Source organism: Lissotriton helveticus, chromosome 6, assembly GCF_964261635.1.
Source record: "Lissotriton helveticus chromosome 6, aLisHel1.1, whole genome shotgun sequence".
In the NCBI taxonomy this organism is placed as follows: Eukaryota; Metazoa; Chordata; class Amphibia; order Caudata; family Salamandridae; genus Lissotriton; species Lissotriton helveticus.
The window spans coordinates 442,055,768-442,127,856 of NC_136067.1; the positions used below are offsets into that span (position 1 = coordinate 442,055,768).

A 72,089-nucleotide genomic window follows, 5' to 3' on the forward strand; every position below is an offset into this window, starting at 1 on the left:
TCTAGGCCTCAAAAGGGCCTGGACACCAGATTCAGCTCCTGTCTCCTGAAGCCTCGCTGAGGAGCGATACAGCCCCCACCTGTATCCTCGACCCTTCACTTACTTCCTGCCTCGCAGTGCCCGGCTCAGCCTGGCTCAGTCTCTGAGTCTGCCAAAAGTATGTTATAGTTCCAGTTATCAGTTCAGTCCTCCTTCTCTGCATTCCTAAGCTACTGAACTGCATCAATAGTTTCCGTCATTGTCTAGCCTTCACGTCTCCACGTTAGAGAAATACTGCATTTAATGGTCATTTAATATTCTTCATCACGCACTACATGTAGAATAATGCATGGTCCAGTCTTAGAATCAAGTTAGCCTTTCCTCTCCTGACTTCTAGTTTATATCAACATGTTCTCTAACCATCAGATACTAGATACTGTTTAGGTACATGTCGCCCTGACTCTCCAGACTTCAGTCTCTGCTCCTAGCACAGAGTTCATAGCCCCCAGCTTCTCCTAGTGATACGTCATTGCTAGTTTGCGCGCACCATCAGGTTAGAGGTCCCGGCTCCTTAGGTAGCCCCCTCCATGGTTTCCGCCCCATTCATGACATATTCTGTTACGTTTGCATCACATGTCTATGTATACGCCCAGTTACACCTACTTTCGCCCTTATCTTTCGCGACTGCTACGCGTCACGCCTTCTGCTCCACCCACTGCTACGCCTACTGCAATGTAATGCTATGTGTTTGCGTTATGTATATATGCTCATGTATTGTTATTAAAAGTCAGCGCGCTCATCCCAGACCCAGCCCCAGCAGCTGCTGGGCCCTGTCATCCTATTCCTATGCAGGTTGTCCTGTTCCTGTCCTTATGCTGTAATAAACCTGCGAAACTCCTACTACCTCGAATCTTGAGCTATCTGTTATGATATATGTCTAGTCAAAAATAGGGTATTATTTATTTATTTACCACAGGATTCTGACATCGAATACCTTAAAATGGGATAAACCGATATTTTCCTATAAGAGAGCAAGGAGTCTAAAGGACTCGTTAGTACACACTCGTCCGCAGAGATTACCACAAAAATCTGGCAGTGTTCTCAATGCTTGGGGACTTCCACCGTTACTGGGCCATTACCCATGTAGTAGTTGTAGTGTGTGCCCCTTAACGACCAGCTCTAAAAGTCTAATTCTGGAGCCAGGTAAAATCTGGGAACAGCGAGACCACACCAACTGCAATACGAACAATGTGGTGTATATGATAACTTGCCCGTGTGGTCTCAGATACGTGGGCATGACCAAGAGGATGGTCAAGCTCCGTATAGGTGAACATAGGAGCAATATCAGATGTGGTAAGACTAACACAAAAATGACCACACACTTTTCGGAGAACAGACACTCCCCAGAGCAGTTCACTTGGACTGTGATTGAACATGTAGTAGGCGGGCCAGAGAAGAGACTGTTTGAAAAAGAACAGCGGTGGATACATCGCCTGTCGACACATACCCGGGGGCTTAATGATGACATTCCTTGGGGGAGCATCCTGAGATAGAGCGCCTCCCACATTTTTTCATCTGCTAACATGAACATCATCTGTTTTTCTGCAGGAAAAACCTCCACATCTGTGGCTGTCCCAATAAAGTTGGAATTGCCTTAGACTAGTGTGCACAGAGATCCTAAGTTTCTTAATGGTATGGCAGTTCCTGCACTTACAATGAAACATGGGATTGACAGTTCCTTGGTCCCTATTGAATTATGAAGATTATTAGTTTTTCTTTCTAATAGGGAGAAACACGCCCGTTGTGCATGATTCAACTGTGAGCACCTCAGATGGTTTCCATAGGCATAGCTTGGATTACTGTTGGATTGCATAGTTACAATGCACCCAAAAGAACCCTGACAGGGTCTTTTTAGTGCCGGTGCGCACGGAGCCAAATTAAGTTCTGCCGAAGAAAGAGAAAAAAACTCTTCTAGTATTTGGGAGGTAGGCGTTCTAGTGCTTGCTCCTGTTAACCGGAAGTGAGTATGGACGCCTCCAGCTACGAGTACCATACGAGGTGGGTGGCTTCTGAATAAAGACGTGCTTTATTTTTTATAAGTCATTTTTTTTCCAGCCTACCAGTATTAATTATTTAACACTAGACTACCCAAGTTTTATAATCCAAAGAAAATGTTCTGCCGACACGGAACTACCAGTCACATGATTTGGCACGTGACCCGGAATTTCTGTAGAAATTACCGGATGCGCGCGAACTCTGGTAAGATCCGGACGGCAGTGACCTGATTGTTAGGTCCATGGCGGCGAGTCGCTGAGCCTAAAGTAAGTTGGCAGCATGAGGTTTTGTGAGGAGGGGGTGGGTTTTATACGACACTGCCCCGCTCTTAAAACATACGTTTTTTGCCTTTGCTTTTGTCAAATCTTTCCCCACTTTGCAGTGAGAGCGCAACGTGAAGAAGTTGCCGCACTGTCGATCCATGGGGCGAGTCAGTTCCTTGAATCATGTAAGTTATCCTCCCGGCATTGTAATTTGAGTGATTAAGGTCCCCACGGGTCCCGTTTCTCCTACTTTGGAGCATGGGCACTCGGTTTTATTACGGGTTCATTTATCTAATTTGTTTTTAGTAAAGCATGACCTTGAGGTAGTATGTTTTTTGAATTGCAATCATATACTCAGAGTACGAGGCTTTGAATATGTAATATTTACTACTATACATATTGACATACTGACAAGAAATGTTTGCATATGGTACTCGATTTGGAAATGCATTCGAGATATTAATATTCACGATAAGGCTTTGATCCAAGAGAGAGAGAAATAGCATTTTATCAATATACAAGAGATGTTGATCTTAATGTATTGCTCCACAGGTAATGACTCCAGACGATAAGCAGGAGTACTGACTACGGCGAAACCGTGAGTTACAGAAGGCACTGAATCCAGGTGGCTTTTTGATCCTTTTTTACACTTGTCTCCACGGAGTGGACACACCTTAGTGAGTGTGGACCCCCGGGGACTTTTCTCACATCGGTCCTGAAGAAAGCTGAGCTAATAGCTATATACAGCAGAAACATGTCGACCTTTTAGATTCTGGACCCTGTGGTTCTATTATTAACCCACGGCGTGTCCCCACTGTTTTTAATACGATCGGCTTGTCCATTAATAAAGTCTATTCTGGGCATAGTCGTGACTTTTTAATTATGCACATTTACCACGAACCCTTTTGGGTTTGAAAATAAAAAAAAAATTCCAGCTCCGCTGCAACAGCAGGCGTCGTAGCACGCAGGAGGGGATAGTCTGTCCCTCCTGCGAGAACCCTATGATGAAGCATGTCACCTCTAGGGTGAGTGAGAGTTCGTTTTAGAAATTAACTATTTTTTCTGGTGTAATCTCTTGGTTATTCCTTTCTGCACTGTATTTAGTTTACTACACTTTATTTGAGTCTAGGTAAACAGGGATATGGTCACCTGTACACCGTATGTATTCCAGTTAGCACTCTCGTGTTGTTGAAATATAATTAAAATAGGGGGTCGGGGAGTGCTCTCAGAGACCCTTTCTCTCTAGTTGTTTACTTTTAAGAGATGAAATAAGCCTAATGACTCCTTAATCATGGTCCTAAAAGACTGTAAATGTATCTACAATGTATCAAGACATAAATATTAAATAAAGCTATTAACCCCTTCCATGCGTCGGACAGCCGGCGGCCGTCCGACGTCACGGTGGGCGTGTGCGGAGGACGGCCGGGGGCCCGCCTGAACCACGCCCATGCCATAAATCACCCGCACCGCGGCGGAATTTTCGCCGCGGTCAAGGGGTTAAACACAGTTAAATTAGCTGAGATTGTTTTCATTTTCAGCCCAGAGGCCATACCAAGCTATAATATATGTTTTTCAAGTATCTATAAGAACCTAACAAATTTAATATTCGGGATCTTTTTGGACAAACCAGAATTCCATTACACTTTAGGGTCATAAAGTGGCCCCCACATTCATGTTTTGTTATTCATCGCAATGAAGTGTACTAAAATAACCAGATCTTAAAACAAAAGCGCATACTATGCAATTATTATTGCATATAGAGTAACCAATATTTCACAATAATCACACAATACCTATTTATAATTTCAATTAGAAACTGTAAATAATGTTTTAACATAAGAAGGCAGAACACCATCAAAACCATTTTAAAAAAATTATTTTATAGTGCTCTTAATACCAATGAAAGATGTTCAAGCAATTGAAATTACACACACACACAGATTAAACATTGATAATAAATCATACAAGTGTGTAAATCATTGTGCAGGATATTACATTAGACAATGAGGGTTTCAAGGTGTATGAATCCAACATTGTATTTATTGGTAGCTTATGTATGCTTAGGGGCCGATTACGATGTCATTCCAACCTAATCTGGTTCTGCGAGTCCGACCGACCGATTACGATGGTTCCGTACATCGTTTGGGCGGAATCGCATTGACTTCAATAGCAGCCTGTGTTCCGAACGAGAACACAGGCTCCCATTGAAACAAGCATTTGCAATGCAATTGGTCCTTGGGACCTTATATGTATTTAGCTATGCAGCACTATGGCCTGGGTGCTGAAGCATCTACTGTGGTGGGAAAGTAAGCACAAAACTGTGTGACACGCCAGGTATGGTAACACATGGAGAGAAATATTGCCTTTCAGCAGGAAATGGTTTAGTCCAAAGCTCTGTTTTTATTATAAAATCAGGTCCTGCGGTGGTCATAACACTGAAAATACAGGATTTTCAAAAAATATTATTGTCTACGGGTTCTCGTGGAAGACAATTTCTATGGACTGGAATCTAGGGAATGCTAAAGTGATTCTGGTATTTTACTGACTTCTGCTGGTCGTTTTCTATCAAGAAAATTAAATAGAGGCAGTTGCCAGAAAAATTTAAAAAAGAAAGTGCCTCAGCAGAAAGCAATTCTAGTATTTTACTGACCTCTACTGGTCATTATCTATCAAGACAGTTAAATAGAGGCAGTTGAACAAGCAGAAAGCAATTCTGGCATTTTACTGACCTCTACATGTCGTTTTCTATCAAGATAGTTAAATAGAGGCAGTTGAACAGAAAAAAGTCTCTAAACGGAAGCAGACAAGTCCTAGGGATGATCTTCACAAAGTACATACACATATAAGTAGATACTGTGGTATATACAAGAGATCTTGAATGCTCAACCTGAAAAGGGGTGGTTTGAGAAAACCAAGCACCCTGTCATTGGCACCCCATGGTACCCGCCACACTCTGCAAAATGCAAGTGGGCACCACCAGAACCTGTTTCTGCAAGCGACAATCTCAATCGTAATTTTGCTAATTTATATACTTTATTTTAAAAAAGTATTTTCTGACTTCGTCCCAGCCATCACATTGTATATGTCACTGTCATTACGTGCTCTCAGCTTTCATTATGATGTGTTGTTCCCTCTTCTTTGACTGCGTGCACCCTGTCTAGACGGAGTATCACCAAATACAACATGGCCCACCTGTGAGGAATGACTGCAAACAGCCATTAGGAAACAATGAGCAGGAAAACCAACAAACCACTGCCCTGCTTATTTCCAAATGTGCAATGCACTGCTCACTTATAGCCCCAGATTGGAATAGTATTTATCACTCATTCTGTCCTTTCCCAACTCCCCCGAGTTCGCGGGCCAAAGTCATTTCAATCACCAACGTGCTGCCCATTAGTGAGGTTGCAGGCCCCATGCTAAACTGAGTGATCCGGGGCAATTGGTGATGCCCGGGCATCCTTTCTTGATATTACATAGCACTGTGGAAGCATATACAAATACAGCCCCATCAGGCCTGCCAAGTATCACGCATCAGGTGTGACTTTAATGCGGAACAGTGTGGTGTTCTGCATTGCCGCCCTGAAATGCATTGTCAATGCATTTTTAATGCCACACTGAAACTGGCTACTAGGCTATGTTTGCTCACGCGCCAGCAGCCTGCGCCTGGTACACCTGTGCACCGGCTCTGCTGCTCCTTGCAGACTTGCCAGCAGATAGTGGCTCAGTTAATAAACAGTTAAAGATCTTGTCTGCAGTCAGTAGCCTTTGGCTGAGAGTGCTATAATGTTACAAATCTGCCCTGCTGCTGTTGCAGGGTTTCTGTACTCACACAGAACTGTGCACAGAGGAGTGGAACCTCGGCAAATTAGGATGTCCCAAAACTTACCTTAGCAACCAACTCACCCCTTACCGAGCTAGCTACAGTGTCTCATTGGACATATCAAACACCCAATGTTTAGACAAACCAGAACATGAACTTACAGTACCTCAGGGTACGTGGGACTCATGAACACTCTTTCGTTATATTATCATTACAAACCAGAACATGGAGTAAAGAAGACACATGTGCATTTGAAATGTTTATTTACTAATGCCGTCTTCTCAGGCGCAGTATCTTTGATAATACAAGTATACTTATTATCAGTAGCAAAATTATCAGCATAGTTACTAAGACATAAAAAGCGAATGGTGACAGCATGTTAACATGCTGTAATGAATAAGAGTTAACAACACTTATATCTCACCCTCCCTAACACATATATTATATTATTATCTAAGAAGGTCTCTTTGGGTTGTTTTAGGGCGGGCCCATACCTTAGTGTCCTAGCATGAAGGAATCACATCAGCATACACCAGCTCTCTCTGCATGTGCACCGCATCAAGTGTGTTAACAATTCTCGTGCAAAGCAATATCAATCCCGCCTTAAGCCCAAGTTGGCAAAGGCTGCACTTGTGTTATGACTATGAAGGCGTGGAGATCAGACCTCATAACAATTCCATATCGTGTTGCTCCTGAAACTTCAGCACTCTCCGTGCAGACATGTTTTATTAAACAAAGCAGATATCAGAGCAATAACATATTATTCTCACATTCACCACGGCAAACCACTAGGTTGAAAGCTAAGTCAACAATTAAGGGTCGTGTGCAGAAGTTGCAAGAAAGGAAAAATGGCGTTTAAATCTGAAATGTACCTATGCTAACTTAACACGAAATATGGATATATAGGAACTATACAACACCCCCCCATGATCCGAGAACGGACTAAATAAGGTAACAGAAGTGCCATCACATGAGAGCAGAATCCATTTAAAAACGAGCATGAATAAAAATTCAATTAAAAAAAACTAATGCTAAAAAATAGCCCACAAATATAATGTGGCTCAAGCCAATAGGCAAGCAAAAATAAAAATGTCTTGACCAAAAGTCAATAAAATCAAGGAAATGCTATCAATCAGCATGCCAATCTGAGGCAGTGTCTATGATAAGACCGTATATGAAAAGTAAGCTGCAACAGCCTCAAGGAGGAAGTCACTGTCCTCATCCGAAAACAGTTCAGCCATCCAGTTTAAAAGATGAAAGGAACATACGTGATCTTCCAGCACCGGATCCTCTATAACCATCAGAGGACAGCTCGGTGGGTTTTCAAGAAAACTTTGTTCCAAGAAATTTCGCGCTGCCGACAACACATCCCATGGACCCATTAGTCCATGTGCCACCGCCAAGGCCATAATCCTTTCGTCAGAACAAACCAACTCGTGAGCAATGATAGGACTCATCAGTTGATCAAAATCGACGTCAGAAGATGCTGGTCCGCAGAGACACAAATCAATGGCCCAAAGGAAATCACAGGTCAGGCAGCGAAATACAGGCTGGACACAGGTGAAATAGGAGAACCGAAAAGATAATCCAAACGCCGTGCTTAGAGTCGCCAACGGCAGTGTGCCATAATAATCAAGCATGCGGTTGCGAAACCGCGTCAGTAGTAGCTGTGCGTGGTCTTGCACAGGAAGGGCATCCATATTTAAAAAGGCAGAAAACCACCAATGCGCCTGCCGCTAAAGCAAGTAAAAACGGGAACCCTCCAAATAAGGAAGAAAAAATAGAATGGAAGAAAGCAGGGATGACTCCAAAAATCTTCTCAAAGGAAGTCACGAGACCACCGCTAACAACTTTAAAAAAATGTGCTAGGCCCGTTGTGGAGGATGCGTTAAAGATAGAACGGACCATGGCTCCGAAATGCAAGGGCAAATCAGTGTTTAAAAGAGCCTGAACCTCCGTGCGGGTGTTAGCAATGTGAAGCACGAAAGTTTCACGGGCCGAGCTCAAGGCCACCCCTTTCTGGGACAATAGAGCTCTTATTCTAGCCATGCCGCTGAATTCTGCTCCCAAGGTCGGTATCTGTGGCCAAATGGAAGACTCCCTATGTTCACGTGTGGGAGGATAAAGAACATTTCTGCAGCAAATAACTCGCTCACTAACTGTTACTATGAAAGCTATACCTTTAATTAAACCACAACAGTTTTTATTATTGAGCATTAAATAACTACCATTCTCTAACAACTTAAACGTGGGGATGATAGCAGGAACTGGCGTGCCCTGTAAAACGCAAGCCATATTCGGGCGGTCCTTATTACATGAACCGTGTAACTGTATGTGTCTGCACATTAAAGAATGATCTGGCGTCTCAGTGCACTCATCCCCTGTTAGATAAACCTCTTGGTCATCCTTGAAACATCTGTATGTGTATGGGAGTGACCAGACCTCATGAAGAAAACCACTACCCAAGGGTTCAAAACGACCTATTGGCACATATTTCATACAATTTGAAAACTTATATAAAGCAAAAGGCAGTGTTATTAAACCGTGGATAAGCCACGTAGCAGCGGTGGATTCTGCCACAGAAAAAGGTAAAGATTCCAACCTTTCAATATGTAGCATGGAAAAGGAAGCATCACGCATTGAAAGCAAGCGTTGTTTGTCTGTCAAATTAAACGGTGCAAATAAAGAAGAAACGTTCATGTATCCCCAGGGAACTTTACCTATTTTCAGAGTCCGAAGTGTCCACGCAAACTGCATGATTGAACGTAATTGATTTTGACCATGGTATAATACAGATACTTCATCATGTACAATATCAACAACAGACGACACAATATTATCCAATGTGTAAATTCTTGAGGAAAGCACGTTAATGCTATTGTCAACAACTGCAAGAACTTTCTCAAGATTTGCCTGATCAATAGCCCTAAGGCGTGAAGCAGCCTCAATTTGTGAGAGTTTCCAAATTTCATTGTAAACACCATATAACCAGCGTTTCGACCTGCCACTAGCCGGGCCCTTAATGAAATCATTCAAATCCACGTCTGCATTCAGTTTGGAAAGGTGATACTTAACCGCAGGTAAAGTTGAATGTTTCAGCCAAGCTTGACACAACTTGCCAACAGAGTAAGAGGTGACAGTATGACTCAAATCAAAACGGGGATCAGATCTAACAGTCTTAAAACCGTCAGTTATATTTAAAAATCTTTTTTGGCAAGCATCAGCACTACGGTGCCAAAGCAGCCAACCCTTGGGATTCATACTGGAAATGTTAAAGGAGGAATTCAGAAGCAGAGCCTGTATTTCTCTAATGGACAATTTAGTAAAATTACTCCAATTCTCATATTCCTCCAACTCCGGGAAAGACGGGGTGTTTAACCTTTTAGATGTAGCCAATCCAAAGCACGTGGTCTGGGAAATGGTTTCATTCAAAAACCACATATGATTTGGGATGAGACATGCACGGTGCAAAGCCTCAGTGCCTTGTACCTGCCAGGCCCTTGAGCCCCAAACTGATTTAAGGTCTATGGTATCCTTCCATAACTCATACCCTCCAGCAACTAATTTATCCAGGAAGGCCTTTGAATACAACAATTTTGTATTTGTAAGTCGAACCTTGGACAGTGGCTGTTTGTTAAATTTAAAATAAAATGACTCGGGATTGGACTGATTAAAGTCAGTGAAATAAGTATACTTTTTAAGAAACGTTTCTGAACTTCCTTGTTTTGGTGCTGGGCAATGTTCCCACTGAGTAAAATTAACCGCATCCCTACGGGAAGATGTCTTGTGTAAGAAGTGATTGCCATAATGTTGGTAACAGAACAATTCACCATAATTAGCAGATTCTAAATATAAATCCTCAGCATCAAAAGCAGCATAATATTTCAAATCAGAAAACAAACTTTCCACAGCATTAACATCCCAATCATCAGAACGAATGTTTTGTTTCACCACATCCCCCATATTAACTCTTAGTACATTAGGAACATTAACGACTTCCGTTGGGCCATGAATCTGAAAACGAACTGCATCCCACGCGATTCCATCCAGAACAGGCCATGCTGTGATGTTAACCAAAGGCAAGTCTCTTTTTAATCTGTGTGTAGAATGTGAAGAGGAAAGTGGGGCCAAAGTTCCATTTAAATGAGTAATGCAAGTTCTCTCCTCGACATAGTGTCCATTCATAATCCGAAAAAAATAAAACACAAAACCAATTGACATAAAAAGGTAAACTGAAAAAAGGACCAGCCAAATGTATATCCAAGGAGGTATCAAAAAATGTTTTTTAAACAGGCTGGCATATACTGCAATTTTAGAGGGTTCTTTCGAGGCAAGGGAAGCAGAGTCAAATGAAAATCTGGATTCCGTGGCTAAACGAGCTTGCAGGTCAGGCATGGACAAATCAGTGGGGTATGTATAGTCTGTCTCATCAAGGTTAGTTCCTGGTAAGTTATTCAATAATGGACTGGAAATAGCAGGTAATTCGATGGCCACCTCAGGTTCATTATTAGAAGCAGTGGGCATAATTGAATTTCTCACAATGGAAGGACAGGAAACAGCCGGTGTCATGCTAAGAAGAATCGGCCACTCTGTGTATCTTGACATTGTCAATAGAAATAAACCTGTTTTCCTTACGACCTGGAAGTGGTGGTAGAATGACTGTTCTTGTGCCCTTCACTCCAAGCACTGGGACTGGAGCTCGATAGGAGGGACCAAACTCTTTCTTGTTGTCGATCTTCTCTCGAACCAGTTCTCCAACTTGGGGTAGCCAGCCAACTACCGGGATCTGCAACGCATCATCCGATGTGGAGGGCAAATGTTCCTTAGCAAGAGTGTCTCTCGTCTTTTGTAGATTCTCTAAAATATTGCAATGTTCATCTGCGTCAAAGGAAGTGGCGCGAACCACCGAGTCTAGACCGTCAAGGTCAGGGACGAACATCTTGATGCCAAAGAGCATTTCGTATGGGGTCCGCCCACCCAGAGACCTTCTAGGGAGATTATTAAGAGCACGCTGCACGCCATAGAGGTGGGCCAGCCAGTTTCTGCCAGTGCCTATAACTCGGGCTGTCAAAGATTGCTTTAAATCACGGTTCATTCGTTCAACTACACTATTACCCTCGGGTCTGTAGGGTGACGAAAACTTGACTTGGACCCCCATCGAAGTCATGGCATCCTTATACGCCTTAGAGGCGAAAGCCGGACCCTGATCCGAATGGAAGGTACCACAGGCAAAAATCCCTATAAAGATACGCAAATCTCTGATGACAGTCCGGGAATCAGCGCTGCGATGTGGCCATAACCACACAAAGCGTGTGCATGAGTCAACTGCTACTAAGATGTATTTATACGCAGTATCAGATGAAAAAGGACCGCAGTGATCTAAATAAACACAGCCTAGTGGTTTATTAGAAATGTACAACTGAGTCTGAGGCGGACGCGTAGCAGTTGAAGGTTTAATCTGCTGGCATATGTCACAAAGAAGGACATAATCACGCGTCTGTTTGTACAGTCCCCGCCACCAGAAACGTTGTTGTAGTTGCGTTACAGTGGCTGAGACGCCCGCATGCGCAGACGCCACACCTTCATGAGCCGCTGTAATCAAGTCTGTTCTGCGATCCGAGTTGGGAATCAGCCGTTCCCCAACATCAGGAAATGTCACAAAAGGAACCTTTTCGGGACTTAAGTGGTATTTATACTTCGAAGGGAATCCCGAAGGATGTTTACTTCCCTTCTCAGAGGCAGCAACCGCTGCCAAGATGTCGCTATCAATCTTGGTTTTAGACCTAGTAACCGCTGCAACTAAGTATGTAGATACTGCTGATTTCGCCGCTTCATCAGCAAGCGAGTTGCCAAGAGCGTGTACTCCCACGCGCTGATGACCGAGAGTATGAATCACATAAACGAGTGGCAACATAGCCTTAAGCTCTGCCACTCGAACCCAGATCATTTTATGTTTTATTGTGCTACCCTTGGAATCACGAAAGTCATTTTGAATCCAAAAGAACAAGTTTTCATTGTAAGACTGGACACAGTAGTAAGAATCACTTACAATTAGAGTAGTAACACTTGGATCTGCGTACTCCAAAGCTAGTAATAGAGCACGAAGCTCTGCTAATTGTGCAGTGCAATCGCCCAGGGGCAACGTGTGTACCTCCCTGGAAATGAACTCGTCATTCAACATAGCACCGACCACAATGGCGCATGCGGAAACGTAGGCATGTTTAGAGCCATGCGCAACCTGCGCCGACCCATCAGTGTAAATGATGCAATGGAAGTCCTCCAAAGGTCGCATCGACAGAGGAGCAGGATGAACGAATTCATACTGCAAGTACTCCTGTGACCGTAAGGAGGCGTCAAAAATAAACATGACATCTGCGGATGACAATGACGCAGCCCACTGAATCCACCGAGGGTGCAAAGCCTTTGAATTTGGTACACTGGCTTTCGTGACTGCCTCCAAATGAGGACAGGGTGTTACCACTAGCATGCGTTTCCCCTGTGACAGAGCACGTTCTTTTAGAATTGCCATCTGTACAGCAGTTAAAACCTTTTCTATGGTGGGAAACCGCATCTCAGCCGAGGTGTACAAGTGTGACTTGTAAGCAATAGGTACTGTGTCACCTTCATTAAAAGTGAGGTAGGTGAAACCCACCGTCCCAGGAATTATTCTTATTACCAGGTTGGTGTGGTTATCACGAGTCAGTAAATATTTAGAAGCGAGCAGATCAGCCTGCAACGATTGCAAAATGGCTGAATGCTCAGGCAGCCAGCATGATTTTGAGAAAGTTGGTTGTATCAAAGCATACAGAGGCTTGACACGTTGGGCATATTCCGGAATGTAAGTTCTGCCGAAATTCAAAAAGCCCAGTAAGGATTGTAATTTCTTCAGTGTTGTTGGTGCGCGCAATTGTGCGCACTTCTCCAAGAAGTGAGGAGCCAAACCTCTACCTTCATTGTTGAGCTCATAGCCCAAAAACAACACTGTATGTTCAGCAATGTGCGATTTTGCAAAGTTGAATTTGTAACCCATGTCTGCGAAGTTGCAAACAAGAGAATTCACACGACACAGATGCTCCCAAATATCGTCGTCTGTGAGATATATATCATCCACATACGAAAAAGCATCAGGGTCGAGTGCCTCCAGAATAGAGACAATTCGAGCGGTAAATACACCAGGACTATTCTTGTAGCCCATTGGAAGACGCCGGAATTGCTTTTGGACTCCAGCGCTTGTAAAACTGGTCCATTGAGAGCTAAAGCTGTCCAATCTGTGGGCATAAAAACCATTGGATATGTCAAGCGTTGTCTTGAAACGCTTACGCACGAGACTATCCACTAGGGCAGAGCCGTGGGTATTCTGTACTGCACAGTTACGGCAATGCGAGTTCAAATGCCGGTAATCCAAAACCAAACGATATGATCCGTCAGGTTTATTCACAGTAAAAAGGGGATTATTCATCGGTGACACACACGTTTCAATAACTCCCTGATATTCCAATTGTTCAAGGATTACTGCGACGGAAGATTTTGCTTCACGTCGAATGGGATATTGAGGTTGAGGCTGCGGCTGAGACCGCAACGGAATTTCGTGGCAAGGCGACAATTTATCCCAACCACATTGGTTACGGTACAGAGCCGGCGCGAGAGCCCGAGCCCACTCTTCTGCAAAATGCTGCGCATGCTCCTTCGAGACAGTGTTCGCGAAACTGGGTAGGATTACCTCCTCCCCTCGCGGCGCCGCGAGCACAAAAGGTGGGGGCCAGTCAGCCTCCGAAAGTAAAATATCATATGTGGAAGACAGATTCTCCCAAAATACACCTTTAACGGTACGCTGTATGTCACCTTCAATTAACAGGACGATTTCATATAGTCTTTCAGGGGGAGCAAGTCTTGTATCCGCTGTTTCTATCACAACGTAGACATCAGTCGCTGTCACCCTCAGTAGTGGACGCAGCGCCTCTCTGACTATTGTTATCTCCGCCGCGCTGTCCAGCAAGGTCAGAGCCCACGTCAGATTCCGAAGCCGCGTTCTCACTATCTGTGGCATATCGATGCGCTGTTAAGGCTGCGACTTTCTTTTTCGCAAACTGCGGACGCCTAGGCGTAGAATCCTCCTGCTTCACTGCGCCGTCCGTCTGGCGGGACTGACCACGTCCTTGTTGGCCACCACGTCCACGTCCACCCCCTCCTCCTCCACCGGTTTTCTGGGCCGATGCGTCCTGAAAGGAACGAGGAGAGCGTTGATCAGAAACCTGAAAACGATCAGGTGATTTAATCATCGCGCGGTCGCGCAAATCATAAACTTTGTCGGATGGTGCAGGAGCTTCTATTGCAGGAAAAGAACCCTGAGTCTGCATTGTCTGCTTCCCCTGTGTCTGTTTTTTAGGCCAATTTTGTTTCTTGGACTTTGGCTGGGCATCTGTCACTGCAGACTGCCCCTGTGTTTGTTTTTTCTCCTTCACTGGAAAATATTTCAGACCTCTACTGGTGCGGCCAATCGTTTTATAAGCGGCCACCACAATCTTTGCTAACTGGCGGGGTTTGTCGGCATCGGGCAGAGCAGCCAAAGCATTCGACACCTGAAAGTTAACTGCATCTCCTTTAACATTGGAGAGAATGAGATCACTTACAATCTCAAAAGAACCACACAGGCGCATACCCAATTCAACCGCTGCCTCTGGACCGTGATCATTCTGAACACGTCGAACGATTTCAGGCAGGGCAGTCATAGACGGGGTGCCGAAGCACCTTGTATAAACTGCCGCAAATGTTTTTCCCCAGCTGTCACAGTCAGCAAGTTCAGGAGTAATATCCTTCGGGAGAGTAATCGTCAACATTCTATGTTTATCAGCAGGAGTGGAATTCGGAAAAACCGCTTCCAGTTGATCAAACTTCTCTGCTAGCCAGAATGGGAAGTCATCGTTGTCAACAGGACGCGCACCAAAAACCGAATTTACCATCACTGGATTGAGACGCATTCCGCCTCGTTCCAAGGGAGCGGCCGCACCCCCCTGGGGACCACCAGGAAGATGTCGACCGATGTATTGCACTAATGCACGAATCACGGAAATGGAAACTACATGTAGCCGGCGAATTTCTGCCAGGGTACAAGCCCCGTGATTCGGGTGCGGGGTAAAGCCACCCAACGCAGGCCAATTAGTACCTGGAATAGAGAGTGGACCTAACCTCGCACGGGACAAAGAGTGGGGGAGGGCGCCATCAAACCAAACTCGATGCTGCCAATGATCAATAGGTATTTCCAATGCCCTGTATGGCGTATATTCAGCCGGGACATCCGAGGCGGTGTAGGAGTGGTACAAACCAGAATTAGCGTCCACAGCCGGAAACGTAACCCAAGAGTAAAACAACTCGTAAGGAAACGCCGGATCCGCACTCACCACGAAAATCACAGCCATCCCATCTACTGGGACCTGGTACGTCTGAAGATGGTTGCGTATCGCTACGCGACTATGCTGCGCAATAGCCACCGCTGCCGCCATCACAGAATTGGAAACAAGAAAACACAAAGAATACTTTGTAGCACAACTGGGTAGTAATTCAAAGAAACCGTTTAAGTAAGGATCAAGCTTGAATAAAGACCTATTTCAAAAAATAGGTAGGTTTCACCAACACCCCGTTTTCCGGAAACGGATGTGAAGGGGTTAAGGCATGAATGATAAACTACTCGAGTGTCATGATATAAGACCACCGAAACCGTTGGGCGCCATGTTGCAGGGTTTCTGTACTCACACAGAACTGTGCACAGAGGAGTGGAACCTCGGCAAATTAGGATGTCCCAAAACTTACCTTAGCAACCAACTCACCCCTTACCGAGCTAGCTACAGTGTCTCATTGGACATATCAAACACCCAATGTTTAGACAAACCAGAACATGAACTTACAGTACCTCAGGGTACGTGGGACTCATGAACACTCTTTCGTTATATTATCATTACAAACCAGAACATGGAGTAAAGAAGACACATGTGCATTTGAAATGTTTATTTACTAATGCCGTCTTCTCAGGCGCAGTATCTTTGATAATACAAGTATACTTATTATCAGTAGCAAAATTATCAGCATAGTTACTAAGACATAAAAAGCGAATGGTGACAGCATGTTAACATGCTGTAATGAATAAGAGTTAACAACACTTATATCTCACCCTCCCTAACACATATATTATATTATTATCTAAGAAGGTCTCTTTGGGTTGTTTTAGGGCGGGCCCATACCTTAGTGTCCTAGCATGAAGGAATCACATCAGCATACACCAGCTCTCTCTGCATGTGCACCGCATCAAGTGTGTTAACAATTCTCGTGCAAAGCAATATCAATCCCGCCTTAAGCCCAAGTTGGCAAAGGCTGCACTTGTGTTATGACTATGAAGGCGTGGAGATCAGACCTCATAACAATTCCATATCGTGTTGCTCCTGAAACTTCAGCACTCTCCGTGCAGACATGTTTTATTAAACAAAGCAGATATCAGAGCAATAACATATTATTCTCACATTCACCACGGCAAACCACTAGGTTGAAAGCTAAGTCAACAATTAAGGGTCGTGTGCAGAAGTTGCAAGAAAGGAAAAATGGCGTTTAAATCTGAAATGTACCTATGCTAACTTAACACGAAATATGGATATATAGGAACTATACAACACTGCCTGGCTACACATTTTCCGCCCGCGGCACGGCTGTCAGTCACTGATTTCACTGACACACTGCTGAATTTCCGAGACCCGGGGCGGGGCCTGCCCTTAGCAGTGGTTGCTACCGACTGTGGCACCGTGGGGGGGATTATGCGGATGTGAGCACTGCCTCTGTCATGTCCTGGAAGTACACAGGAAGTGAGTTTGGTCAGAAGCGTTGGGGGACTCGAATGAGAGAGTCATCAAGTCCTCTCCTGGTGTGATGCTGTCTGCGCATAATTAAATGTATACCCCGGTGGGAGGCCAGCTGCAGCATTGACCACCAAATCAGTGACTCCTCATCATAGCCGCCGCGCAAATTAATGAGAGTCATCATGATCGCGGGCACAGGCAGTGCTGTGGTCGGGCTGGGAGACTGCAATGGCATGCATGCAGTGTCCGTACGGCTCACCGCCGCCCGCGGCGGGCGCCAGACCGGGACGCAGACAAAGACTACAATCTGAACTAGTTCAAGTAAGTACTTTAAATTAATTACCTTTGGCCAAGCGCTGACGCCAGGCAGCCTGCTGCCACTGACTAAGTATTGTAACTTGTCACACAGCGCCGCTGAGTGAACGCACAGTCATGCAGACCTGATGTTTTAATTCAGACACAATAAAAATCTGCAGGCATGCCCGCTCTGTCTCTCGTCATCCTTCTGAGCAACTGGTTTATCATCTGATTTCAAATTCACAGTAATCTTCAGGCCGCTCTGTCTCATCATCCTTCTGAGGTTATCATGGGCACCACTACTAACTGAGAGGGATTTAATATCTTCAGACTATGGGTGGTGCATGTTTTGCCAGGGCTCTCTGCTCTCTCATCATCATGGGGTGGGTCAGGGGGGGTCCGGTTGTTACGACTTGCGTCATTCCTCAGAGTTCCCTCTCACTCCTCTCATCAGTTGTAACTTGTCACTGCACAGTGCGGAGCGCACGCACTGCAGATGAGATCTGATCATTTGAGACACAGTATCTGCAGGTGCAGGGCTGTTCTGTCTCGTCATCCTTCTTGGGCACCAGTACTTAAATAAGGGTTTATGTTCAGACTATGGGTAGTGCATGTTTTTCCAGGACTCTCTGCTCTCTCTCATCATTTTCCTGTGGGGGCGGAGGTCGTTAGTCACGTCATTCCTCAGAGGCCCCTCAGTCCTCTCATCATGCACTCGAATCCAGATTTTAAAAGGCAGAAGCTGGGGGCCTGCTACTGGCTGGCAATATGTTGTGTATGTCACAGTGTTGTTTTTCTGCCGGCCTGCCCGGCAGCACACTGACGTCACTGGCACCTGGGTTGACTTCAGTTGAGGCAGGCTCCTCTGTTCACATATCCTGTTGGGGCTTGGACGGTCTCTGAGAGACCAAGTAAGGGAGGCCCTGGGGTCCAGTTGCTAAGCAATAGCCTGGCCGCATGATCATTTTACAAGGGGAGGAGAGGCCCCAGTGACCTCTGCCCCACCAGCACAACACAGATGGCCAGCTCAGGTTTGCTTTCAGTTCAGCCTGCCCGGCCTCTCTCACATGATGCTGTTTGGGCTGGTGGGTCGACTCCCGCCACGTGATAGAGAGGCCCTGAAGTGATGATGCATGATGCTCCCTCCAACTGCAGGATCATTATTTAGAAGGGAGGAGGAGAGGCCCAACCTGCCCCCACCACCAGCACAACACAGATCAGATGGCCAGCCCAGGTTCACTTTCGTTTCAGCCGGCCCGGTGCCTCTCACATCCTGTTTGGGCTGGTTGGTTGACTCCTACCACGTGACAGCGAGAGAGGCCCTGAAGTGTTGATGCATGATGCTCCAACTGCAGCATCATTAGAGGAGGAGCCAGAGGCTGGGGCTTGATTGCTGCCTCCAGCAACAGAACTATCCAGCCTGCCAGGTCCAATGTTTTCCTGCCTCATGGTGCCCCAGCCTACCCCGCCCCTCAGCAGAATTGCTGCTGTCGTCAGGGTAACAGAACTTCCTCTCAACACGTGTCTAAGAGCATGTGCTCTGAACCCAGGAAAGCTGAACAGGAGAATCTTTAGCCTTAGCTCCATCACTGTGCCACCAGAGTCTTCTGCAATGCAGTACCAGCGTCAGCTCCTCTCTACTCAACAGCCTGTGAGGAGGAGTCATCTTCAACATTGCCACTACAGCAGCTGCTGAGAATGCAGCCGTCTGGGCCAGTGAGTGACAGGGCATGTGTGACTAGCATACTAGTTAGTAGATACTCTCATCAGGCAAGGACATCAGCAGCTGCCTTGTTTTATATGTTTCCCAATCCCCTAGGTGCAGCAGTTATCATTGTGACTAAGAGACAATGGTAAGTCTCTTTATTAAATTAACTGTGAATTAAACGTGTCAGCTACTGGAAGTGAGCGCTCTGCATGTTTTAAGTGCAGAAACTGGGAGTTATATTAAGATCACAAGTACTGTTGCATATTCCCAAAACTGTTTGAGGAGGATGGATAGCTTTAATTCTCACAACCCTTCTTGTGCGGTTGTAAGTTATATGTGCAACTAACTTCTGTCACAGGGCGGGTTGCCTGGTTCACTCAGCCACTTTTGTTGAGGTAATGTCAAGGTAATTCAGTGTGAACATGAATGTTCCTGGCAAGATCAATGTTTTGTTTAGTAGCAGTTTTCCGCAGGCGACGCAGAGGGTAATATCCCTGCTGCAAACATGAACCACATGTTTCAGCACTTCTGTGTATTTTGATGTGAGCAGTGAGTTACTATTTTTGCAATCAGTTAATGAGATCTATTTACTTGTGGAACTTCTGTCCTGGCTGCTCCTGGTGCTCAACTTGAGGGTGCTTTCTTTAGATGTTGTAGGATCTGAATCTTTGCGTACCCAGAAGTTTCTGTGCAACAACAAAAATGGCAAGATAACTGGTGAATAATGCTGCAACAATAGGAGATTTGTTTGTCTTGTGACAGTTTTCACAAAAGATTATAAGCCACATGTTTTCTCAGAACTGTGTATTTTGATGTTAGCTGTGTTATTGCTTTTCACAACCAGATCATGAGACTTCTTGCTTTTACTTGTGTATGAAACTTCTGTCCTGGCGCTCACCTTGAGGGTGCTGTGTTTAAATGATGTTGGGGCTGAATTTGTGAACACAGGAATTTTCATGGAATAACAAATGTCACGATAACTGGTGAAAAATGCTGCCGCAAGATGAGTGTTTTGTCTAGTGACAGTTTTCACAAAAGATCATGAACCACCAGGCAGATGCATCAAAGAAATATCGGGAGCAAACAGGCAGATTCTCAGAATCTGGCCGTTTGCTCCCGGTATTTTTGCATTTGGGATGCATCATCCCAAATGCAGAAATCGCAATTTAACCCCTTCAGCGCTCATGACAAGGTTAACTCGTCATGGGCGTTACCTGCGCTGCGCGCATGACGAGCTGACCTTGTCACGTAACGCGGGATTTTTAAAATCGCCGCGCACACCGGGAAAACCGCTAGCGCGCATGCGGTTGAGGAATCTCTAAATAGCGATTCCTTAAATTGCTCTTGCATTTAAGGAATCCCAAAATGAGATTCCTGAAATGCAATGCATGAAACCCAAAAAAATAGCGAATTTGCTAATAGGGGGAGCAAATTACCATGAAGTTGAACTTCGTGGTAATTTGCTAAAACTTTGAAAAATGCACTTTTGTGCATTTTTCAAAGTTACATGTTGCGCACACACATGCCCTTAGGGCATGTGTGTGTGTAACATTTGTGCACAGGTCCATTTCAGGGGTGCAACAGGGTGTCCTTTGGACACCCTGGCACCCTTGAAATAGCGGAACATTAGCGATTCGGTAATAGCTCATCGCTAATAAGGAATGGCCCATAGGAATGAATGGGAAAGCCATTCCTTATTAGGGATTAGCTATTACCGAATCGCTAATAAGGAATCTTTAGGAATCGCTAATAACATTGCGATTCCTACATGCATCCCATTTTGCGAGTCTTTAATAGCGATTCCTTAAAATTCGCTATTAAGGACTCGCAAAACATAACTTTGATGCATCTGCCAGCACATGTTTTACCAGAACTGTGTATCTTTAGGTTAGATGTCTTTCTGCTTTTCACAACCAGATCATGAGGCCTGTTTTTACTTGTGTTTGGAACTTCTGTCCTGGCTGCTCACCTTGAGGGTGCTTTGTTTAAATTATGTTATTGTTGAGGCTGAATTTGTGTACCCAGGAGTTTTCCTGCAATAACAAATGTCAAGATAACTGGTAAATAATGGAGTCCTGCATTTCACACTGAAAAATCCTTTCCTTACTTATTGAATTTCTATGCATGGCACCTGAGCTAAAGAGGTGGAGGTCACATGATTTCTATAAGTGTCCTATGGCCTCCTATCCTGCAAACATGTCAAAAGAAGAAACTATCATGGTCCATCAACTGTGTCCTAAGGCAGTGGTTGAATTGTACTGTATGGGAAAACTTTTAAAGCGCAGCTGCCACCCAACGGGAAAAGACATTGTGTGTGACTGAATTGAAAGGTATATAGTAATTAATTTCTAGGAAAGAGTCTAGTTTTCAACTCCTTCTTGAATCGTGCTAGAGTATTCATTTGTCTCAGCTCAATGGGTAAGAAATTCCAAAGACGAGATGTGGCAAAACTAAAAGACCTACCGCCCAGTCGGGCTCTATTGATGCGGGGGTTACATACCAGATTGGCTGAGGAGGAACGTAGACTTCTAACTGGGCAATACCATTGAAATTTTCTCTGTAGGGGTTTAGGCCCCGTTTTGTGTATTGCTCTGTAGGCAATGCACAGCGCCTTAAATTGGACTCTCTGCGCTATAGGTAGCCAATGAAGATCCTTTAAGGCAAGTGAGGCTGGTGGTGGTTAATCATGTTACAGGCTACCATGCCATTGCAACCTATACAGGGTTCCATGTCATTGCAACCTATACTTGCCCTTGTTAAACGTCTGCAGAGAAAAAGTTTTTGTGCTGAAACTTGTGTATAACGTCTTGTTTGATAAGGATTATTCTAAAAATGTGTAATTGTGAGAAGAGAGGGCCTACAGAAGTAATACATCTTACTCTTATGTTGACGCAGATGTTTCAATAGTTTGAGTGTACCTGCTTGGCTACCCCTAAGCTTGGCTGGTTTTGGTAAAGTTTAATATTGACTCTTTCTATATGGGGAAAAACCACAAGTCCCAATAATGCAGTGTGTTAGCTAAATAAAACAAGCCAAGTACTAGGAGGCATCCATGATTGTAAGCCTGCCATCACAATGCTCATCATTTTAATAACACAGCAATCCTGTGGGGAATCTTTTTAAAGCACATTGTGTCTGTGCAAATTAACATTGATACTCTCAGGCTAGCTGATTTAGAATATTGTGGTGTTATTTGGCATGTGGTCATATTAACGGGTCTTTTTCTCTCTTTGCCTTTCAGCTATGGCACAGTGGGAGCTGAGAATTGGAGCAGATGCTGGGAACAATGCTCAGACATCAACCACGTGTTTCTTCCATCATGTCTCCCTTGATCTAAGTTGTGCTTGGTTGAATTCAATTTGCTGACTGACAACATATTGATATTTTGATTTGTGTTGCTATAGTGTATTCTGGGTTATAATACTGCATTGAGTACAATCAGGAATCACATACGTATGCTTAAAAATGTCATTATAAATCTGGACCAGTAAATTCAAATAGTTTTTTTTTGGTGTGTATTTTTATAAATATTCGAAGTCCACCATCTTAGCAGTGTCAGTGCTTGAGTGACCCAAGAACTCTTTGTAGGGCTACACTGAACAGGATCAGCCCCTGCACAGCAGAACAGAGTTAGTGACACACCTGGACTCTGAGTACTAAACTCTTAAATTTAGTCTTTGGCTGTGTACTTCAGGTACAGACACATTAGTATTAGCGAAAGGGCATCATTTAATATTGCAGAAGGTCTGAACATATTAGTGGCTGGCTGACTTGTATGAAAAGAGAGATTTTCAATTATGCCAGATAGTTGTGAACAGTAAAAACGATGTCCTTATGTGGAATAAAAACAGGGAGCTCAGGGGCATCAGAGATTTTTTTGGGAGGCAGCACCTGCTGCACTGCAGCTTCACTGTGACCGCATTCTGGTTAGGCAAAACCATGCTTTATCCCTATTGGTCATGCATGTAGAATCATGTTGGGCATATTTGAGTTTTTTTCCCTTCACTGTCTTGGCACAATAATGTCTGATACAGATGACAGTGAGCTATGCACTTCAGCTATGACTTCCAAAAAGGGAAAGGCTGCTGCTTGCCAAAGGAAATCTAGCAGGAAGAAATCTGGGGCACAGTCCTATCGAACTAAACTCGACCTGTCCTGGATGCAAGCAGGACAATACAAAGGTAGTTATATAAGGTTATATATTTCAAAGTGTGTGGACAATGGCACATCTATTTCCTTAAATGTTATTTTTGCTACACCATGCTGCAACCTAGGTTTTGTATTATCAGTTTTGAGATGACTCGTATGTTTTAAGACTCAAACCACCACAATGCCAACTGTTTTCATATGTTTTTTTCCCTATCATTATATGAAGAGAGTGTATATTTTCTACTATGTGCATCAGGTATTGGGAAGCTAACATTTTAATAAAGGCTCACATATTATGTGTTCCTGGGCATTTCAGTTTCTATTTCTGCACAGTTTACCTATCAGTCGGTCATGGGTGCTACACTATGATGAACTGGACTTCTCTATTTTATGTCATTGGAATGGAGGATCCGGTATGCTCAATTCATTGCTTGGTGTCCTTCCCTGAACAGTGTCTAGTCAGCCCTCAACAATTGTCATAATGCATAGCATAAACTTTTTGTGTTGTACTGCAGCAGCCAGCATAAGGCGTGGGTAGTAGGTGCTTCTGAGCAGCCTAGCCACTGTATGCACTAGTGCTTTAATCTAAAATTCTCATAGGTTAAAACTCGCGGGGGACATTCATAATTTTGGAAATTCTTTTTAACTGCAGGGATCATTGTTCCTGTTAAGACAGATCCGTATTCCTTCCGCTGCTTGATTTGAGAGAAGAATGTCTCCTGTGGGCAGTGTTTGATCTGAAACACCATATTAGCGGTAAAGTTCATACATCTCTTCTGGGCACAAAGATTAAAATGAAGCCCATCTCAGGCTACATGTCAATGAAGAGTTACAGCGAAGACTCCCTCGCCAGAGAGTCGTGAATACATTTCACAGCATTTTTGGCCGAGCATAATGTACCCTTTGCTGCTGCTGATCATTTGGGCAATATCATAAGGACATGCTTCTCAGACTCTAAAATCGTGTAGGGTTATGCTTGTGCAAGAACAAAAGCAACATATGTATTAAATTATGCCATTGCACCAGAGTTGTTAACTCACTTAGTGGCTGATATGACATCCTCAGCTTTTAGTCTGTGAGTTGACGGTAGCAATGAGCACAGCATTAAAAAACGAACCCCATAACTCTATGTATTTTGATACTAAGAAGGGTTGCAAATTTCTTGACGTGTTTAAGCAAGGAAAGTACAGCTGAAGGTATATTTACTGCAGTATCTAATGTTATAACAAAGCATTCCATTCCTTGAGAAAATTGTATTGGTTTTGGTGTAGATAGTACCTCAGTGAATGTGAGAAGGCATAACTCTGTTAAAACTCGAGTACTCTCTGTGAATTCTAATGTGTATATCATGACCTGCCCGTGGCACATGTCCCACAATGCTGCATCCAAAGCTGCTTCTGCCTTCTGTTCTAGCTTGAAACATTTTGATATAGAGGAATTGCTTGTAGATGTCTACTTATGCTTTGGCTATTCTTCAAAACGTAAGAATGTGTATGCTGAATTCTGCCTATCTGATTACCGCCGGATGCTGAAATGTATTTCTGTGAGGTGGTTAGGAATGTCTACATGTTTGGATAGACTGATTCTTCAGTTTGCAGCGCTATGTTCGTACTTCCTATCAACACCAGACAGTGACAGAACTAACAAGGTCAGGTTAATGAGACTTGTTCAAAGTTTTGAGAATCTTGTGACTGAGGTCTACTGTCTATTTCTTCAGGCTGTGTTACCTGCTTTTGTTAATTTCAACCTTTTGCTTCAAAGGGAAGACCTAGTCATTTACCGCCTGTATGATGCCATGATCGAATGAATTGTTGTGCTCTTGAGTAGAGTGTTTCATGTAGATGTCATTCAGTCATTCGAGGGGAGCCCAGGTGCCAGTTTGCCTAATTGAACATCAGAAGAATGCCCGATCCCAGATACAAGTCTGTATGTTGGCATCATTGTGCTGGGAAGGTTGAGAAACATGCTAGAAAGTGGGGACATTGAGCCAGGAATCCAGAAAGCTTCGTATGAAGAAGTACGCAGCTTTCACCAGAATGGTGTAAAGTATGCTTTAAAAGTCCTTCCAGTTAATGAATGAATACAATTAAATTTCTATAGCGTGTAGCTACCCTGAGTCCTCCCAGCACTTATGGACTGGGCAAGCAGATAGATAGGCCATGTTAATGCATAGTATTGAAAAGACAGGTTTTAAGAAGCTTACGGAAGGCCAGTAAGTTTAGTTCCAAAGGATTGAAGCATTCAGGGAGAAGGAGCGACCACCCCATCCAGCTCTTCATACTTTGCTTGGGGCGGCCAGAAAAGCGGAGCTAGATCAAATATTCCTAGAGGGTTGGTATGGGGTGACCAGGGACTGGTGGTTGGCTGGACCAGATTTCCAAATGGCTCTGTGAGCCAGGCACATGGCCTTGAACTGAAATGACAATGTGCTTAAGCATGCACAGGTGTTTAACTTTTTCGTGAAACACAAACACAGTTTTGATAGTGTGCTGTTCTTAGTAGAATGGTTTACAACCTACCTCCAGTTTGCAGAGCAGGACCTAGTTTGCTTAGAGCAAGAATTTACAAAATACCAAGTCACTGACTTTCAGGACATATAAAAAAATGCAAGAGAAAGGGCTGCTATAAAAGGAAACTGTGGTACTGGTGAGGTTGTCCCTTACAGGATGGATATCAGTTGGCATTCCCTTGTAACAGAATTTACTATTATTGGCACTCAGAGAAGCAAGTTTTTCCTTCTATCTAAAATAGCCCAACTTATCTTTACATTGCCCCTCAGCAATTTCTGATGAAGAAAGGGTGTTCTCAAGGATAACCAAGAAAATAAACAAATTCCGCCCCAGTTTATCACTTGATAGAACATTGTCTTCTATATTAATGTTTCAAATGAACTGGCCTCAAGGTAAAACATGTTACAAATATTCTCCATCTGAAAACATGAAAAAGAAGGCAAAAACTGGGACATGGACGTACAGCAAGTTGCATGAAAGCACATGATAAAATATCAATGCGTGTGTTATATTGGTTTCGGATATAAATGCCCATAACCCTGATACAGGTCAGTGTGAGGAACGGGTTACTGTCAGCCTCTGATACTTCACTGTGAATGATCTGACTGGACTGTTTGTGCTGGTCTTAGTGTTTTCTCTTATTTCAAGGTTTGTCAAGTTGGGAGGTGTTGTCCTTGGTCTAGATATTATGTACATATGGACTTTCAACGAATATTATTTATTTTATGCAAATAACAATCTGTTGCATCCAGTGAGTATGTTTGTATTTAACTGTGCATGTGTCAGCATATGTACACACAACTTTAATAAAGTACTGCTACAGAAAGACTTGTTTAATGTCATGGTTCGCATTCGTTTACAGTACAGGCAGATTACAGGAGGGAGCACTAGGGTTGGTGCCCTTCCATTTCTGGTGCTCTGCAGCAGTTGCAAGAACTTCTTGGAGTTTCTGGTTGCTCAAATGGCTGTAATTTCTGATATTTAGAAGTTTCCCTCATCTTCATTGCATGATTTTTGCTCGCGAAAAGGTGTCACTCATTGTTCTTGAAATGTCACTCATAATTTCTCTGAAATTATAAAAATGTCACACATGGCAATCTGAAACCTTGGCAGCTATGCCTCATGCACTAGTTAGCAGCAAGATCCTGGTTGCTCTTCAACTTCGATATCAAAGAAGGCGGTATTTAGTGATTAAAATGACACTGTGACAGCACCAGCTTGTTAATGAGGTGCCTTAAAGTTGGAACACCTTTTAAAGCAACAAAGCAGTAAATTACCTTTCACACAATTCTGTCTGTGTATTTGCTGTGCTTGATCCCATTAAAATGGAAAAGGTTGAAAAAGAGAGTTTGCTCAATTTTGAGTCACCATTCTGTATGCCATAAGTGTTATGTAGGCATACTTTTTTATTTCAGAACCGTTTTATATGTTAATGGCAAATACATCATGAAATGGAATACAAGTTTTGTAAAATGCAGCATACAAACCGACCACACTGTAAAATCAGAAGTGAAAACGCAAGTTCTACATTATAAGGGGCAACGCTAATATGGATGAAAGAGGATGTTAATTAATTCAGTGTTGTATTGGTTATGAACCATAGTGTTGTTGGAAAGAAATAGACTGAGACGTGTCACACATAAGAATTGAAATGTCACACATGAACACACCGAAAAATATGGAAACATCACACATAAGAAAAAATGTAACTTGGCAGTTATGGGGCTCCTTTTAGTTCCCCAGTCTGGTCACTTACAGAGTTGCTACAGTACCCGAGACTGAGCTTTCCTATCAGTGCAGAAGGAGCAGTGGCACTTGGGCCCAGAATTAAGTGGTGCCAATTGTGTCCCTATTATGCTTATATACTAACCTTTCTAATTCATAAAAAAGGTACAGCGGACCTATTCCTTTGCTTACATTACGGGTCAGGGGCCTCATTTATGAAAAGTGACGCATCGCTGCGTCAAAACAGAGATGCGTCACTTTTCATTGCGCCATCCTTGCGACACCAATGATGCGTCATATTTATAATATGACGCATCATTGCGCGAGGAGTTACAGATACGTCAGTATTTCTGACGTATCTGCATGACGCAAAAGTGACGCATTGCTGCAATGTGTCACAAAAGTGTCGCAGGAGGGCGTACTGACGCAAGAAAAGGTCATAGAAGTGACACAGTGAAATCTATAATTTCTTACACCTGCCTCACAGCAGGCGTAAGACTGACGCAGGCCCTTTCACATGGGGCTTGCCCCATGTGAAAGGGCCTGCGTCAGTCTTACGCCTGCTGTGACGCAGTGAAATCTTATAAATTTCACTGCGTCACTTCTATGACCTTTTCTTGCGTCAGAACGCCCTCCTGCATACATTATACCTCGTGCAGGTACAATGTAGCGCAGGGGTTTACAAAGTGACGCATCTACCTAGATGCATCACTTTGTAAATTTGGTGCAACAAGGCACATTTTTTACGCTGCTGGTGCGTCCGGCGTAAAAGTAACGCACGGCCTCATAAATGAGGCCCCAGGATTCAGGAGATCCTTGCTACACCGCCGGCCATCTTTGAACACATGACTTCTGACCTTTTCCTTCTAATTCTACTTGCTCCCTGAATCGGCATGCGAAAAAGCACGTGGCGCCTAAGAAAACAATGATTAGCACTTAAAAATAACACTGATTTACAAAAGGAAAATACAGTAATAATCACTATTAAATATAGTATAATCAATTCCAGTTCCAGGAAGGGAAACCACACGCTTTTAACCCTTTTCTTTCAAGATGCGTACATTAATAATGTTTAAATATATAACTTCCGGTTCTCAAAAACAATTTGAGAAAACTGAAGACCAGAATTCTTTTCAAGTACCGACGACAACATTGTGGGAGGTTCAACAGCACTACACTGCCACCTTCTGGATTGAAATGAAAAATACATAAAGTATATTCCAAGCAATGAGGGAAAGCAAATTGAGACGAAATGTAAGAACGTTTTTCTTATCACCACTGCACTCGCAAAGGGAGCTGCTCATGAGTCTGATTTCTTTGGGCCCTCCCTTAACTGACCCTCCTCAGTTTACAAAAGTAAATTAGTAGATTAAAGGCGTGCAACAAAGCTAAGACAAGTCATTGAAGTAAGCCTGTGATTTTAGCTATGAGAAAGTAGGTGTAGTGTCTAGGGCACTAGGCACGCATGATGGACGGAATGAGCGCATTGCGATTCTGACTGCTTTCTCTAATTTTAATAATAATAATGTACTGTGCCTTTATAAGAAAAACACCAAACCGGTTATGCAGAGATATTTTAAGGCATAGACAAAGCAGGCTAAGGCCCAGGGCCCCAGCCTTTCAGGGGGGCCGGCCCCCTGATAGATCTAGCTCTGTTTTGCAGAGAGTCTTGCACTGATGACCTTGAATAATTCTTAAGCATAACGTTTCAAAAACTGTTTTCCTTTAATTTGTTTAAATGTGGGTGATATGTGCAAGTTTATTACAGACCTGTTGCACAGAAATGGTTTGTTTATGATTCGTGCAACATTTAGAAAAAAGTTATTTTAGATCAAAACAGGACCTCACGTATAAGAAATGGGAGGGTGTCACTGAGATTATTTATAGAAATGCTAGTGATCTGCTGTTGTGTTACAATATTGAGAACACATCTAACTATCTCTGATTATTAGCAGGGGTGGCTCCTCCGCTAAGGCAAAGGGTCATCACCCCACTGTCAAGCACGGCACAAAAGGAAAAATAAATGATAATATCGAGATGTTATTATTATTTTAGTTTGCTGTGCTGGGGCAGTTTTGTGGGGCGGGGCTAGGCTGCACAGGGGAAAGGAGTGATGACACACTCCTAAGGGCGCATGAATGGTTGGCCGCCCTCTGGGGCCGGCCAAACATTCATGCACACTTTGCATGCTCTCCAACCAGGCTGCATTAGAGCCTGGGTGGAGAACATGCCCAGGCTTCCATTCCCAATCTGAGCACCGAACCACGGCGCTCAGGCCAATCACAATAATGCTGCATTGTAGTGTTGTGATTGGCTATGGGGAGCCTAGGTGCTTACCAATCAAAATGCTGCTTTGAAGCGTTGAGATTGGCTTAGGGGAGACTGAGGAAAGAAGAGAAGTCTCCCAGTCAGCCAGGCATTCAGCATGTAAGTGTTTTTTTTTTTATTTGATCCCCCATTACCACCCCCCCCCCCTCCGATTCACAGGAGCCGAGACTGAATATTAGATGTCAACACGTTTAGAATTTGGACGAGTGTGTCTGTGCATGTCAGTGACCTGGCCAAAGACAGCATGAAGGAGCCGAAACTGGACCTTAAATTCAAAGCTGCTCCGAACAGAGGCCCCCAAAACACATTTGGCCCAGTTCCCCCAAAATCCTTAAGATGTTCCTGCAGTTTTGGCATACTTGTACAGTTCCCAAAGAGAGGTGCTCACTCGCAGGGTCAACCATCAAGAAAAACCCAATAATGACAAATGTCACAACAAAAGAGAGAACGGTTCCAACAAAATGTAAGAGAAGTAAGAAACTAAACAGAGGGCCTCAGATCCCAGAGAGAGTCAAGAAACAGAGTTACATGGGAAACTCTGTCCATAACAGCAAACATTATGAGACATCTATTAGGAGTGTTCATTCTTTATTTCTTTGATTGTACTTAAAATGAAGACAGGGACACAGCCAACGCATGTCATCCCTAGGCATGGGGACTTCTTCGGGTCTGTTAAAACATATAATACAAAAAACTTGAAGCAAAACTGACAGAACAAACAATAGCTGCAAATTGTAAACCAATTTATACAACATGGACGTCTCTGCATCATACAATGCACCCAATGACTAATGTAGTTTGGGCGCTTTGTGATGTTTATGATTGCATAATCTCTAGCTAAGCGATGTCTAAATAATATAAAGAATGCCAAACATTGTTTTTTGGTTATTTTGTAGGGACTCTAGATTTGATTGCAACTCTTACTGTATTTCACTTCTGGAAACTCATCTGGCTGGAACTCTAGGCCAATGCCCATAAGATATATGGTAAGCCTTTGTTAAACAGTAGTATACATTAATTTATGTCAAACTTAAACACAAAGAGCTAAACTAGCTATGCTTACTTACACAGCACACATTCTCCTTTTACTCTCTAGGAATAGAAGCTTTGAGGGTTTTGAACTCAACTTTGCGCCTAATATAATTTTTCGGTTTTATCACTATACTCCAAAAAGGGTTTTTGTGGTATGCTCAATATATTGATTGATCGTCTATTAGGTGACTTTGGTATGAACTTTATATTTTCTAAGGGTCCGTTTTTCTCTGCTGAAGGAGGAGTACCTTTGCATAATGTGGGAATAGAATCTTTGTTTCTCTAAAAATATAAAAAATCTTTTTTTAATCAAGAAAAAACCCTATATATTTAGAGATCTAAAGCAATTGTTTGACTATTTCAGAGTTACAGGTCCTTAAATATTTAACTGAGATAGTCTGTATGCATCCATTGATGTTTACTGCGCATAATTGCAGCATTGTTTAAATGCAACATTTTGGTTTCCAGGAGTAGGTAAGTAGGATCTGCTTCTATGGTTACCCCCACTTTTTGCTTGATGTAATGCTGTTTCTGACTAGTCTGACTGGGATCCTGCTAATAAGAACCCCAGTTTCTTTGCTTTCTCCCCTAAATTATTATTGTAAGTACTTCGGTACATCCCAGATTGGATACTGGGATACCCTTATCTGTCCCTAGTATATGGTACTACGGTACTCAGGGCATAGGTATCTCATGGGTCCCCCACAGGCTGAAGCATGTATAATGCCACCTATGGGGAACCATTCAAACTATCACTACAGGCCTGCCATTGCAGCCTGTGTAAGCTGGTGCTAGCACCACTTACGAAAGTTATAGGTTTCCCTATATCTAAGGTTACTGCACTTACAACCTATAAGTCACCTCTACAGCTTGCCTTTTCAATCCTGAAGGCAGGGTGCTCGGTTCTAAGCGCGAGGGTGCCCCTGCATGAGCAGGACACCCCTGCAGCCTTCGGAGTCCATTCTCCTTGGTTGTAAGTGAGACCACCATATAACATGTAGAACGGCCCTGCGTCATTACGCAGTGAGCACCCCGAAACTGGCTGCAACCAACCCTGTCATGTCGAACATGTTGGAATCATACCCCGACATGGCAACCAGTGAGGGGGGTATGATTCAAAGCACTGTAAAGGCCCTCCATTAGGCCCTCAGTTCTCCAGATACCATTCTTCTGGAGTTGGACAGCACAACATGGGTGCTGCCGATCAGAGACACGATTCTGCCCTCCTGCTGCTGAGCAAAGCTCCAGCAGGGGAAGGCAGAACAATAGGCATCCTGTCACAAAAAGGTGTGACCACCTCCCAGACAGGGTTTAGTGTATTGGGGCAGGGTGGGAGCCCTTGCCAGCACCATGTAGTCTGCGTGCAGCACACATTTGGTGCCCTCAATGCACAGTCCAGTTTAAATTAGTTCAGGGAGTCATTGGCTCCGGGTCTGCCGCGAACAGGGGAGTATCCTCCCCCTTGTCTAGCCCCGCCTTAGAGAGGGACCCCTGAATCGTCTGAACCCTTTCCATAGGGTACTTAAGACCCTCCTTGAAGGTGGGTCCCTAGATTCGTCATGAGACAAGATACACTTCAGATACCACTTCCTCTTCAACCATCAGGGCATTCTGGAGTTCATTCTGGGTATCAAATCTGCAACCGGGAAGACTCCTGCTGCTCCTGATCTCTTTGCCCTGCTCATCTGCTGCAACGTCCATGCCTGTTCTCCATATATAAAACCTTCCAAGGCATGTGGGCATCCAAGATACCTGAAGGAATCTCCCTTGGAGTGAAGGAGTCACTTCCCTGCATCAGCAGGCACCGCAACTAAGCTGGACAGTCTGCTGTTCCTGGGCTCCCACAGACTCCAAAAGGCTTAGAAATACAGGTGGTTAGTCTCCACATCCCACGAAGCTTGCTGTGTCCTCTCACCATGTTTGAGGCCAGTATCCTTCTTTGGAGCTACAGGAATTAGACCCTTGTGAATCGCGTTGACTTGCAGTTGCAAAGGCTTGTTGGCTTCCTTCCATCAAGATCTTCAGGCTTCAAGTAGCCCCAACTTCCAGCATCTCCAGTGACCAAGATCCTTGTCTTCACTGCATCAATGGGATCGTAGGCCTGCATCTCTGGTGAGCTGCTTGAGGTCTTCTGCGACTCCAGTGCCTCAGGCCTGTTGGTCCATCTGAGGGTCACCTTTGAATTTCTTTGAGCTCCCCTGATTGCTAGGGGCTCGCCCTGACTCCCCTGCTTGTCATGAGTCTCCTGGTCCTTGCTGGTCCCAACATTGGACCTTCTTCAACTTCCTCATTGGTTGCAGGGTTGTGGGTGTTCCTTCCAGAAACCAATCCCTCAACTCTTTACATCTGATGTGGGACAGCTCATGTATAGCTCCTGGTCTTCTACCGTGTCACCCAGTCCAAATAACTGTAGTTTCAAGATCACCATCAGCACTCCTGCAACACCCGTCATTCGTGGGCATTTGTCTTCCGTGCCTCCTGGTCACTCCTGAATGGCATTGGCTCTGTCCCATCTGCTTGCAGGTTCTTCACATCTTGAATCCACCTTTAGGTTCCATCGGACACTTTCACCTTCCCCAGGAGCAGCATCTTCCTGAAGTCCTCTATTGGACTTGACAGTGGTTTCCAATGCCACTACACATCTATGCATCCAGCTTCTCAGGAGCAGGTTACCTGGTTCCTAAGGTTTCCACGGGTGAGGTGGCTCTCCAACCTCTAGTCTCCCACAGGGTTTCTTCAGGGCCCACTTGGAAGGATCATCTCTCTTTAAAATTGCAACCACAACTTTCTCATTGACTTCTACAGAGAACGCGGTTGTGTTTCTGCACTGCACGTGACCTCTGTGGGGCTCTTAGATACTCACCTTGGGTGGTTGCTTGGGTCCCCAGCACTTCTGCGGCCTCTGAGCACTGTCCTGACTCGAGTCGTGGTTCGCATACCACTATTTTAGTATATGGTTTGGTCTCTCCCTGGGGACCATTGTGCACTCTGTGCTACTTACCTGTTAATATTGAAAAGTATTGTGTGCATTGTGTATATCTCCGGGTAGGAGATATCTGTATGTGTTAGTGAGTGACTTATATTAAATACATATTTTTATAAATACACTGTGTGGTTCTTTTTTACTTACTCAATACCTATACATTTATGTTCTGGTAAAACAAGCTGCTTTATACACCTTCTGGACTAAGCCTGAAGCCTGAGGTTTATTCTCCATGGCTACCACTTAGAGAGCTTTCTAAGGTTGTCTAAGACCACTAAAATCACCATCAGGGTTGGATCAGTGCAAGGTGTCCACTTCCATATGTGTACATCCTATACTGAGACAGTCTCTCACACCAGGATATTGTATATACATAGTTTTTTTAATTACATCCTGGAATAAATGATTGTTTTTTATGGGCACTTTGATGTTGTCTGTTTGATATGCTCTTACAATTATTGTTAGCACGGATATTATCTGCACATTGTTCAATGTTGTTTTTAAATTGGCCCACGTTATGTTGCTTTTGTGTGCAAATATGTTGTAGCATTGCACACTGGGCGCAGGCATTTTCCTCCTTTTATCTAGTCTATATTTTATTTATTAATTTGACCTATGACTACCCCCATAATCACTTGGTTCTCCAATGGATTTTATTTTGTGCTGAAAGTGACTGGATATGAAGAGGATGAGTAATTACCAAATGAACCAGGACTAAGGTAATTGCTACAATCATTTCTTTTACTTACGCAAATTTAGACAATTAAATATTCAGATTTAAACTTTATTGATTAAAAGATTTACCCACAAGTAACTAATGAATCAGAATCAGCAGAGTTTAGTATAAATCTCAAAGTTTAGAGTCTCTATTCAAAGGTAAAGAATTTAAAATAAATGGCAAATCGAACAAGTTTAATACAGCAATTATCAACACTGCAAGATCCAAGGAGGAAAGAAAAATCTTTCTCAGCCAAGAGAGATTCAAGGTGACATCAGCATGTGTATCAATAGGAAATGAGTTGATCCCCATACAAACCCTTGGAAAAGTTCAGATAGTTCCAAGTGACCAGTTCCAGTTTGTTAAAGATCAGTCTTTGAAACCTCTAAGTCACAGCAGCATGATATGACCCCTTTCAGCCAAAAAGCTTCCACTATGCCAGCCAGTAGAACAATGCAGTATTACATCACAGTTCACGTTGTCTTTGGATATCCAAGTGTTATGAATCGCAATATACCCCAATATAGGGTTGGGTATTCTCCTAACATTTTACCTACATTTACCCTCCCATTGTAATACATAACGGTTTTTGGTGCTGAACTTTTACCTAGTTAGGTGCTGCATAAATGTCATGTGGTTTTCCCCAAAAACTGGCCTAATTTATTATGCATGAGGATTCTCAGAATCACAGCAGGATTACCATCTCCTGCATATTAACTGTGTGTAAGCTTCATCACCATTGTCATCCTCGTTCAAGCAAGGTAGAACCCCTGAGGGTACCTTTTGGGTATATTACCGCCATATCTGTGCTGGGGCAGGCAGAGGAAAAAGACTTCCATGCTGACACACTGACACGAGACGCTGAGGTTCCTGCATGAAGACACTCCAGCACGCAGTGGTCTGACATCCCTTGCGGAGTGTCTGTATCAAGATCAAGATGGGGTCCTTCGCTCTCCCACATCAGGGAATGGGGTTGGCTCTATCCTGAGGGGGATTCTTGCCTATACACCTACATACATGCTAGGTACACTTAGGTACATCTAGTTAGGGTTTGCATCATAGTGGTGCGCATTATTACTGTCATGTATTTGTATGTCTGCATTTATCCATTGTTTAAGCACTATGGTAGAATTCTACCATCTATTTACACTGTTGGTGCTTATACCAGTATGCATCTGTTTCTGTCATATGGTTGTTGCAGCACGCGTATTTTACACTAGAATGACGCTAGTTCAATAAATACTTATTGAAAATGTCCTCCATCATTTATTATGTGTATGTCTCTAAGACAAAGTGAGCACAAGTGAATGAGTGAAAAGTACTGTACTATTTTGCCGATCCCTAAGTGGACATGGTTGTCATGTTCGATAGTTGCCAGAAACTATTCTCTCCTTGGTAAGAGAAGTCCATAGTGGCACTGTGAGCTAGCTGGTATACAGGCGAACATATCCGGTGGGGGTGTCTGGAATCAGTCTGGACACCAGTCCCACAGTTTATGTTGTCTAAACATGCAGATCATATATAGATTTATAGGAACTACACAACACAAGCTGTCAGCCTCAATGCTGCATCATAGGTGTGTGTTAGCGCAAGCTTAGTCCAGTTCCAAAATCTGTGTAATTATACATCTAGAGTTCCAGGGTAACACCCCTTATCATCATCAAGAATGTAGGACCATTCTGTCCCATTGGTCGTCTTCGATAGGATGAGGATGATGAAGTAGGTTAAAAGTATACAATCTGGAAAAATTAAGTGACACAGGTTACCTAGCTTCCTTAACCATGGTATGTTCTTGGTCGGAAAGCAAACTGTTCGGTCATTCCTAATCGGTTCCGACCGGCATTCGGAAACTCCAAGTTGGTCAAAGCTGAATCGTACAGCTCTACGGACCGTGCTTCGGATCGACGTATTATGATGTCGGTTTCTGACAGCATTTCCGACTCGGTCTGTCCCTGGCAGGCCCCTCTTCAGCCTGAGGCCTTTGCTTGGGGGTCATGGGGGTACCCAAGGGGCCCCCCTGTTAAACCATGCACAGTGTGGCAGGCACAATGGAGTGCCTGCTCCAGGGTGCAAAGTTTTCCGCAACCATCCTTTTTTTTCAATGGGAGCATGTGTTGTTAGACGGAACACAGGCTCCTATTGAAGCAACTGGGAGACTTTCCGAACGGTATTCGGAAGCATCATAATCGGTCGGTTGGACTTCCCAAACGCGAGTCGGTCGGAACTGATTCCATCATTGAATCAGTCGGTTTTGTTTCTGACCGACGTCGTAATAAGGCCATGAGTTTCCCATGAAACTCTGTTTTTTCGAATCTCTCTGGGATATGTTGCCATTTGTTTAGTTTCTTACAACTCTTATATTTTTTTTAGAATGCTTCTATCTTTTCTTGTGAAATGTACTGTACCTTGCTGCGCATTTTCCCTATGTGTGCAAAGATGAAATTATTGTAGTATAGTCCCTGGGTGGCAGACGTCCCCTGGACCAATCAACAGACACACTCTCTCAGTATCGAATCTGGACTGCTGACTGCTGCACTTGTATGACACTGTCCCTTTTACTTCACTGGGTGCTGCTCTCATTCCTCAGGTGTGTGCCACGTCATTGCAGTGTGCCAGCTGCCACACTACATCCCAACCCAACTATGAATAACATAATGAGCAATAATACCAAGTTAATGGTTGGGGTCGCACATTATCATAGAAAGTTGTTCAGCCAGGTGGATGACAGGCCGGGTCCCACATTAAGTGGAATCTTCCTGCTCTCCTTACTTTGGTGAGTTTTGTGTGGTCCGCTTGTCAACAGTAAAGTAAGTTTATTGTTTGTAGTTAATTAAAACCTTTACAATTTTGTTGCATACAAACAAATGAATTAGAGATAAAATATACAAACTGACAGGATGGTTAAAATAAAAGTTCCTGTAATATCTATGTAAGTAATGTTATTATGGATGAAATTACAATGTTTCTGTTCATAGCACTTCACACTTCGGTTTTGTGCCTTTATCTCTCCTTTTTCTCAGTGTTCAGGATTAACTGCGATGCCTTTTGACAAAATCTGGCAGCCCTGCAAGCTGTCTGCAGCTGGTGGCTGTTCAGTGCTAGCATGACGGCCGGGCGGCATGATCCAATTTGAAAGAGACAGAATATGTGGAGTAGATAATTACATCTCAAAGTCCTCAAAGACGGACAAATACACAATATATGCATCAGTGATTCTTCCAATTGGCCACATAATCTACAGGCAGAAGTCGGCCATGTTTGTTTCCATGCAGGTGTCTGGTCTTTTAAAATGAAGGATCCCAGCCGTAATCTTAGTAGCGTTTTTTGGGTGGCTGGAGTTATATGGTTGACTAAGTAAGGTTGAGGCTCCATTTTCTCATACGTGGCCAGCACCATCCAACCATGTTTTTCTTCGCTAATGCGGCTTTATCTATTATCCAAGATCTTTGCTTTGCAGCCCCATTGGCTGCTTTTTTGAAAGCCGCAAACGTTTGGTTGGAATTCCATGCCTTTTCCATTTTGAGGTTTGACAATGCATCCTCCAATACTGTTTTCCAGGCGTTTTTCGCCTTTGTCTGGTTGTTCATCTCAGTCCAACAGAGGCCCATGAGCGTGTCCTCTTGTGCTGCCCTTAATTTCCAACCTGTTTTTAGTGCGGCCGCTTGTCTGACTTGGTGATGATTTAATAGACCAAATTCCAAGCGAATCTGCGCTTGGGATACGAATCTCGGGATCCGAAAGATGTATTTGAACAACTCTGATTGTTGTGTGTTCAAGAAGTTTGCATCTTTTCCTTTGTACAATTCCGACCCATATGTAAGAGATGGTAAGAACTTTGCCGCGATTACCTTCAACAGGTGTGAATTAGATGGGCATTTTCAATTTCGTTTTTAATAAATTTAGAGCGAACCGTAGTTTATTTGCCTGAGCCTTTCTGTATGATTGATGCTCCTTCACACTCCACCTGGCGTCGACTACTACTCCCAAGTATTTATAGGAGGGGCTCTGCTCTATTGTGTTGCCTGCGATGTGCCCGTAAGGCAAAACAAACGATCTTCGTTTTTTTGTAGTTAATTTGTAAGCCTTGTGCAACGATGTACTCATGGAGCTTCCAGATGGAACGTTGTAGGCCCAACGGGGTCTGGCTACAAAGGACGATGTCATCAGCATACTGTACGCTCCTAATTTTGTGGTGGGCTAACTTCGGTCGATCACTTTGTGTCTCCGCGATGCACTTGTCCAAGTCCGCAGTGAAGATGTTAAACAGAGTTGGTGCCAAAACACAGCCCTGCTTGAGGCCTACATGGGTGGGGATTTTTTCTGTTGTTTTATCGCCATTGCATAGTTTTATTCTAACCCAGGTAGATGGATATAGGTTTATGATGGCCTGCAATAGCTTTGATGTTATTCCCCAATTGGCCATCTTTTGCCATAGTGCCTCCCTCGTAACTGTGTCGAACGCTGCTTTGAGGTCTACAAAACACATATACAGCTTGGTTGACTTTTCCCTTGCTTTATCCACCAAGAGGTTTAGCGCCAGCAGGTTGCGGCCTCTTATTTGCGCTAACCCAGTCTTCCAAGGCCCTCAGAAGGTTCAAAGCATAAATTTTGGCCTCGACATCTATAAGCGCAATGAGGCGGTAATTGGCTGGATCGGACCTTTAACCTGCCTTGAAGATAGGATGCAAAATGCTGCTTCCCCATGACTGGGGAATACTTCCGGTCTGGAATGAATTGTTGTATAGTGGGGTAAGATATTCCTCCCAAAAATCTTGATCTTGTTTAAAAAGTCCATTCGGTAAACCGTTTGGGCCTGGTGCACCTTTGGACCTCAAGTTTTTAAGTACCATAGCTACTTTGGATGGCGTTATACAGTTTTCGTCGAATTGTGGGTCATCTTCTTACTTTTTATTTTGATGAGTGGGCTGCTGGCCTGGCCTCAGTACTGGAGTGTTGTTGCTTTGTGATTTCTCTAAATGCTGAATCCACTCTTTCTCAAGTATGCTTGCATTGAAAACCTGGGCCGCTCCATTTGCAACATTATTTATTTCTGCCCAAAAGTTCCAGTTGTTGTTTGATTTGCTGGAAGCTAATAGTGATTGCCAGATGTCTGTTTGGTGTTTAGATTTTTCCGACCAAACGTCTTTTTTATATTTTTGCCTTAGTTTGTAGATTTGTCTGGCCGAGTCTTCTCCATTTGTCTTGGCTATTGCTTGTAGCTTTCTGATTTCTTGATTTAGGATCCTTTTCTTGCTCGCTATGGAGCCCAGAAACGCTTGAGGTGCTTTGCATGTTTTCCTTTTGTGACTATAGGTTCGATGGCCAAATCTCTCAGTTAGTCTTATAGTCAATCTTTCCCAATTTTCCTGGTAGGTGGATGAATCCTCACCCATCGCTTCTGTATGGACACTTTTCAGGTACCTCATTATCTCTTTGATATTATTTCCGTTCCATACTAGTCTCTTGAGGTTATAGAGACTTGGAGATTCAGTCAGGGTTTTGCAAGTTGGGGCCCTTGTATGTTGGATGCTAAATTCGAAAGCTTGCAAACTGTGATCACTCTCCAATTTGTGGATTATGTTGCAGGTGGTGATGGTTTGTAAGACCTCTAGATCCACAATGTTATAGTCAAGCACTGAATTGGCCAGTTTGGCTATCCTGGTTGTGGATGCTGGTTGATCTTGTGGAAAACGGCCGTTCAAAGCGATCATTCCGACCTCAGCAAACATTAGAGCACACTGATTGCCGATCTTATCCTTTTTTTGCTGATTTGTTATAATTCTCGGAATAGGTTGGCCATTCCGTTTATTTTGGTACATTGTCTGTGCGTGGTCCTTTTGAAGCAAGAACATATTCAGGTCACCCGACACAACTAGCCCCGCCTGCGGGTAGATGGATTTCGTTGATTTAATGAGGGCTTTTAAGGTCAGAATTTTCTACACTTTTTCCTTGGAGTCTGGATGTATATATATATTACAGATTATCATTGACAAAGAGTCTTGCGCTCTCTGCGGTCCATTGCCGGGGTCTTGCATCAACTCAGTTTTGATACACTGGATCCATTGTTGTCCCTTGTCGATAGTAACGTAGGTCCAAGGGATACCAGTGTTCAAATAGATCGATAGACCTCCGGCAGCCCTTCCCGAAAGGCCTTTTTTGTTGGCGTGTAGTTGGATTTCCTTAAAACCGTCTATATGCTGGGAAGATGTTAACCAGGTTTCTTGTAGTAGAATAATGTCGAATTGTTTTAGGAATGACATTAATTCTACATCGTTGGTTTTACCCCCCAGACCGTTGATATTCCACGAGCAGGCTTTCAGAGTCGGTTTTCATGCTTCCACCATCCTTGCATCCGATGTGTTTTGCATTGGGGGTAGTATTTTTCGGCATTCTTTGAATCCCCCTGACTCGCCTTGATGGATGATTCGTAAATTGGCCCATCCCCCCTTAACGGAGTCCATGACACCAATGGCCCCCCGGAGAATTCCGACTTCTGATCTAGATGTTTTTTCTGCCAGCATGGATAATGGGCCTGGGTATCTTTCTGGCGGCACAGGTCTGATTTCAATACCCCAATTGGCGAACTCTTCTCTGAGTCGCCAAACTTCTTTGGCTGTTTCGGGGTCCTTCCATGTTGCCACTGTCATTTCTCTCCCGTTTGTGTTAGGAATTATTTTAAATTCGATACTTTCTATGTGGTTTGAGTTCACATGTTTTAACGTCTCAAACAAGTTAGTCAACAGGGTTTTCCCAGTGATTGGGAGGAGACTTGCATTCCAGGGGATGCCTTTCTGTCTCTGGTTTGGGGCTGTCTGGTGTCAGATAGCCTCGCTCTAAATCATTCTTGTCTTCATGTGGTTGTTTTGTTTCAGGAGGGCTCCTGGAGTCTCTTAGTACGGATATATTTATATTTATTATCACTAAGGCTGACCCATTCTGGGCTGTAACCACTGTCCTTGCATACAAGGTCACATGCTTTGACTGTACACATAGGGTTTCAAAACATGCTACCCGGAATTGAGGTCTTTTACTAGGACACTGTCTCATCCAATGTGGTAGATTTAGCTCCAGTTTTCATACTGGCATTCTTGTTGTTCTGGGCTGTCTTCCTCTTTGCCTTTTGGAAGGCTATAATTGTGGTTAAAAAAAGGCAGCCCTTTCCCAGAACCTGTGATTTATAAACAGTGTGCAAATATAGTAGTTCTTATGGAAAAAATAAATATTACGGGACAGTGAAACTATATTGTCTCCAAATAATGTTTTCCTCAAGAAAAAAAACCATGGAGTTTAAAATTCATACCAAACCATAGGGGTTGCACAGTCTTGGAAACAACATACAACGAATTGCCATGACAACTCCGGGGAGAGACAATCCAATGATGCCAGTATTTTTGTTGAACCATCCCAGCAACAACAGCGAGCTGGCCGCCATTTTCAACCTTTCAAAATATGTGCTGACTGAGGATTAGGCAGCCCTGTTTAAGGGATCATCATTTGTTCCGACCACTCTCCCTTATGAATTCAAAATAAAACTGGAACTAGAGCAATTTGTTTCTGAGACGTTAGGCTTAAACATTTCCTCCAGGCCAACCAATACACAAAAATAGTTGATACGACTGTGTTAAGAGTTCCTTCAACCTATACTTCAGCAGCACACAGAGGGGCATATTACCAAGCAATAGCGATAATTATCGCTATTGCTTGGTTAGAGACAAAAATTTACCGCTGAGTTGCGGCGATTTTTATCGCAGATAAACCTTGGTATTACCAAGGTTTATCGCAAATGCGATAAAAAACGACCGCAATGCATGAATATCGCTGAAAAGTCAGCGATATTCATGCATTACCGAGCTAATGCTCTTAGCCATGTTATCCACCTCCCATTGGATAACATGGCTAAGAACTGCTCAGGGCAGGTGTTAGCTAGGGAGATATTCGCGCTTAGGGCGAATATCTCCAAAAGTTGGTAATAGGAGATAGCAATGTTAGCAACTGTTTCCAGTCGCTAACATCTTGGCACTCCCACTTTGCATGTCATTAGTGATAAATATCACTGACATGCAAAGTGGGACCCAAGATGGTCGCTATCTCCTACTAGCTGTCGCTTTTGAAGAGGTGATAACCAAGGAGGTGGACTCGGTCCTAGGAATGAGATAATATGCAAATACAACATCTCTTAGGATGAACGGGAGGCTCTCCTATCACTTAAAAGGAACAGAAACATAGTGATAAAACTGGCAGACAAGGTTGGGTTACTGTAAAACAAAATGTCTGATTACAGTAATAGGATATTACAGCAGTTGACCATCCCCACCTATTACATCAAACTGCCAGTTGACCTCACGGGTGAGATCAGAAACCAGATAAGACAGATTGCTTAAAAAGGCCTCAAATAAGGTTTCATAGGTAAGAATAAATATGATTACTCAAAATCCACAAAAAAGTATTGTAAAAAATCAAAAAAGTATATATTAAAAAGTAATGGATGGAATGCTTGAAATAATCTCAGCCACTGTTAATTACTTGGGGCTGCATCCGAGTCCATCATTATTTTGAACAATTTGCCACCTGAGTTTGGACCCAGCCATACGCAAATCAGTCTTGACCCTGCTCCATTGGGAACAGTCCAGCCCAAACTGCCAGGTCAGGTTCTCCCTGAAACGGATCACAAGCAACTCAGGATTGGCTTTGCCATAGTTAGGGCTCATCAGCCAGGTATATCATTAAGGAACATAATGGGTATCCAAACAAACCAATGTCTGCCTTTAATAGAGGGAGCAACATTATGGATCAAGTGGTAAAAACTCTTCCCAACCTCCAGTCACACTTTTTTGACAATGGAACTTACCACCAATCCTGGGTCATTTTAAATGTGCTAGTTGTAAAGCCTGTAATGTATGCAAAGAAACTAAGGTTTTTGAGCATGGCAGCAAAAGGTTCACACTGAAAGGTTTGGGAAATCATAATTGCATTAATGTGATATATTTTGTCCATTTGATCTACTTTACATAGGGCAGAGTAGACAAAAGGTTAAAGAACATATATATCAACATTGTAGGTTGCATAAGGTGCCAGACGTTTGGAGCACCACTCACTGTACACTTTCAAAACTTGCAAGATTTCCCAATGATATGCAGTGGCAAGCGGCTGAATGGGTCATCTCTGATGAGGGAGGATAGGACCTTACCAACAAGCATAACATGCATGAATGTAAATATATCTACACCATAGACTGTATCATTCATGGTCTCAATGAGTATGAGGAATGGAACTGACTGATCTATACAACATCAAATGATTGATGGTGTAGAACTTATTATCACTTATGTTGAAGAACACACTGTATCTTCTGTTGTTTGGTCAGATAACTTTCGCACTCATGGTACCTCCACAATAACTAATTATATACTGTTGATATACTAATGAATGTGTTCACATTGCCTTTGAGTCAGACTTCAAAATCATTGCATCACCTTGATAATCAAATATGTTTAATGTATGTGCACTAACTTGCAATGTGAATGTGTTATAATTACTTTAGGTACATGGTTTTCCACTATGTTACTTGTCAGGTTTTCATTCACAACATACTCTGTCCAGGTGACTTAACTGAGACAAATCTATGTTATTCCTGCACACGTGTTTCTGATCTGGATTGTGTTCCAGATGAAGCCTTCTGCTTAGTGGCTATAGTAACAATAAACAACTATGCCCTTTAGTAGATGGAGGTTTAGAGACCTATAGTTTCAGTATTATATTTATTTGGGGCTGGATAACTGTTTAGGTGGCATTTGATTATGAAATAGCATATTTTATTTACAAATAATACACTTTTATTAAGAATGTTCAAAAGCCTACATTTAAATAGCACATCAACTAAACATGAAAATGTGTATTAGGTAAACATACCTAAATGTTATAGGCCTAAAAATAAAGTAAATTAGTGCTGATTTAAGTTAGCCTAACTGTCTATACCATACTAACCTAAACTAATGCATTCAAAGAGCAGCTTTCTCATTTAACCATTATCTGCACAAGATGTTCTCTTTGCTGCAGATGTTGTAACTTTCCAGAAGCCTTTTATTAGCTAGTGAATAGGCATTTGTTTTGTATTAGACAATGTCATACAGCTCTTACTTTCTCAGTAAAACTGTGCGTTTGTTGCACAACACAGTCGTCAAAACTGTGCAAGACTGATTCTAATCTATGCACACCATCAGGATATGTTGGGCATAGGCCTGTTAGCTCACAGCACGCTATCTATACACCTAACCTGGCAAGGCCACAAATGGAATGTATAATCTCAGAACATGACAACCTTGATTCCCCAAGCAAATCTAGACCCCTTTCATTTGGTAACTCACACATACCAAAATTGATATCCAAGGAAGACACAACATGGCCTTTCAACGTCTATCGAAGCATTATGATTCTGGAGTAAAAGTAATGCACTGCACTAATTAACTGAAGAAAACAGAGCAGTGTGATCAGCATTATGAGAATGGTGAAGAAGATAAACAATTCAACCTTTTTGCTGTTACAGAGAATATATGCTTGCACATAAGTACTGTTATATTTGTACTCCGACCTATAGCTACCTCTCCCAGTGTCCTAGGGTGGGTGAATGTGCCAGAATCCCGTTATGGTGATCGAACTCCCCCGTTACCTGTGGGTAAGTGTCATCAGGGAGCCCGTCCTGATGGAGAGCAGGGCATCATCCCTCGCAGGAGAGAAGCAGGAATCAGCTGGACTGGAATTTCTGCATAGAGCGACCTCACAACTAAACAAAGGAGAGAAGTTGTTTATATAATGAACATCACTCATGCTTCCTTGCCGAAGTCCCAGTCAGGCTACCCTTATTGATTTTACCCTAACAAAACTGTCACTGAGCAAACAATAATAAATGACAACATTCTGTGCAGTGAACTTTAGCTTTAGTACAGAATGTTCAAGGTTCTGATAATGTGTCTAAGAAGATGTGTAAATGTAAGCAAATTATTTCATGGCACATTATCTGTACAAGCACAATAGCAAAAAGTATGTCAAGTGTCAACGTTCAAGCAGAGATGTCAAGTTTAAAAGTGAGCATGTAAAATGGTGGTGTTCCTGCCCGGGCTTAAATGTGACCACATGACAATGACTGTCAGTAAGTTTCTCACCTTGTGAAGAGGATGCAACAGGAAAAACATGTCATGTGAAGAACAGTCTGGACCACAGAATGCAAACAATGTAACTTTTCAAGGTCTTAAGTCTAAAGACTATTGTACGAATGTGAGACAATGGGGAGTTTGCCTATTATCATGAGTTTACTGAAACCCTATTGGAGAACGCGGGCGATGAAAGAAAATAACGTTGCAACATAGAATATTGTGTTTAAGTTAGTGCATGTGAGAAGACAGTTTATATATCACATAAGAAAAGGAGCTGAATTAATTTGCTTGCGATTTGAGTTGCCCATGTTCCTTATGTTGAAAGCTCAAACTTGAAGACAAACTTGAGAGTCTGTCATTTTGGAGGCCGTTGCAGTGGTAGGGTGTGAGTATCAATATGGGTATTTGTCGTAATTGTGATATTGAAAGTTTATCAATATGTTGAGGTTAAAGTCAATAGAATAATTGTGATTATGCTTAGATGTTGAGCAGCTGAAGTTGTTATAGAACTTAAAGTAGTCCAAGATGTTGCTAAGGAATAATAAGATGTGTTATTATTTGTCTGCTAAGGTTTTTGTTGTGCAGTTTCATAAGGTACCATCGACTGCACAGTTGTAATATGAAAAATAACACATTTATCTGAGTGTACTAATATTGATTGGTGTTACTCGTACCTATTGAACAAAGGGGAAACTAGATCTGTCAGGATGATTTCCTGCTGGTTGAGATTTCATTCATGCGTATGTGTCTGTAAGGAAGTTGGAGGATGTTAAACCTAATTCCAATTATTTGTTGCATGAATGAACTACTTTGAATTCTTTAGCAGCACAGACAAAAGCTATTTGTTTATTGTGTGTGCTTGCTTAAAGATGTAGAATTTGTGCACGAGAAAATTGTAAAGAAGGGTGAATGTTGTACAGAGTGAAGAATTATGTCAGGGAGCCGTGCTGGGATAGATCAGTTGGTGTGAAGTGCCATGCTGAGATAGGTTGGCGAACCATCAAGTTCCAAGCTGTAACAGATTAGTGAAAGGAGGATTGTGACAGGATTGGAATTGTAAATGGAGCAAAAACATTGAAGCTTTCTGAATTTGATTACTGTTAATTTATTGTTGAATCTTTAGGGTCATGAAATGTTTTAAGGCTGTTAGAGGTTTGATGAAGGGTGATGTATGGGTCCCAGTTCGGGAAAGTGAAAAGGATCCAATGGAAAGTACGGAAGCTCATAATATGGCAACAAATGTAGGGCTTCATAAATGTCAGTGGCACATGGTCACAGAAAATGAAGGACCATTTAGGTTTCCACAATATGGTATTTTTGAATACTTAAGAGAAAAATTATATGAATGAAGCCACCTCCTAGACCCACAGAATATTAAGCATTAAATGCTAGTTATCAAGCAGCTCATGCCAAGGAGAAAGAAAAATATCAGAATAGAGCAAAGAGAGTAGGCCGAAATTACACAGATACTCAATTGGATGAAGGACAACAGCTTTGGAGGGAGCTAGAATGTACCCAGCAATAGCAACAGAAAAGACTATAAAGAACCGGGAAATGATAAGAAGGAAGCTGCAAGAAAAACTGACACTTATAGTAAATCAGGGGATGACATATTAGATGTTTTGTTATCCTCACATCCACCGCTATAAGTGGCTCCCAAAACACACACAGACGGGCCGATTCCGATCTGGTAAAATCCCCCACGATTCACTGTACGGAGCGTTTTTCCCGTACGATTCGTACACCTACAACGTCCCTGTACGTACAATGAAGTACGATCCTAACACAAAGCATATCTACATACGAATCGTACCAAACACCATACGACACAAAAATACATACGATTCATATCCTGGTCACGCAGTATGCACCGTCCGTACGTAAACAGCCAGCAGTTTTCGGCCCAGCAAGTACGACCGGTGTTGACGACACTCCGTACGACCCTTCTGCTACGGGAGTTGAAAACAGCCGTAAAAGCAGAGTCCGGCCCGAGCCGCACCCTGGTACGCGACAGACACGCCATGAACCCCCTCGGTCGTGTCATCCCAGTCCTGTACACCTACGACCTGGTGCATAGAAGATGCACAGGTGAATAGGGGAGAGGTGTGGCGCCGCGGCCAAGGCGACTGACGCTGGAATCTGGGGATCACGGTTCGATCCCCGGCTCCGGCGGCAGATTAGCCCAGCACCATGTGACTCTGGGCAATAGCTCGCTTAATCTTTCCGACGGCCCCCAGCGCCTAGAGACCCTTACGGGTGATTGTGCGCTTTACAAATGTGGACTTTACTTTAGAAATCGACGACGGCGCATACGGTGAGTACAACGTACCTCAATAACGGAAGTGTACTTGTACAGTGCATCACACGCTCGCGTACAGCATCATTGCAGTAGTGATAAGAGCCGCACAGATGTCACTAATGTTGGGGTACGGTGCGTCACACGCTCGCGTACAGCATCATTGCAGTAGTGATAAGAGCCGCACAGACGACATCAATGTAGGGGTACGGTGCGTCACACGCTCGCGTATCGCACCAGTGCAATAGTGACACGAGCCGCACAGACGTCAATATTGTTGGGGTACATTGCGTAACATCTGAGTGTGTGGTGGATATGACTCCCAGCAGTGGCCACATATAAGAGGGGTGGTTGCAGAGGACTCCCAGCAGTGCCCAGACATAAGAGGGGTGGTTGCAGTGGATTCCCAGCAGTGCCCAGACATAGGAGGGGTGGGTGCAGAGGATCCCAGCAGTGCCCAGACATAGTAAGGGTGGGTGGATATGACTCCCAGCAGTGCCCAGACATAGGAGGGCTGGGTGGATATGACTCCCAGCAGTGCCCAGACATAAGAGGGGTGGGTGCAGAGGACTCCCAGCAGGGCCCAGACACAGGAGGGGTGGTTGCAGAGGACTCACAGCAGTGCCCAGACATAAGAGGGGTGGGTGCACAGGACTCCCAGCAGTGCCCAGACATGAGAGGGGTGGGTGGATATGACTCCCAGCAGTGCACAGACATAAGAGGGGTGTTTGCAGAGGAATCCCAGCAGTGCCCGGACATAGGAGGGGTGGGTGGATATGACTCCCAGCAGTGCCCAGACATAAGAGGGGTGTTTGCAGAGGACTCCCAGCAGTGCCCAGACATAGGAGGGGTGGGTGGATATGACTCCCAGAAGTGCCCACACATAGGAGGGGTGGTTGCAGAGGACTCCCAGCAGTGCCCAGACATAGGAGGGGTGGGTCATCCAAGTACGCTCTGCTCACACCACCTGACCCATGTTTGGCTGGTAAATCAAAGGGAATTTCCCCCCTACACTTGACAAACCAACAGCAATAGATAGAATGCTGCGCAAAGCTATTGGGGCAGTGGCAAACTAAATAGACCGCACAGAGAGGCGTCTCTCACTAACCCCGCAAATTGATCTAACACCCTCAATACAGGACTGTGATATAGAAGCTTCTCTAATCCCATTACTTATTCTGCCAGATCCCGAGTTAATCGATATTCCCTGTGCCCAGGTGGGTACTACTAATGAACAAGGGACACACACAAGGGGGGAGACGGTACAAACTGGCAAGAAAAAGAAGACTAGCATCAAGAAAGCTAGGCAGAAGAGAGGTAAACCCATTGAGGCGCCGATCGAAAAGTCCAGTACAGCTGCAGGGGCACAAGGAGGGAGCGAGCCACATACACAAGTCCCCCCAACGTGGGTAGCCCAAATTATCACCGACCTACAGAATCATTTTGAGGAGCTAATTAACTCTCAAATGAAATTAATTCTTAGTAGGTTGGATAAGGTAGTAACTCTGGTAAAATCAAAGGGGCTGGGGAGCGGTATTAAACTGCCCCCACCAATCAGCACCGTAGTGGGGCAGTCTATTACCATAAACCCGGCCATGACATTACCGAGTAACCCCTCAATAGGACAAATCACCTCCGCCATATGCTCTTTACAACCTCCAGGACCTCAGTGGTCACACATTAGCAAGGTACCCAAGGGTCACACTACTACCTCAGGTGAGGTCACCTCTGGAGTGGACATAAGAGGGGTGTGTTCAGAGGACTCCCAGCATTGCCCAGACATAGGAGGGGTGGTTGCAGAGGACACCCAACAGTGCTCAGACATAGGAGGGGTTGGTAAAGAGGACTCCCAGCAGTGCCCAGACATAGGAGGGGTGGTTTCAGAGGACTACCAGCAGTGCCCAGACATAGGAGGGGTGGTTGCAGAGGACTCCTAGCAGTGCCCAGATATAAGAGGGGTGGGTGCACAGGACTCCCAGCAGTGCCCAGACATGAGAGGGGTGGGTGGATATAACTCCCAGCAGTGCCCAGACATAAGAGGGGTGTTTGCAGAGGACTCTCAGCAGTGCCCAGACATAGGAGGGGTGGGTGGATATGACTCCCAGCCTATGTTCCCTCCAACCTGCGCGCCTGGGCTAGCACGCACACTGCCTTCCCCAAGCACTCAGAACTAATCTGAAAGCGCGCAGATTGCTCGAGAAATTAGGAAGGAGAGAGCCTATGCCTTTTGTTAGTAGATCGTCTTTTGGAACGACGATCAGTGTGAAAGGGACTGTTGCTGAGAGAGCAATCAAACCTGCTGGGAAGGGTCTCGGAGGTTTCGGACCCCTGTGGTGGTTGAAAGCTGTGCAACATCCTGGGCGTGCAGAGCACATAAGGGGGGGAGGTGATTTTTGCTCTTTACATGCCTTTTAGCTACTGCCGATCTAAATCATTAAAAACGTTAAACCACTGCTTAAAAACACTGCATTGGTTTAATAGGACTGAAACACGGAGCTAAGACTGTAAATAAAACATTAATATGCATTCTGCTTGCCCTGGGGTATGAGACCGCATTGTCGATGAACGAACAGGCGAGGTTCGCACAGGTTGGCATCCATTTTGCCTCAAGTCCTTACCGGTAAGTTGTTCCAGACAGTACCCGCATTTCCTGTGGTGTGGTTTGCCCAGACAGAAAATAAATGTATAGGAAACGAGTAAGCACTGGTATTCCAGGGGCTTTGCTTCCGTGTGTAGACGTTAGCAGTGCCAGCGTCTGCAGGCTTGCACAGCTTTGGTCAGCGTAGTGTAACCCTCAGAACCGGCTCCTGTTCCCGAGTGTGTCATATCCCTGTCTGGAGAGCAGGGCCTGCCGAGGGGACACCACTCTGGGGAATCTACTTTCTTACCGGCTTTGCTGCCTCAAAACCCTGATCTCTCTTACGTGCAGGTTGCAGCTGTTATTCTTGCATTGTAGGGACTTTAGGAAGCAGGTTTGGTACTTCATTTTGTTGGTGATGGACATCTGCCCATGGAGCCCATGCGATATGTGCCACTTGTGGCATCAGTGTTTTCCACTCAGCCTTGTAATCCCATTTTCACCCTTTATATTTTTTCACAGCTTTCAACATGCAGTTTTTTTAATAGACCTTGATTGCCTGAAGGTGTCAAAGAACTAAGGCCAACATAACCGATGTGGCGTCTATCGCTAATATACTCTGGTGCACGGCTGTATTATCCTTTCTCTGCTTCTCCTTCTGGCCTGTCACATTCTTCCTAGATTTGTGTAGGGCCAATACATGCTGACATATGTTTGGCCTTGCTGCCATACCGTGCCTTTTTGTTTTTTTTTCATATTGACTTTAACAGAGATACAGCCTATTTTATTAATCAAGGCTTTAAACAAAATAAAGATGAGGCGCTTAGGCAATGTGATGTGGAGTATGGCTGTCTGTCACCAGATAAAATGAATACTGTTGTTGACATAAAACCATTCTGTTATATAGGTGTGCACAGGTGTCTGTGTCGTCTGCAGTGTTATAACATTCACATCTACACCAGAATGAGGTTTGCATCTACAGCAGTCTGATATGTGCATCAGCAAAAGTAAAATATGTACTAATATAATGAACGACATAGAGCACACAATAGACAAAGATGCATGGCAAACCTCCTGAAGGGTCACAAGGAACCATGGCTGCTCCATTGATACGGTCCAATGTGCCACCAGTTTCTTCCTTTCCATTTAACAATTTCAAATATCCAAGTTAGATACAATTTCCAACATCACAGGCTACATCTTTTAGTTATTAGCAAGCTTTAGCTCTAGTGGTATGCAGTCTTGTGCATGTTCCCAGGTGGACCTGTGTATGGTTGGCTGCCCCAGTTCAAATCTTTTTTTTTGTTGCATTCTGGAATTTTTAGCGTTATTTGTCCTGTTATAAAAAACTGGACTTACAGTCCCAGAATACAAAGAAAACCTAGACTGAAACGGCGAGTCATACAGAGGACTGGGAAATATTGATGCCAGTGTGAAAATCTCTTGCATAGGGTTAGTGGATTGTGTGAAATTTGCTTTTATGTTATTTTCACATTATTTCAACTGTTCCAGTGAAAAGAAAGTAAGACCAGCATTGGCATAGCCAATAGTTCTCACCTTTGGGACCTTATAAGTGTTTATCCATGCAACAGTTGATGTTGTTGCACCAAGGATATTGTGCTGGATAACTAAACTTCTACTGTCCCAAAAGCGAGACCTTTTGGCTATGCCAATGCTCTTTCCCCCCACCCCCACATACACTTAAAAAAATTTTTTTTAACTTTAAATAGCGCGGCGCTGTCTTCATGGACACCGCGCTATGCAATGGAATAGGTGTTGCTTTTGGTATTGTAAATAACAATGCATTTTAACTTTTTTAAAGGCATTGCCATTTACAATGTCAATAGCTTAAAATAATGCAATTGCAAGACCTATTGCATTGCAAATGCTTGTTTTTACTATTATCCTGAGGGTGTTAGCTGCACAGAAGGGCTTTTTCCAGGTATGCCTTCTGCCACATCTGCTTGGTATAAAGCAAAAAAAAAAAAACTGTTTTTAGAAAACCTTAAAAGTGACAGAGCTGTACTTCACAGCACTGTCACTTTTAAGGTTTTCTACAAACAGGGCATTTTAGCAGGACAGCGTTTATTCATAGGGCTGTTGCAAAGAAAGAGCTGCAGTTAGGTTCACCACCTTTCAAGGGGAAAAATACCAGCCCTTTTTAGGAGTCTGCAAGGGCATGATACTAAATAGGACAGTAAACAAAATCGAATGTACTCCTTAGTAACATTAATTGTATGCCTTTTTTACCTTAATTATTTTTAAGGCATTGTTAACTCCATTCTGGAACACCTTCGAAAAAGTTTTCTATTTACAATTCCTGTTTGAAGATGTACCGATAAGGGCTAAAAATGCTTAATTCCCGAACCCCAATTTATTCTACAGAAATGCACCTTAATTTTCAAGTGATCTCATTTAATTGGTTGAATTGATTAGAATTTAATCAAAACACACATTAAGCACTTGTTAGCTTATAGACAGCATTTGCTTGCGTAGGGATTTTTTGTATGTTGGCGCACGTAGCCTTACCTATGGTGCACAAACATCCTCCTTTGCCGCACACAGAGGAACAAAATTAGAGGGAACATTGCTCCCAGCAGTGCCCAGACATAAAAGGGGTGGTTGCAGGGGACTCCCAGCCGTGCCCAGAGATAGGAGGGGTGTGTGCAGAGGACCCCCAGCAGGGCACAGTTAGAGGGGGGCATTGTCATCATCATACCAAAACTACATGGTATGTTCACAACCCTAACTTGTGAGAGTCCTGATACTGCCATAGCAACACATCACTTACAGCAGTGTTACACTACACGGATGATGGATTTCTGTCACACACAGCGTGACACACCACATGTGGGTGTGATGTTAGATCCCACATGCATATCCACCCATGGAGGTTGCAGGCAACCTACACACCCTACCATCATGACACAATAGTGTATAGTCATGTAATAGCCCAACAAACAAAGACAGCAAAAGGGAACACACACTGTCATGTACATCCCTGGGCTGATATGGATGTCCAGGTGCTGGTCAGACCACCAATATGTACTTGCTCATAGAAGGAATACGGTTGAAAGACCTTAGACACAATGCCCAACATTGTGAGTCATGTGCACAAATACCCTGCAATACAAACATAAGAGTAAGGCTGTGATTATACATCTGCATATTGGGAAAAAGGGGGAATGTGTCCATGAAGGCATTTATTTCTACATACTCTAAATACAAGTACAGTGAGTAGCATGGATGGCACACAGTCATGATCAGTAGTCATATGTGAGCAGGCATGGCCATTGTTGAGGGAACGTTCAACAACATAGGGAATATGCACACATGTCAGCACAACCATTGTGCAACTGTCATTTGCATTTTCTCATTGTATAACTGAGGAATGGAAACTCCTTGGGACAATGTCTGTAGGCAAACTGAACACACACAACCAAAGAGTAATTGCTGCTACTTTGTGATGGCACATAGATACCATGGTCCACCTTATCAACATCATAAAATATACATATTCCACAATCTCTAAACATTAACATGACATCAACTCCTAGGCACACAGCACCTAAAGCAAGTACCTGAAATGCAATAGTTTAGAATGAAACAGAAAATGCTTTATTCAGCTCCAAAGAAAAAGTAATTTAAAAATGAGTCCTGTCTCAAACAAGGCCAATGGCCAGTCCATTTTCAAGTATGTTTGGGGGACGTTGTGGAGGTTGTCGACCCCCAACTTGCCTGCACATTCTGGAGCTAAAGGTGGATTGACCCGTGGGGGGCATCATCAGGGTCAGGGCCTGGCACCACAGGGACAGTTGAGGGAAGGGTAGGTGTTGTGGGTGCAGGGGGGGAGGAATCCTCCTCAGTGGCTTGTGCAGCGCCAACGGTGGAAAGAAATTTAGCGCCAAACACTGCTGCCAGTTCCGCCAGACCACCACCTCCACCCGGGGACACAATGGGAGTGGAGGTAGAGGGCTCTGAGTCAGGCGTACTATCTCTGTGGCTGCGTGGCTGCCGTCTGACCCCTGGCCCTGTCGGTGTGCCTGCATCCCTCTGAGATTGTGTGAAAGGAGATCTGCGCTTACACTTAGGTGGTGGTGGTGTGCTGGTTGTGGGTGTTGGCGTGCGTGTTCTTGTGCGTCGGCGTGTGCTTGAGACAGGTATGGGGTGTGGATGGGTCAGAAGGAGGAGGGGGGGAGTGACCGCTGCAGGAGTGAAACTGCTGCCGTCAGTGAGGAGTCCATGGATGCTAGTATCCGACGTTGGTCAGACATCGCAGCTGACATGCCCTCCATGAATGACAACAACTGTGTCAGAATAGCAGTGTGGGCATGGAGAACAGTCAGCATTGATGTCTGACCAACATGAATCTGCCGGAGTATGTCCACAGACTCGGCACTGAGGGCAGCAGGGGAGACAGGGGCAGGGGCTGCGGTGCCAGGGACAAAGGAGACATGGGGGGAGGCATCACAGACAGAAGTGACCGGAGCAACTGGGAGGGTGGAGATGGGTCTGGAGGAGGTGGGGACGGACACAGTGATGGTAGATGCTGTTGCCGCATACTCCCCCTCATCCTGGGAGTCAGAAGCCGATCTGTCCGCATGGTAAGAAGTGTCGCATTCCAAAGGTCCGGCCGTCTGACTCCCTGCACCCTCTGTGCCACTAGCTCCCTCCAACTCCTCTGCGCTGGTGGCACAGCTGCTGAGTCCCTCCTCCTGGTCCGTGCTGATGTCTCTTCCTGTGTCGGTTGATGATGCTGTGGGCAAGGAGAAGAAACAAAGATGCATCAGTCACCTGTACACATGCGCACAAAATCATTTGGTTACACTGAAAATCATGGCAGGCATCATGAGTAATAGCCAGATAGCTCAGCACAGAATTAATACTAGTACTGCCCAGTTGGTATAGACACAATTCTACTTGGACACAAGGATCCAAAGAACAGACCAGGCCACAACTTGAATGAGAGTCAGACTGAGTAGCTTCTGTTTGTTTACAGGAGAGCAGATCTATACAATGAAGTGATGCCAACTCAAGTTCACAAAGAAATGAACAGTTGTGTTGCCCCTCAGGGCAAACTAAAACACCTCACTCACCAAGGTGACACAACACTCTGAGCCCTGTAAGTACATTTTGGTAAAAACTAATGTCACAAATTGTTGGCATCTTGGGACTCACCATACTTCACACATTCAACATGCATTGCATGTATAAATTTGCCACCTTGTGAACATAACACGTAGGTGCCTGCATGAACGATCTCTCACAAGGAAATGCACACCAAAAACATAGACACATTCATTGAAACAGCTGACACACTTTTCAATGAAACACTGTTACAAACAAATGGCGTGGACCATGTACCATATACATGCTCCAACGGAGGTCTTGATGGCTTGACACGCATTAGTCTGTGCAATTGACAACAGAGGACTCCCAAGCACTCAAGAACACTGTGTGGACATGTCTATGTAGATCAAGGCACATCATCAATCACGAACACTGGCCTCCTCCAAAAGCTGCCTGCTAATCCAAAACATTGCAAATTGTTTTTTGGTGGGCACTACCTTGTGAAACAACTATAATGCAGACACATAAGTGTTACATACACAATTTGTCATATGAACACATTCAAAACATGAACAACTCTTAACAAGTGTTGGGAGTGTGCAGGTACATACCTCAATGTGAGACAACTTCTAATGTGTCAGTCCACAGAGGGGCATCTATCACCAGATCATACAGTTGCTAGCACATAAGACCCACTGGATGTCATGTGAAGTGGCCCACATGTCCCAAATCAGGACAATACGTAAGCTAATGTGCCTGCAATTGTGTAGTCCAAAACCATTGCTGCATCGTGGACACACCCTTATCCACATGCTAAATCTCAACACCTTAGTGTGCACACCAAGACAAAACAGCGTTGCACCAGAAATACATACATGTGGCTAAAAATATTGAGGCACAATCATCTCTGGAAGCAAATGACATAGCCTATAAAGCCCCTAATGAGAGCACTGTCCACCATCACAGGGGAAGTGCCTAGTTAAAAAATCCATTGGATAGATAAACACTTATTGTAATATATATCCTGCACAATTGCAATGTGGGTGATTTACAAGGGATGTCAAACAAGGAGGCTACCCATACACAGTTAGAATTCATAGAGTTTTTATAAGTATGAATCAACAATTTACACAGATCATCAGTAATATTATGTACAAACATATAATCACAAAGGTGATAGTGTGTCCCAAGTAAATGTTTTAAAAAAAAGAGAACCTAAACTACTAAAGTGTTACATAATATTGTATGGAAAACAAGGTCATGGTTTTTCGATCTGTGATCGGCTGTCAAGCCCATTGGCTTTACATAAGGCCGAGTAAAGATTCACAATCCGTGTCATTGCACGGAGAGGAGAGGACACATCGTTTGGACTGACCGCTATTTTCGCGCCAAAGTTGAGAGCCAGCACCGTCTGATTTTCGATATTCTTCCACTGTTCCAATTCCAGGAGCGCCCTCGTGTGTATCCTGTCCTGTGCCTCTCCTCCCACGCCGTCATCTACTCACTACACGGATCCAAGGACCGACATTATACTCTCGCTTGCCTACTTTCCAGGGGTCCCGGCTGGGTCCCTGTAAGTTTTTAATTTCACCTTCTCATCACGGTGCCACCCTTGTTCACTCCATGAGTTCGGCAAGCCCTAGAAAGGTATTTTCCTACACTAGAGGGAGAGGTGTGGCGCCGCGGCCAGGGCGACTGACGCTGGAATCTGGGGATCAGGGTTCGATCCCCGGCTCCGGCGGCAGGTTAGCCCAGCACCATGTGACTCTGGGCAATAGCTCGCTTAATCTTCCTGACGGCCCCCCAGCGCCTAGAGACCCTTACGGGTGATTGTGCGCTTTACAAATGTGGACTTTACTTTACTATGTCTGATCTACCTGTGATAAATCATTATGGCTGGCCCCACTAGCTAACGTATACCCATTATACCTCTTAGGTACCCCCCACTGACAAGTCCTGAAGAGACCTGATACCCTATTCAGGTTGAAACATCGTCGACACTAAAAGAGACAGACTTTGTACAGCAGTGGTTTATACTTTGCAACAGTTGTAGTCTTGATTGCCTATACATTACTGGGTCGACTCTTACAAATTGAATACAAACCTGAAACCTTGTTTTCCATACAATATTATGTAACACTTTAGTAGTTCAGGTTCTCTTTTTTTTATAACATTCACTTGGGACACACTATCACCTTTGTGATTATATGTTTGTACATAATATTACTGATGATCTGTGTAAATTGTTGATTCATACTTATATAAACTCTATGAATTCTAACTGTGTATGCGTGGCCTCCTTGTTTGACATCCCTTGTAAATCACCCACATTGCCATTGTGCAGGATATATATTACAATAAGTGTTTATCTATCCACAGGAGCCATTGTTTCCTTTAGTAAACTACACCCAGGCTCCAAAGTGAGTAGGGTTCCCTTGTTTCCTTTCCCCCTAGTTAAAAAATCCAACACACAATTTACATCCACAGGTCAAAACTACCAAGTGCCAAACAGGCAGGCCCATTACACCACTCCAGCACAACACCCACATCACTCAGTCAATGTGATTGATACAGCCCAAGAAGTGAGAACTCAGAATCAGGGTAACATAAACAGTGCAGCAACTTCACAAAAAGTACACCAAGGTCACCTTGTGGGGCTGACAATACATATTAGTCACAACCAACCAACAACAGATTGTTCTGAATAGGCACACAGGCACTGGCCAGTGTGAGCATGCACAAGCCAAATCTTGTATCCATGGCCAGTGTGCACATGTAGCAGACACATGATAAATACAAACTATGCAAGGCACCAATGCCACAGACACTGACCCATCCTGAACACACATAGAATGGGCACAGTGTTGCATGACACACATGATTTGGATACCAGGGTGTCTCAGGGGACTGTAGTGGGCACACAGATCCATGAGTCTAGAAAATGCTGACTGTCTCAGGATTACCCGTCATGACAATATGCATATCTCACAAATGATGTCTGAGAATGCAACATGGGTCATGCATGCTGCAAGTGTGTGCATTTTAAACCGCACCCTCATATGTTGAGACTCATCATCAGTGCAAACACATGTGAAGGCCAAACACAGTGCACAGGTCAGGGCACATGTCACAAACGTCCCTCACACATGATGTGCTGATCAATGTGCAGTCTAATTACCTTGCACCCTCGAGGAACATGTGCAAATGTGAAAACACACAGACCAGGGGACACCTGTGGAAGAGGGGAAGGGATGAAAAAGAGCACCAGCTGAATATGTGGAATTGAAAATATTGAAAATACAATGCACAAATAGCCTGTCTGATCAGACACCCCAACTGTGGAAGTGTTTCCAGGATTTAGAGCACCTCAAGTAGCAGCTGACACACAACACTACAAACAGCCATGTACCTAGCCCCTCCCTGCTGCTGTCCCTCCTGTAACTGCCTATGGAGGTCTGGAAAGACCACTGCCAGGACCCGGAGCATCTGGGGGGTAAGGTGGCGGCTTCCACCATGCCAGCGTGGGGCCTCCATCTTCAGCTAGACCCGGGCGATATGCCGGGTCCAGCACCGCATGTCTTGCCACCTCTTTCTGACATTCCTCAGCCGCCGGCGATGGCCCCCCACACTCCTGACAGCCCTGACAATGTCCATCCATATCTCTCCCTTCTCATAGGCAGATACCTGTCAGGAAGAACAAGTGAATCAACATCAGTACACCTGCTCCATGTCCCAGAGACACACACTTGCACACCATTGATAATGTGAATAGGGCATAGGATGCTGACAGGACTTGCATTATTGTCCATGTGAATTAGGCATATGGGCAAAACCCAACACACCACATGCCTTTTAAAGTCAACATATGGCATAAGGGGTGCAAAACACTCACTGATCATGGCACACACTGTACAACACATGCAAATGCAGGTTGTGGGACAGCACGTGACAACCTGTCACATATCCTACTCCACTTAAGAACCCTCAGCAGATCAGACAGACACACCCTGGCACAGATCACTCGCCTGTCAGTGTCAACAGTGTATAAAACCTACATTTTGCACATGTCCCACTTGACAAAGAGGTGCCACACGTGTTGTGAAACCTTTGCAAATCAGGCACACAACATAGCATACTTGTTACATCAGATGGCTACAGCTGCTGCATACGCCATGCAGCTGTGGTGCAAAACATCACATACACACTCAGCCAGGTGACAAGGAACATTCACACTCTTTAATGTACATGAGTTCAAACACAGCATTTGTACAACATCACCACAGGTCCCCAAAAGTCATAAACATCAGTGAGTACATTCAGCTGTCACTCTAGGGTGGACACTATTACAGCTCAGTAAATTATGGGGCAAAAACCTGCAAGGTGTGGCACAGCAGAATGTGTAAATCAGTATGCACTGAATGTCACAGTTAGCATAATGCAAGTAAGGAGGAAACACACTTTAACTACAACATGCTCTGCATGGTAAACAACACAATGTACACATCCAGCACTCACTGCCAAACCACATTGCATGTCTGTTGCACAAATACACAATGGCCGTAGTGCCACTCACACAACAGGTGCACAGTCAAAGCAAGTGCAGTCATAACTCACCTGCTCCCCTGGTCTCCCATACAGCTTGCTGTAGTTTGGTAGGAGGGCATCCAGCATGGCCTGGCTCTCCTCCTCACTGAATGCAGGTGCCCTCTCCATGGCCAGCAAATTCAGAGTCCAGGGAATGCAGAGACAGCAGCAGTGTGGTCCACTCCAATGTTGTGCAGGCAAGTGCTCACTCACAGACACATGCAGCCTTAAATATGTGCTACTGAGGGGCTTTCTGTTTCTGGAGTACAGTGTGTTAGGCCAAAATACTTTGCATCCAATGTTTCATCCAATCCCTTCAAACATAAGGCCCTGACTCACATTTGCATGCTTCAAAATCTGTGCTTCAGCTCCAAATACTAATTGCAACATTGTATATTTCTGCCCAACTGACTCTTGCAGGACACCTGTAGAACACACTCAGTATCCATGACAACCAGGCTGCATTCAGGGCCCATTATTTGCCCCATAGGTGTACCCTAGCTAACTTGTGAGTAAGCATGGGCGTAAAATCCGCTCCGCTCGCGGATTTTTCGGATTTTTGGCAAATCCGCAATCCGCGAACGCTCGCGAATTTGTCGAAAATCCGTGAATCCGCTCGCGGCGGATTTTTTGCTTGGTTGCGGCGCGCGGCGTGGTGCACGGCGTTCACTTTCCGTCATTTTAGCGTTTGCCGAGTTGTTTTTCTTTGCGAGTGACGCGCCATTTTAGATCTTGCTGCGTGTTCCCGCGGGAGTTTGTCGCCCGCGAATACGTACTCGCGGCTTGCCACCTTGCACAGCACACCTCGCGAGAGTTCGCAATTGCGAACACGTAGTTGCGGCGGAAAGGAACAATCTCGCACTTGCGAAATAGAGATTTTGCAATTTCGCACAAGAAAATCACCAGCAAACAGGATAAACCTTCAGAAAATTATGATTTTTATCAGAATCACTCCTCAGGTTGACATTTGCATGGCTTTTTTTTTTGCAAGGAGTCCATTTTGGGGGGGGGGAGGAAGGAAGTGCCCCACAGTCTCCAACTTCCTGTTCCTGTCCAGCAGGCTCCTCCCAGTGCTTTGTCCATCTCCTGGTCACTTTCATTTGGATCTGGAGCTGGAAGGATTACTTTTTGTGGGTGCTGCTGGATATTTGGATTTGAGGCCTTTTTGACTGTCTTTGGATCACTTTTGGATTAGAAATCAACTTTCACAAGTAAGTTTGTTTGGGGCATTACAGTTGCTGCAAGTAAAATTTTGGAACTTTTTCAGAACATTAAATAAATTATATTGTGGGTAGCCACAGTATCCAGTAGGACCAGGGTTGGTTAGGGGTGCATGATACAACTGTTTTGTTGAATTTAAACACCATTTAGGCCATGGATGGGCTGGGATTGTGCTGATTTTTGTCTTTTTTTTGGGACTGCTGGTGGGGCCCTTTGCCCAGGGGTGGTGAGTGTTGCATGGGCCTAGTCTTTCTGTGGGGTGTCTTCTTAAATTTAAACATAATTGAGGCCATGGATGGGCTGGGATTGTGCTTATTTTATTGTTTTTTGTCGTTTTTGGGGGGCTGCTGGTGTGGCCTTTTGCCCAGGGGTGGTGGGTGGTGCATGGACTGAGTGTGCCTGTGGTGTGGTCTCACTCTCTTTAATGTAAACATCATGGATGGCATTGGATTGTGGTGATTTCTGGCTGTTTTTCTGTTTTTTGGGGGTGTACTGTTGATGTGGACTGGCCATGTGGGTGGTGGTGGTGGCCATCTTGAGTGCTGGCTGCTACAGGCAACATGTGCTTGGGGTGTAAGGGGCCATTTTGAGGAGAGGCAGTGTCTGAGGCCTGCACTTATTTTGCCTACTTTTCATCCATTATGCCCAGGGGTAGTGAGTGTTGCATGGGCCTAGTGTGTTTTTGAGGGGTGTCTTCTTGAATTTAAACACCATTGAGGCCATGGATGGGCTGGGATTGTGCTGATTTTATTGTTTTTTGTCGTTTTTTTGGGCCTGCTGGTGGGGCCCTTTGCCCAGGGGTGGTGAGTGTTGCATGGGCCTAGTCTTTCTGTGGGGTGTCTTCTTGAATTTAAACATAATAGAGGCCATGGATGGGCTGGGATTGTGCTTATTTTATTGTTTTTTGTCGTTTTTGGGGGGCTGCTGGTGTGGCCTTTTGCCCAGGGGTGGTGGTGCATGGACTGAGTGTGCCTGTGGTGTGGTCTCACTCTCTTTAATGTAAACATCATGGATGGCATTGGATTGTGGTGATTTCTGGCTGTTTTTCTGTTTTTTGGGGGTGTACTGTTGATGTGGACTGGTCATGTGGGTGGTGGTGGTGGCCATCTTGAGTGCTGGCTGGTACAGGCAACATGTGCCTGGGGTGTAAGGGGCCATTTTGAGGAGAGGCAGTGTCTGAGGCCTGCACTTATTTTGCCTACTTTTCATCCATTATGCCCAGGGGTAGTGAGTGTTGCATGGGCCTAGTGTTTCTGAGGGGTGTCTTCTTGAATTTAAACACCATTGAGGCCATGGATGGGCTGGGATTGTGCTGATTTTATTGTTTTTTGTCGTTTTTTTGGGCCTGCTGGTGGGGCCCTTTGCCCAGGGGTGGTGAGTGTTGCATGGGCCTAGTCTTTCTGTGGGGTGTCTTCTTGAATTTAAACATAATTGAGGCCATGGATGGGCTGGGATTGTGCTTATTTTATTGTTTTTTGTCGTTTTTGGGGGGCTGCTGGTGTGGCCTTTTGCCCAGGGGTGGTGGGTGGTGCATGGACTGAGTGTGCCTGTGGTGTGGTCTCACTCTCTTTAATGTAAACATCATGGATGGCGTTGGATTGTGGTGATTTCTGGCTGTTTTTCTGTTTTTTGGGGGTGTACTGTTGATGTGGACTGGCCATGTGGGTGGTGGTGGTGGCCATCTTGAGTGCTGGCTGGTACAGGCAACATGTGCCTGGGGTGTAAGGGGCCATTTTGAGGAGAGGCAGTGTCTGAGGCCTGCACTTATTTTGCCTACTTTTCATCCATTATGCCCAGGGGTAGTGAGTGTTGCATGGGCCTAGTGTTTCTGAGGGGTGTCTTCTTGAATTTAAACACCATTGAGGCCATGGATGGGCTGGGATTGTGCTGATTTTATTGTTTTTTGTCATTTTTTTGGGCCTGCTGGTGGGGCCCTTTGCCCAGGGGTGGTGAGTGTTGCATGGGCCTAGTCTTTCTGTGGGGTGTCTTCTTGAATTTAAACATAATTGAGGCCATGGATGGGCTGGGATTGTGCTTATTTTATTGTTTTTTGTCGTTTTTGGGGGGCTGCTGGTGGGGCCCTTTGCCCAGGGGTGGTGGGTGGTGCATGGACTGAGTGTGCCTGTGGTGTGGTCTCACTCTCTTTAATGTAAACATCATGGATGGCGTTGGATTGTGGTGATTTCTGGCTGTTTTTCTGTTTTTTGGGGGTGTACTGTTGATGTGGACTGGCCATGTGGGTGGTGGTGGTGGCCATCTTGAGTGCTGGCTGGTACAGGCAACATGTGCCTGGGGTGTAAGGGGCCATTTTGAGGAGAGGCAGTGTCTGAGGCCTGCACTTATTTTGCCTACTTTTCATCCATTATGCCCAGGGGTAGTGAGTGTTGCATACTTGCATGTCCGTAGTCTTTCTGTGGGGTGTCTTCAATGTAAACATCAAGGATGGCATGGGATTGTGCTCATTTTTCTGTGTTTTGTCGAATTTTTGTGGTGTATAACTGAACTGATGTTCCTCTGTCTTCCATTGCTTTTAGGTGCACAAGAAGACTCAAGAGAACCACCAGTGCCAGGAAGAAGTCCTGCAGCGGTGTGTGCAGCATAACGTCACGCGACGTCACGTCTGGACACAGAACCCTCTGCAACTCGTGCAACTGCTGCCTGCTGACCTGCTCTGAAGAGGATGGCCCCAAAAAAAGTAACCCGTAGCTCCTCTAGCAAGAAAGGTGCCAGTAAGGAGCAGAAGAAGCAAGTTACCAAGGAGACTGGTGTGCCGCCCGCCCCTTTTTTTGGGAGTAAAAAAAAAAGTATGCCTGCAGCAGCAGCAGCGGGATCTGCTGGGGACCAAGCTGGCAGCACCCCCCCCGCTCCATTGGGCTCAGTGCCACCACCACCACCACGCCAACTTAAGTCCAAGCCCTTGAGTGCTGCAGAGGCAGCCAGTATAGTTCTTCAATCACCATCGACCAGTGATGTTGGCTCATCGCAAGAAAGCAGCAGCAATGTCCCTCAATCAACACAGGTTGTTGTAGCTCATCTGACGAGTGTTGAACAACCACAGCCGCAACAACAATCACATGTGCAAGTACAAGCCCAAGTACATGTGGAAGGAGAGGCAGCGCAAGGAGATGCGCAAGCAGAGGTGCATGGAGGGTCACAAGTGCCCACAATAGTTGTTCCTCCCGAAGTAGGGGCACATCAGGAAATCGACAATCAAGGCGAGGTATCATTTGAGGAAGCCACTCCTCCTGCTGATCCTTCATTGTCTTCCACAACCCTAGCAAGGAAGAGATCAAGGGTGGTGTCTACATCCTCTTCAAGCACACCTCCTTCTGATGATACGGATCAAACTTGGGAACCAGCACCACAGCCGTCTGAGAGTGAGGCACACCATGATCCAACAAAGGTACTTAAGCGTAAAAGGAAGCTCGTCCAAAGTCTCAGACTTATGGAGTGTGATGAGGCTCAACAAGAAGTGGCGGATACTGCTGCTGATGAAGACTCTGCCAACGACGACCCAGTCATCATAAAGGTCACTGCAGCCCCAGCGGGCATGCAGCAAACAGACATTTTGACCCTAGCCCGAAGAGCTGCTGCGCGTGATGATGATGATGATGATGTTGTCGATGAGGAGGCAGTGGAAACACCACAATCATTGGAGTTAAGTAGTACACCAACTCGTCCCGCTTCCATATTTCTTTCTGGCAAGAAGAGACCTGCGTCAACCTCGACCTTAATTAGTGGCGGTGAAAGTGGAAAACGTACAAAAGTTGGCCAATCCAGATCCTCCACTTCATCTGGCATTAGCTTCATGACCACCACCACCAGTATCGCCGCCTCCTCCAGGTCCCACAGACACTTCAAGTCCCCAGTTTGGGACTTCTTTACTGTTTGTCCCAAAAATCCAAAGTTTGCCATTTGTACCCTTTGTAAGCTTGCAGTTAGTCGTGGTAAGTCAGGTAGCAACTATGGTACCGGCGGCCAGAGTGGTCATCTTGAGAGAAAGCACGCTGTCCAATGGTTTGCGCACCTAGCTGCGATCAAGAAAGGCCAAAATCAAGGAAACGTTGATGTTTCATCTGATGTTGACGAGCAGGAAGAAGACGTGTCAAACACTTCCCTTACACCCAGTACCCCTGTCAGCAGCACACCCAATGTGAGGCACACTAAGAGTGTTGGAGCGAGTGAGACACCAACGCACAAAAGTTCACCAGCGAGCAAAATTGGGTCAACGAAGTCATTATCAGCCCGTAAATGCTTGGTCCAGGGCAACATTAGAACAATGCTTACTTCAGACGTGCCATATGAACGCAACCACCCACTGACGCGTCTGTATAACACTAAGCTGGCTAAAATGCTAGCTGTGGACCTTCTACCTTTTTCTTTTGTAGAAGCGGTAGGTTTTCTTGAATTAGTTGCAACGCTCTGCCCTAAATGGAAGGTTCCGAGCCGGTTCTATTTTGCCAGAGTTGCGGTTCCAGCACTACATGAAGATGTGCTGCAGGCGATTGGGGCAGCTTTGCAGAAGAGTGCTGTTCACACAATACATCTGACAACAGACATGTGGACCAGTGGCCCAGGCGATGATTACATGTGCATCACTGCACACTGGGTCTCTTTTTCAGGTGTTATAGCAAAGCTAAACGCAGGTGTTGACCCGGACCAAGTTTTCAAAGCTGCTCGGAAACATGCAACACTAGCCATGTTTGGCTTGGAGAAAAGTCACACAGCAGAAAACCTTTTGGAAGAGTTTGACAAAAAGGTCTTGACAATGCTATCCCCCCTAAAACGCAAGATTGGTTATGTTTCCACGGATAATGGCGCCAATGTAGTTAAGGCCATGTTAAAGGGTGACCATGTTAGAGTGCCGTGTTTGGCGCACTGTATCAACCTGGTAGTTCAAAAATTCTTGAGTGATAAAGAGAGTCCAGAGTTCGAGGTAATGGCCACCTGCCGCAAAATGTGCAACCATTTCAGCCATTCTTTTAAGGCCCGGAAGCATCTGCGGAGACTGCTACTTGAACGTGGAATGCCAGTGAAAGCACTCATCCAGGAGGTGGCAACACGTTGGAACTCAACCTTCTACATGCTTGAGCGTCTGTATGAGCAGTATACGGTACTCGATCACTATTTCTTGACAGAGGCTACATCTCAGAAGGAGGACCTGCGGATGAGTAAGGCGCAATGGGCCATAGTTAAAAGCCTGACAGACATGCTTCGTCCTTTTGAGTTCTTCACGCGTGCAGTCAGCCAGGAGGACTGTAATTTGGGAAAAGCTATCCCATTGTTGTGCATACTGGAGCACCAACTGATGGCGGTTTCTTCTGAGTTTCAAAAAGATGAAAAAAAAAAAAACCATTTCATTTTGTCTGAGAAATTATTACATCGCCTACGTGGTGATGAACGTCTTAAAAACATCAACTCAGATCAGCATTACATTTGTGCTACTATTCTGGATCCACGCTACAAAAAGGCGCTGGCAGACAACGCATTCTTTCCTTTCGCTGATGCAGATGTTCAAAAGTACAAACATTGGTTAGCCTGGTCAGCCAAGAGGTTTGAAAAAGAACGGCAGGTTATTGAAGGAGAAGCCAGTACATCAGCATCAGCATCAGCAGGCCATCCGCAGTCACAAGAATCCACTTCTGCACCTGTGGCTGGGGCACAAGTGACCTCTCAGCCGTTAAAGACACCGGCAACTGGATCATCTGCACCACACACAATGACAACACTAACAGTGGCTGGGGAGGAGGATTGGCTAAGTTTGATGGGGTATGGTTCTCGAAAAAATGTCACAGGCACAGCAAAAAGTAAGCAAAGTGGAGGAACAGTTGATGACCTTGAGTCGATGGTGCAGGACTATCTGAATGACTCAACAGAGGTCTTCCTTAATGATGAGCCATTGCAGTATTGGCATGGCAAAAAACAATTGTGGCCACAGCTCTTCAACCTGGCTATAAACTATTTGTCTTGCCCACTCGCAAGTGTGTCTTCTGAACGTGTTTTCAGTGCTGCTGGTGGCATTGTAACTCCCAAACGGAGCCGCCTCTCGCCCAAAAATGTGGAGCGGCTGACAATGATCAAGATGAATCAGCACCTCATACCACCAGATTACAAAGTACGAGAAAGCACGCCGCATGAAGACGAGGAGGACAGCAACGTAGATGAGGGGATTTTTTCTCTGTTCGGTGCCACTGACCTCATCCAGCCTGAATTCGCAGAGTTTGATGACGAAATCTTGTTCTTATTCCCTGACACCGAGCCCTGAAAATGAGACAATCAATCAAGAACTTTCTTTTTCGTCCTTATTCACTTTTATTCCTGTGTGCTTTGTGTCTCTCTTTCTTTGTTTTGCACAGTTAATTTAATTCAAACTTTAATCACCTAATCCCAAAAACAAGACCATCATCAGAACTGTCTTCACTTGTTTGCTTATTGATTTGAAGGTGCCGCAGTCTACATTCCTCAGGTTCACAAGTACTGAAGAACATGCTCCTCTATCCTCCTCCTCCAGACTGCGATTTCCCTCCAAGCAGAGTGCTGGATTACGCACAATGAAGAAAGACTCAGCACTTGTGGGGGTGTTGTACTTCTTTGCGGGTGAGTTGACGGTTTTGGGCCCATTGTTGTGAAGCTCTAATAATGGACAAAAGTGTTTTGGACCAAATATGAGGTGGAAATTTCTTGCCGTTTTTGCTGACTTGCTTGCCTTTGAGGTGCTCTTTGGCGGGGTTCCGGGGGTTTGTGTGTAATTTTTGGTGTCTGTCGAAGCACTGCTGCGACAGTCTAATCTTGATTGCATTTGCTTTTCAGGAAATCCGTGGTGGAAAACAGGAGTTATGATGATTGATGATGATGACGACCTAGCTGCACAGCGCCGCGTTTGGACCGAAGGCCGAGAGACATTGTAAGTATGAGATTTAGCTTTTCCGCTGTTTGGGGGTGTTGTGTCGGGTGTTTTTTTGCGGGTGGGTTGGCGGGTCTTGCCTGGGGCATTCCTGGGAAGGTCTAATACCGGATACAAGTGTTTTGGACAAAATCCATAAGGAACAGCCTTTTTTTTGCCATTTCTTCAGACATCTTGCTCAATGTAGCGTTTTGGGGGGCTTCCTGCTGTTCGTGGGTGGGTTGCGGCCGGGGTCTCTGTCGAAGCACTGCTGCGACAGTCTAATCTTGATTGCATTTGCTTTTCAGGAAATCCGTGGTGGAAAACAGGAGTTATGATGATTGATGATGACCTAGCTGCACAGCGCGTTACTTTGGACCGAAGGCCGAGAGATATTGTAAGTATGAGATTTAGCTTTTTCGCTGTTTGGGGTGTTGTCGCGTGTTTTTTTGCGGGTGGGTTGGCGGGTCTTGGCTGGGGCATTCCTGGGAAGGTCTAATGCCGGATAGAAGTGTTTTGGACAAAATCCTTAAGGAAAAGCCTTTTTTTTGCCATTTCTTCAGACATCTTGCTCAATGTAGCGTTTTGGGGGGCTTCCTGCTGTTCGTGGGTGGGTTGCGGCCGGGGTCTCTGTCGAAGCACTGCTGCGACAGTCTAATCTTGATTGCATTTGCTTTTCAGGAAATCCGTGGTGGAAAACAGGAGTTATGATGATTGATGATGATGACGACCTAGCTGCACAGCGCCGCGTTTGGACCGAAGGCCGAGAGACATTGTAAGTATGAGATTTAGCTTTTTCGCTGTTTGGTGGTGTTGTGTCGGGTGTTTTTTTGCGGGTGGGTTGGCGGGTCTTGCCTGGGGCATTCCTGGGAAGGTCTAATACCGGCTAGAAGTTTGTTGGACAAAATCCATAAGGAAACACCAGTTTTGGCACTTTTTGTAAGTTAGGGTTCGTTAGGGTTAGCCCTAGCAGCAGGATTGCATGTGTTTAGGGGGGTTCTATTGCAACGCGGTTCTGTTGTTGTAGAGCACTGTTGGAGCGATGCTGGCTATGGATACTTTTGCTTGCAGGCAAGTGGTTTGAATACAATCCACGGTCTGTATTTGGGTCTACTGTTACTTTCAAAGTACGTTTTGTAACCATTTTTCTGCTAGGCATCGTTTTTGGAGATATGATTGGGTTCTTCTACATTTTTGCGACTGGCTTTAGTAAGGGTCTTGGTGGGAGCATTGCTGGGAAGGTCAAATTTTGTTCTAAAACACAGTAGTACACCCACCTTGAGGGGAAAGATCCGCTATAATATTTTGGCCATACTTATTGATCCTTAAAAAGGTGACTCAGACAGAGCACGCAATTTCAAAAATATTGTACTGTCTATTAGGGAAATCAAAGTGTCACTTTTTGAACCACACAGCGTACATACCTTTTATTTATTTATCAGTGGTATTGTAATAGCACTTCCTGTTTTCCGTTCAATAATTACAGGCCGGGTTTCAGTCAACATCCGCCAGGCAGGCAGTGGACAGGGTGTCTCTTCTGTCAGTGGTCACCACCACATTGATGGACGAAGCGTCAGCTGGAATGGAGGAGTGCCGCCAATAAGAGGAATTGTTTGCTGCATGCAACTTACTTACCAATTTCAACAGGACAACTCCAACAACATACGCAATACAGATACAGTATCCATTGTTGTCTTTTATTCTATGAGTGTGACTGCATGTGCTTACCTTTAGTTTGTAACCAAAGATTGTCTGTAAACTCTGTATCTTCAATTATTGTTTGTCCATGCTCTGCTTTTTTTTTCTTCTCTCAACAAAACCTACCCAAAAAGAAACCCCCATTCCCATCCATTTTACAAACCCTAACCCTCTTCCCCCGGGCTGTGTTGTTTTGCTTGATGTCTGACTAAAATGACATCAATAATTCCACACACTTGCTGGGGAGGATAAGGTGATAGCAGCAACAGGCTGGTGAAGGAATACGAGGATATCTTCTAGACTTACTCAGCTTCAGTACTATATCTTCTAGTAGTAGTAGCCAATGTCAAATAAATTCAACGCAAGTACTAGTTATACTTGCAATACTTTACCATTTGTTAGGCTACATTATGGCACTGTTCTAGTGTACTGTCACCTGCTATTTTCTCGATCGTACCGTAACCGTTGTAATGCTACAGTAAGGAGTACAAACAAGGTTTCGTTTTCTTTTTTTCCATAGGCATGCAACTGCCACTGTGTCACACCACTAGTACCACCGCAATGAGGAAATGTCACCCGCCCAGGAATGACAACGTTAATCCCCATTTCACCTGGAGCCAGCCCTGGGCCTAGCCCTAATTTCTAACACAAATTACAGGTAAGATAAGCGTTTGGTGGGAGGTAGTATAATGGAGTATTATTTCGGAGTAGACAAGAGATTGACGGTTGTACTACTAAAGTCCTACGACTGTTCAGGAAAACAAAGTTACTGTTACACCCCCGCCCCCCACCCACCAGACTGAAAAGCAGTAAAAAACAGGTATGGTCAGATAAAGTTGAAAAATATATTTATTTATCCCTAACAAAATAATCTCCCTCACCCACCCTAACCCCAACGATTGTCTCTGAAACGTCCCAAAACGATCCCAACTCCCAAATCCCACCCCCCAAAAGTCTATAAAAAAAGGGCAAGGGACACTCCACTACTGGAGGGTGCTGGTGCTGGTGCATGATGCGGCATGGGCATCATACTCCTTGCGGAGGGTGGCAAGCTCGGAGCGGAGGCCCTTAACCAAGGTCTTATACCTCAGGACCTCCTGCTCCAGGTTGGACATGCGGACTCGTAGGCGGCGTTGGCGTTCCTTGCAGCTCCTGTGGGGGGCAGCTGGTATTTCGTTTGCTTGGCGGTGGCGGTCGGCTTTCTTAGCCCGGCTCGGTCCCGCTGGCTTAGTCACGGAGGAGGATGCAGTGGTCACAGTCGAAGATGTTGCCCCGCTCGACTGCGTGTCCTCCTCCTCCTCCAGGGCCACCAGCCGCCGATACTCGGCGACTGTGGCCTCCAGCCTCCGTTGCCGGGCCAATCTAGCCTGCTCCCTCCTTGTTGTTGATTTGGAAGGAGCAACTATATGAAGAAAGAAAGACATAGTCTGTAACCAATGCTCCTTATTAATAACACAAAGTGATTGAGCCGAAAGTTGGGTCACAGAGTACAAGTAGCAAATTGAAAGCACAGTACATAACTATTGAGGACAGTATCTATGTAACCTCCCACTTCTGCATCCTTGCTCTAACAGTAGTGGTAGTTTAATGAACTAATTCTACGACCACTATGGACTTCCATTACAGTCGACTATGACAGTACAACAGTCTTATTCTTCTTCTTCTCTCTTGTTTAGGGAAATGGGTACGTTATCTTATGCAAGCCGGCAGAATGACATGGACACAGCACAGTGAAGTTGCACCCGAGAAAAAAAGTTGCACACCATGATGATGGAGACAGACTTGCGTTACTGTACCGGTCCAGTACATGCAGATGGTGAAGCTATTACTTTTCTATTACGGGTGGCACTGAGAATACTCTGTTACAAGGGCTACTGCTTAATTAATTTACCTTTCACCCTACAGTGCAAATGAGTACTAGAAAAGGAAACTGAAGAAGCTAACTAATTTGATTATCTATCACTTCACATGGGACGTATTTAATGACAGATGAGATGACTTTAGGTGCTTTGCTTAATATTGAGTGAACAGTGATACACCCACACATGAATGACGTACTACAAGTAAACTAAAGTTATTAAGAGAGGTACGGAGTGTCCACCGTAATAACCAGATATATGCTGTGAATGCAAACGCAATACAAAGTACTGCTACTATTCATGGTAGTATTGGACACATTTACAATTTCTTTTCCTTGCCTT

The 72,089-nt window shown here is 44.5% G+C and overlaps 1 pseudogene; it reads left to right on the top strand.

The window, feature by feature from the left end:
• The first annotated feature begins 23,259 nt into the window (after positions 1-23,259).
• Positions 23,260-26,418, top strand: LOC144762341 (uncharacterized; annotated as a pseudogene).
• The last annotated feature ends 45,671 nt before the right edge of the window (positions 26,419-72,089 follow it).